Source organism: Castanea sativa, chromosome 12 (assembly GCF_040712315.1).
Source record: "Castanea sativa cultivar Marrone di Chiusa Pesio chromosome 12, ASM4071231v1".
NCBI lineage: Eukaryota > Viridiplantae > Streptophyta > Magnoliopsida > Fagales > Fagaceae > Castanea > Castanea sativa.
The window spans coordinates 20,723,626-20,784,573 of NC_134024.1; the positions used below are offsets into that span (position 1 = coordinate 20,723,626).

At 35.5% G+C, this 60,948-nt stretch overlaps 1 protein-coding gene and 3 pseudogenes across 1 annotated transcript; all 4 read left to right on the forward strand.

Moving 5' to 3' along the window:
• The first annotated feature begins 33,335 nt into the window (after window positions 1–33,335).
• Window positions 33,336–34,038, forward strand: LOC142618662 (norbelladine synthase-like; annotated as a pseudogene).
• A 5,361-nt stretch (window positions 34,039–39,399) lies between these two features.
• LOC142621341 (norbelladine synthase-like) lies at window positions 39,400–40,856 on the forward strand (annotated as a pseudogene).
• A 10,117-nt stretch (window positions 40,857–50,973) lies between these two features.
• LOC142618369 (norbelladine synthase-like) lies at window positions 50,974–51,756 on the forward strand (annotated as a pseudogene).
• A 1,257-nt stretch (window positions 51,757–53,013) lies between these two features.
• On the forward strand, window positions 53,014–54,120 carry LOC142619224 (norbelladine synthase-like). Its single transcript, XM_075792293.1, has 2 exons — window positions 53,014–53,329; window positions 53,682–54,120. Exons 1-2 carry the CDS (start codon window positions 53,029–53,031, stop codon window positions 53,981–53,983), a joined length of 603 nt encoding a protein of 200 aa, XP_075648408.1. The 5' UTR covers window positions 53,014–53,028; the 3' UTR covers window positions 53,984–54,120.
• Window positions 54,121–60,948: the final 6,828 nt, after the last annotated feature.

The following is a 60,948-nucleotide window of genomic DNA, read 5'->3' on the forward strand; positions in this document are numbered from 1 at the left end:
TCTTTATACGTTTGTTTAGAATGTAATGGATATTTTTTCAAGCCTTTTTTATTGGTTCTCTCAATTTTAGCGAGTATTAAATACTTATGCACCAAATTTAAAAAAAAAAATTATGAAACATGGTAAAAAAATTAGACAACAATTGAAATTCAATGGATTTTCTCTAGAAAAGAATAGATTTGATGTTATGATAAAAATTTATAGTTTACTGCATGTCTCTAGAAATAAAATCCACTTGCTTTTGCAAAATCTGAACATCCGTAAACTTAAATACGCTGATATATACAACAAATAGCATTACAAAACAAAAACTAAACGTAGCTAATATAACTATTATATGGCTCGATTGAGGTGAATAATCACTGTCTTTCTTACTTTACAAAAACCAGAAGAGAGCAAATATTACATATATGGGTTGCTTTTTATCTACTCCAACTTCTATTACATCCACGCACCAACGTGTCAGACCACACAAACTTTTATGGATACAGTAGATAAAGCTAATATAGATAAAGTTTGAAGCCAAAATAAGATTTCCCATCAAGAATTCTCTAAATTTTTTTCAACTTCTCATTTATCAACATCCCAACCAAAGGGTATAATGAATTTATACACACACACATAAAATCAAACTGAAATGAAAGAGAACAAACAGATAATTAGAGAATAATTTTCTAACTCACCTAATAAAGTTAGAAATGAAACGATTTGGGGACAATCATAAAAAAATCATAGACATGGACAACAAAAAAAAGAAAAGAAAAGAAAATAATTATATAAAGTTGAATACTGGTTTTTAGAAAAACAATACACGGATACACAAAATTAATTTAACCAAAATACACAAAACAAAACTAAAAAAGTAACAACCCAAGAACCTTAATCAAAACCAAATCTGTTGAAGTGATACACCATTACTTTCAAATCTCCCCAAAACTAAATGAATCCCACAATTGCAAAAACAATCAAAATCTGAATTTTTATTATTATAGTTGATGGATTTGCTGTGGTCGGAGAAGAATTAGAAGATGCAATTGGCCTCTTTCAATTCAAAGATGTTCCACCTATTGTAGGCCCAAATCAATGAGACGTTAATCAAACAATCAAACTCAGAAAAAATTTATGTTCATGGCTTTGATTGGGAAAAAATTTATGTTCATGGCTTTGATTGGATGACTGGTCGAATGTGTTAGGTTCTAAGACCTTTAGGTTTAATTGTATTAGAACACTAATTTGTAATGTTGGTAAACTATGATCAAAACGTTTTAGTCTTGTTTAGACTACTCAAATTATGTGTCTTATATGTAAAGTTAGAATCGAGTTGCTACAGAATTTACTATGCAATTCTGTCTGATTCGATCGATCGAGAATCAGACTCAACCGATAAAAGCTCGTGCAGATTGTTTTTCTGTAAATTTTTCCAAATCAGCCCAAGCCCATTAAGGATTAGGGTTTCAAATCTACTTCTCCCACTATATAAAGGAAACCCTAAGCACGTTTTTAAAGGCTTCTAAGAGAAAGACGGGTGTGCCTCTTTTTGTATCTAGGGTTTGTACCCAAAAGCTCTCTAGAGTCTTTTTGTTTATGCTGTATGTGTGAATCTCTTGTGAGATCTAGAGGTGTTTGCCTTCACATATACTTAGAGTTATCAAGAATCAAGATTATGTCAAGAACTTGATGATCGTTTCAGTTGCAGATTTCGGATTTTAAAGATATATAAGCGGGAGTGCTTATGCTTGTTGAGAATCCAAGAAAGGAGTAGTTCGTGGACTCGGAGTTGTCACATGGTCGTGGTAGTAAGTTTCCTAGTTGAGGTAGCAATAGGATATTAGTGGTTTAAGTCGTTATTGTGTAAACTTCAATTCTTTCATAGTGGATTCAGTTTTATCTTGAGGATAGCTAGATTAAATCCTCCCTAGGTTTTTTACCATGTGGTCTTCCTGGGTCATCATATCATTGTGTTCTTTATTTTTCCGTTGCTTTGTATGATATGATATATATGTGTTAAACTAGATCTACATAATTTACCAAAGTATTCACTTGGTTAATTAATTAGGTTAAACAATCTAGTTTACAGGGATCTAAAAACGTACAAAAATAAAAATATTGCATAATAAAATATCTTGATTGAAGAACAATTACCAGTTGTGTGAAGAAATCGACGTGGCAAATTTTGATGGCTAGCTAATCCCCAAAGTGCATTCATCTCTAGAGACATTTGAGTTTTCTTCAATAGAGGAGTAAATTTGGGCTGAATCTACCACTGAATTAGCTTGTTTATAAAGGCAAAGCCAAGAATTAATGGGGGTTTTAGGAGTTGAGAAGACAACCAAGTACAAACTGCCTAAACGTCAATGTCATTGAGTCATAAACATTGTATTGAGATTCAAAATATTGTATTGAGATTGTAGGAGAGTTAATGTTATCTTATTTTTCCTAAACGTCAAGGTCATCGAGTCATAAACATTGTATTGAGATTCAAAATGTTGTTTTGAGATTGTAGGAAAGTAAATGTTATCTTATTTTGTTCACCATCCTTCTCAGCTCTTCCTAGAAAAATCCATAAGTAATTTATTCATAATGGACCCTTGGAAAGATAATTATGGTGTGGTCCCCATATTTGACACTACAATTAAGATTTTTTTGGGACAAATGGAGTAAAATTGGGCTTCAATTTTAGATTTGAATTTTACAATTGGAAGGATAATTATGGAGTGGTCCTCACATAAATCTAGACACATGACAAAATTGAAACTCTAATTTGAAATTATAATTTGAGTTTCTCTCAGCTTCATCTATTATATATATATATATATATATATATATATATATATATATATATATATATATATATAGATAGATAGATAGATAGATAGATAGATAAGTAAATAAAATATAAAATGACTTATAATTATGCAATTCATTTAATATAAAAAAAAGGTTGGTAAATTTATGTGCATTAACAGATAACCATGACGCACAACTAGGCTAATACTATTGAGGCCCATGAGTAGCCCACTAATCCAATAAGACAAGTTGTGGGCTAGTTTTTATATTAAATATAAAACATTAATCAGCCATTAAGATCCATCTTACCAAACACACTTATCTTGCCAGGCCATGTTACGGTTTCCTCATCCTTGATCTGTCACGCCCCGACCCCAACCATAAAGATAGGCACGTGAGAACGGCCATACGCTTATAAAGTAATTACGCTACAAGTATGCAAAGCCTTCTTAGCACTAAAATTATCCTCAAAAATTTCATCAAATAATTTCAAAATACCTTAAAACTCTCTTTATGAATATATCTCTAGTAATTTAAAAGGAACAAAATTCAAACCTCATGTACATAATGCAAATTGGCCAAAAGATATAAGACTATTACAAGGCCATCTAATTCTGAAATCGCTAAGCTTCTTTCCTTGCTCACAACACAACCTCAAAACTCCCAAAACTTGCTACTCTTCACAATTTGAATCTGGCGGGGAAAAATGGGGTGAGTTGTCAATTACCAAAGTCCTAGTAAGTTTTATCAAGCAATAGATCTGTAAAGTATAAGATGTAATATGTGTTTTCAAAAGTTATAATATACTATGTGTTTTCAAAATAATTGAAGAAGTTTCATAGTCTTAAAATAATAAGTTGCACATAGATTACATACTTTAATCTTACAAATATATCATAGATGGTTTAGAAATTAGTCCGTTTTCCATATATCAAAAGCTATAACTTGCAATAGGTTCCTGTAAAGTTGTGATTTACAACTATGTTTTATGTTGGCTTTATTCCATGACAAAAAGTGTTATAATTGTTTTAATTTTGTTCCTTGTATTTTTTAGAATTTTATTGTATTGGGTTTAGTATTAAGTTAATGAAGAATCAAGCATGAATTGAAGAACAAGTGAATTTCGTGAGAAGCACACGCTGGAAGCTAAAGAGTTATGCTAGCTTGGAGGATTTTGCAAATGTCTCGCGGGTAAGGCCTTCTCGCGAGATACCCGCGAAACTCCATGGCTGGAGGATTTTTAAGTGTGACTTTCTTAACCTTCACCTATAATATATATACCATCATTACCCACAAAAGTATAAGGAGACCATTTAGAGAGAAAAACCCTAGATAGGTTTTCAACAACACACACACCCATCTTTTAGAGAGAGAGCTACCAATCCTTAATGAGAAATCATTGTAGCCTCTTCTCATTTCCTCTCCCATTGTCATACCTTGAGAGGAGATTTTTACCTAAACACAACCCACACTGTTTCAGAGTGTAAAGAGTATTGTGGAGCTTGGGAAGTTTTTAGGATTTCCAAAAGAGGCCGGTAAGGCTTGGCGGATGCAATCGAACGTATTGCGTGACCCGAAAAACTAGAGAAGACAAGGCTTTGTTAAGTTAGTTGGTAGCAGGAGCTTGGAAGGCTTATGTACATTGGGTAGACTAGGCTTAAAGGGTATTTTGTTATTCGTGTACTCTAACTTTATTCTTTAGTGGATCAATTACCGCTTGGAGAGCAGCGAAGAGGTTTTTCGTCGAGTTCTTCGGTTTCCTCTTCAATAACATGTCTTGGTGCTATTTTGTGGTTGCATCTCTTTTCCCTTACTCTTGTACTTTACTTTTATCGTTTGTCGTTCATGTTTATGCACTAGAGTAGTAGTATCGGTTCATTGCGCACATTTACTCATGTTTCTGCACTTTGATTAAGTAAGAGTAAAAGCAATCTAGGCGTAATTTTAATTGGGGGTCTAAACAAGCTCTTGTGTTTCACACAAATCCGAGCTTTCAGTTCTAAAAACACATAAGCAGATTTAGTGATCCAAAATAGTTCAAATACTCAAATATTTCCAAAATCACATGTGTAGTTTTAAGGACTCAAAATAGTTCAAATATTCAAACATAATTCATATTCTTAACAATCTTATGACTATGGTCACGCTATATCCCCGTGACTGGGCATCAGAGTACCAATGAATAACCCCCATTTGCTGGATATCAGAGTACCGATGAATAACCCCCATTGGTTTTGGGTATCTGAATACCAATGAATAACCCCCATTAGTTTGAGTAATAGAGTACCAATGAATAACCCCCATTGGCTGGGTATCAGAATCAATTCATAGTCAAATTGTCCATAATCATATATATGAAATCATAGTTTCTAACAAAAATATATCTTATTCAAGCATGTATTTAAAAATCATATACTCAGTATTAAAATATATTTGTAATAATCCTTTACTTGAAATCGGTAACACAATAGAATTAAACATTCTAACAATTATAAACAAATTTCGGTAATTAAAAATACATTAATATAAGCAAAATAAATCTTACTTAGGATAAGGTTACTTACTTCAATCCAAAGCCTATTCAAAATCCTTGTAGTTTCCCATGACCAATCCAATGTAAACCTTTTAGCAAACCAAATAAAGAATTTACTCCTAACAAGTTTGTCACTTAGATCCTTGGACCTCAAATCTCAATGCCATCCAACACCACAGAGACAACAAAGCAAAGATGCTTCACACGTGAAAAGACTAAGCCCTAGAAATCTTCAAATAATTGGTATTGGCTTCATCTTTTATCTATCAATAAGGAACCTTAATGACAAGTCCCCTGTCCAGCCGTACATCTTCTTGCCTTTATCGCTTTTTAAGCTCTCTTCTCAAGCAAACCGTCTTCTGTGTTCATGTACTTAGTAGCTCAATAAAGTACATCTGACATGGTTTTTGGGTCGTTTTTGTATAAGGAAAACAAAAACTTCCCCTTCCGTAACCCATCGGTGAACTCAAGTATTTTGTTGTCAGCTTCATCTATCGAGAGTGCTTCCTTATTGAAGCGGGTTATGTAAGATCTTAGCGTCTCCTCCTCCCGTTGCTTGATGCTCATCAAGCATACAGTGGACTTCTTATACTTGTGCCCTCCTATAAAGTGTGAGGCAAACTACGCGCTCAGCTCCTTGAAGGTACAGATGGAGTTGGGCGTCAACCTGCTGAACCATACCCTTGTAGGATCCTTCAACGTAGTCGGGAAGGCTCGACACATGATTTCGTCTGCCACGCCTTGCAAGTGCATAAGGGTTTTGAATGACTCTAGGTGAACTAAGGGATCCTTTGACCCGTTGTAGGCTTCTACCTGTGGCATATGAAACTTTGGCAAAAAGGGGGACGAAGTGATGGGTGCGGTAAAAGGCGAGTCTGTCTGGTGGACTGACTCGTCGAGGTCACGTGACTCCCGTCCTCTGAGGGCGTTCATCATGAAGTTTATCCGCTCCTTCATCATTTGCATCTTCGTGACTATGTGTGGTGGTGCTATTTATGCGATGGATGGACGGCTGGTATCTTGTCGCTCTTGTCTGTTCGAAGCATTGCTGCCTTCTGGTCCTTCTTGGTCCCTCCTTTCGTCATCGGTGCCCTTTTGCTCTTCTCCGTGACTGTTGGGCTCAGCATCCCTTTGGCACACTTGTTTCTCCAGGTCGTGGTTTTGCTTAGTAAGGCATTCCACCGTTGCAGCTAGGGTCTGTACTTGTCTTTCAAGGGCAGTAGTGTGTGGTTCCTTTCCATTATTGTTGTTTTTTTCCATCGAGTGAGTGAGTACCATACAACTTTTTGTTTGGAAAATGGTAATATGCCCGTTATTGTTTTCGTTTGTTCCCACAAACGGTGCCAACTGATGATGTCAAAAATCGTCTGTAAGTAACACAGTCCTCACATACTCTAGAAAAAACCTACGCAACAAAGAAGATGCAGACCTTACAGAGAGTACCAGTGTGGTACCGATCAAATACCCTCCAAAGGTTTAGTCAGAGAATGTTCACAACTCTAGAGTGCCAGAGTTAAGGTAAATTATGCATACCTTGATTTTTGAGGGTTTTGGGTTTTTATAGTAGTGTAGAACCGACATTTGTTTCTTAGTGAAAAAAATGTTTCCTTATAGGGAAGATTCTCATAAATAAAAGTATTTCCCAAAATCCTTTCCATATAGAGATTTTGTTGATTAGGGTTAATCGTAGGGCACAAGACATTTCCATTTGATGTTCTTGGAGACCACTTAGGCCACGTGGCTTTGCCACGCGTCTACCTTGTATCCGTCTACTTGGAATCCATCCACCATGAAGAGTCCGTCCATCTTCTCTTCCTATCTGTTTGGGGCAAGATCTTTATTCTGCCCATTATTTGTCAGTACGTTTAGACCGTCCTTCTCCTTAGCACCGTTGCTTTTGGTTGATTTTTTTGAACAAACCCGTCTATCTCAAATTTTATCCCCTTCAACTGGGTTGTTGTCGTGAGCCAAATTGGCTGGGATTTTTTGTGGGTTTGTTAGATCTTGGGCTGATGCTTTGGAGGCAAGAAATGTTTTTTTATTTTATTTTAAATTTTAATTTATGTAGGATTTTTTATATTTAGAAAATAATTTTATAATGATTTTGATATTATTTAAGCGACTTGGCATCACTAATTGACTTGCCATCTTTTCATTGGACGAAATATACACACGTGGCAAGTTAATCCAAAAAAAATGGGCAGGAGGGCTAGCAATCAAAACAGTATATAACATTAGGGAATGAAATCAAAATAACATCCAAACTTCAAAGGTGTATTTTACATTTTACCCTACTTTATAATTTTTTTTTTTTTAATAATTAGGGGCAAAGGGCTGTGAAACTTGGAGTTTAAAAAAAAAAAACAAAAACAAAAAAACAAGAAATGTCAGTTGAACTATAAGGTTCTTGACAAAAACATTAACCTCTTTTTTGTATTTATTTCAATATATACAACAAAAAATTTCAAAGATAAAAGTTGAATAATACATAAATCCTTAACTTATAATCCAATAATTAATTTTAATAATCTACTAGTTTACATAATCTATATAAGAAGAAGAAGAAGAAAAATGTATACATGCTATACACAAAATTACATGAAATAAAGTTAACTCACTCATAAACTAAGTAAGTTTCTGGATTTTTTTTTTTCTAAAAGTTATTTGTTGAGAGTTTGCAAAAGTATATTTGTATTTTATTTATAAAAAGAAAAAAGAAATGATTAAATTTAAACTCATACAATATATACAATTGTAGCCAAAAAAAAATATATATAAAACATGCCAAAGAAAAAAGTAAATAAAAAAGAAAATGAGGCTTTAAAACATGTTAAAAGTTTGCAAAAGTATATTTGTACTTTAAAAAAATGAGGCTTTCAAAAAAGTTTAAATTAGCATAAAAAATGCATTCTTGTAAAAAGTTGTATATAAGCAAATAAACTTAAAAATCAAAATAAATGAGTCAATTTAAACTCATACAATATATACAATTTTAACAAAAATAAATTAAAACATGTTACAGAATGAAGTAAATGACTCATAAGAAAATCTATTATGCATTTATGAAATAAACCACTCATGTTAGCTATATTTGACACTGAAAACATTTATATTTGAAAATAGCTCTGCAAGTCGATGAGTAATGTTTCTAAGAGCCTTCCAACTTAATTAGCTCTCCCAGGATTTTTCAACCAAAATGTATAAGGTTCAAATCTCTCCTCTCCCAACTATCAAATGATTAACAACTAAAAAAAAATTGATGAATAGTGTTGTGGGGGGTAAAAAGACCCTGATGGGGATGTGGGCCTTTTGGGCCGTGCTAAGGAAGGCCGACCTGCTCTTGGGTTTGGAATCTGTTAGTACTACGGGTCGGCCCATGTGCCGAGGATCCAACCGAGGGTGAATTTCTCCTCGGACGGACACTGGAGAACCAGGGACTTAATGGTAAAGGTTAGGGAATGACACGGTCAAGACCAATGGTTAAAAGGGGTGAACCCTTGAATGTCCTGGAAGCACCGATGTTAGAGAAATACCAAAGATAAAGGCTGCCACCTCCACATTAAAGACCCTGCACCTACCACCCTGGCCGCATTAATGGGGAAGTGACACCTGAACAGTGGAAGGGAAACTTCTAGTTACTATTCAAAGGCACTGAGAAAAGAAATATCTAGGCTAAGGGGGGAGTTGGGGCAACACGTGTACAAAGTATCAAAGAGAGGAGTATTTAAGGAGCAACCTAGAACAGGAATAGGGGCCCCTTTTTTTTGTAATCTAAAAAGAAAGAAAAAGAAGAGAGAGAAAGAGATAATATAAGAACAGCTCTTGCCTTACGTCCGAGGGGGTTGATTTACAATATTCCTTGTTGTTTTCAAGTGTTAGCCGAGGTGCGTTATCAACCCTTAGAGAAAGCGCTCCTGGCCGTGGTTCATGCCACACGAAAGCTTCCCCATTATTTTCAGTCTCACACAGTGATTGTTCTGACCCAATTGCCCCTCAAGGCAGTGCTGCGTGGCGCCGACTACTCAGGAAGGATAGAAAAATGGGGGACCATCTTGGGGGCTTTTGATGTTAAATACAAGCCTCGCACCTCGGTGAAGGGCCATGTCCTCGCTGACCTGGTGGCAGAATTTGCCGAGCCATTGCTGGAAGAAACTCTGAAAGAGGCCCACAGGGGTGAAAAATCAGTTGGGGTAATCACAGCTGCGGTGTCTCCGATTTGGGAAGTGTATGTGGATGGGGCTGCTAATCAGAGAGGGTCTGGTATTGGACTTGTTATAATGTCCCCTGAAGGAATTGTCTTTGAAAAATCTTTAAGATTGGCCTTCTCGGCTACTAACAATGAGGCCGAGTATGAAGCAGTCTTGGTAGGCATGCAGATGGTACGTAAGATGGGTGGAAAGGAAGTCCATGTCTTCTCGGACTCTCAACTGGTGGTCGGCCAGGTCATGGGGACCATGGAGGCTAGAGACCCCAGAATGCAGGAATATTTGGCCCAGATCAAGCGCCAGCAACCTGAATTTGACTCCTTCGCCTTAACTCATATCTCTCGGAGTGGAAACACCCATGCAGACTCCTTAGCCACGCTGGCAACTACCTCGGCTCAAGGTTTACCTAGGGTTATCCTCGTTGAGGATTTACTAAAACCCTCTGTTGTCATTGCCAACGCACCTCGCATCCATCTAATAAGGCCTGGACCTAGTTGGATTGACCCGGTCATATCTTTTCTTAGGAATGATGTCCTTCCTGAGGACAAATCTGAAGCAGATAAGATACGCCGAAAGGCGCCGCGTTTTTGGTTGTCCGAGGACCAGAAACTGTACAAACGATCCTTTTCAGGACCGTACTTGTTGTGTGTACACCCTGACTCAACGGAAGGGCTTCTGAAAGAACTGCATGAAGGGATTTGTGGCAGCCACACCGGGGGAAGATCCTTAGCCCACAGAGCTCTAACTCAGGGTTATTGGTGGCCCAATATGCAAAGGGAGGCTCAAGACTATGCTAGGAAATGCGATCAGTGTCAGAGGTTCGCCCCTAATATTCATCAACCTGGAGGAGTTCTTAACCCCCTTTCCAGTCCTTGGCCCTTCGCACAGTGGGGACTAGACATAGTTGGGCCATTCCCGAGGGCAACAGGTAACAAAAGATGGCTTCTCGTGGGAACAGACTATTTCACTAAATGGGTCGAGGCCGAGCCCTTAGCAAACATTAGAGATGTTGACTCCAAGAAGTTTGTCTGGAAAAACATCGTCACTAGATTCGGTATACCACACACACTCATCTCAGACAACGGTGTTCAGTTCGATAGTAAGGCTTTTAGGAAGTATTGTGGTGACATGGGTATCATAAATAGATATTCCACCCCAGTTTATCCTCAAGGAAATGGACAAGCCGAGGCCGTTAACAAGGTCATTGTCAATGGGCTAAAGAAAAGGTTGGACGATGCGAAAGGCAGATGGGTGGAAGAGCTCCCTCACGTTCTGTGGACGTATCGGACCACACCGCGCAGGTCCACTGGAGAAACGCCATTCTCTATGACTTATGGAGCCGAGGCGGTGATACCTCTGGAATCTGGTTTTCCTACCCTAAAGACAAGTTCTTTTAGCCCGGAGAATAACGATGGACTCCTAGAGAAAGGTCTTGATTTACTTGAGGAACGACGCGAGGCAGCTATGGTTCAAATGGCTTACTATCAACAGAAGCTAAAACGAGGATATGATGCCCACGTGAAGCTAAGGCCACTTGCACCTGGTTATCTTGTGCTAAGAAAAGTTGTTGGCACCTCTAAAAACCCAGCTTGGGGTAAGCTAGGACCCAACTGGGAAGGCCCTTATCGCATTGTTTCAGTAGCAGGCATAGGGTCATATCGGCTAGCTGACCTAGACGAAAGAATTGTACCACGCCCATGGAATGTAAATAATCTTAGAAGGTATTATTATTAATAAAATGTGCTTTTGTCAATTAACATTTCGAAGTTATAAGTACCTCTGACACATGAAGTTACAATCTTTAAGAATCAAACAGAAACTTGGTTAAGTGCAGTCCTCAGACCACAAACCTTGTGGAAATTGATATCTTGTCATTTGTTAAACAGAACCTAAGTTATGCTGGGTCCTCAGACCTCCTACTTTGGGAAAATTAACATTTGAAGCTACTATCTTTAAGAATCAAACAGAAACTTGGTTAAGTGTAGTCCTCGGACCACAAACCTTGTGGAAATTGATGTCTTGTCATTTGTTAAACAGAACCTTAGTTATGCCGGGTCCTCGGACCTCCTACTTTGGGAAAATTAACATTTGAAGCTACTATCTTTAAGAATCAAACAGAAACTTGGTTAAGTACAGTCCTCGGACCACAAACCTTGTGAAAATTGATATCTTGTCATTTGTTAAACAGAACCTAAGTTATGCCGGGTCCTCAGACCTCCTACTTTGGGAAAATTAACATTTGAAGCTACTATATTTAAGAATCAAACAGAAACTTGGTTAAGTGTAGTCCTCGGACCACAAACCTTGTGGAAATTGATGTCTTGTCATTTGTTAAACAGAACCTAAGTTATGTCGGGTCCTCAGACCTCCTACTTTGAGAAAATTAACATTTGAAGCTACTATCTTTAAGAATCAAACAGAAACTTGGTTAAGTGTAGTCCTCGGACCACAAACCTTGTGGAAATTGATGTCTTGTCATTTGTTAAACAGAACCTTAGTTATGCCGGGTTCTCGGACCTCCTACTTTGGGAAAATTAACATTTGAAGCTACTATCTTCAAGGATCAAACAGAAACTTGGTTGAGTGCAGTCCTCGGACCACAAACCTTGTGAAAATTGATATCTTGTCATTTGTTAGACAGAACCTCAGTTATGTCGGGTCCTCGGACCTCCTACTTTGGGGAATTTAACGTTTGAAGTTATAACTATCAATAATCAAACAGGAACTTGTCCAAGCACAGTCCTCGGATCACAAATCTTGTGGGTGTCCTTGCCCTTATCACACATGCGAGGGAAATTATTACTTCTCCATTTGTTAAAATCGGATCTTAAATTCTTCATTCTTGAGTGTCAAATCCGTTCAGATTATAAAAGTTTGATCTTTATGTGAGTTATTTGCACTGTGACATTCTTTAATATCTAAAGTTATATTATAAATTTTGAAGTCATGATGGTTTGCATGGTGGAGTGACATTCCCTGTAACTACTTGTTATTACAAACTTTCATGGCAAACACAAAGAAAATAAAGTAAAGTAAAGGCAACAATAATGAAGGCCGAATAAAATGTTTTTCATTAAACGTATACAAAGAAGGGGAATACAAAAGTTCCTAAACTAGGCCCTAAGCTAGGGAAGGGGAGCTTGATGGGAGCTACTGCCAGCCTCAGTACTCTTCAATTCCATTTCAAAGGTTGATAAGGCTTGTTTTCCTTTGTCCGTTGAAGGCATGAGGGGCTCCATGCTTGGGGTTTCCTCCTTCTCGGCACCATCACGCTTGTCCTCCTCTTTATGGGAACCTTCAGGTTCTGTAGGAGTAGGAACAAGCTCTTGTACCACTGGAGGAAGAGCAGGAGAGGTAGGGACAGGAGGGTCTTCAATTTCTTGACTGTCTAAGGGAAGCCAAATATTTTCGGGCTTCCTCAGTTCGGAAACTTGAGGAACCCCTGCCATATTCATGGCCTCCCCCCAGACTTGTTGACAGTATTCACGGCACAAGGCCGCGAAAGCTTCTGTCAGCTCCTCTTGGGTTTTGGTGACCCCCTCCTGATAACTGGCCTTCTTCGCGGCCTCCATGGCGTGCTTGTGGGCGTGAGCTTCCTCTTTAGCCAGTGCAAGCTCCTTTTCAAGATCGGAGCGTGCCTGTTGGATTTGGGCAAGCTCGTCCTCCTTTTGACGGAGGAGCTTACGCTGCGCCTCCACTTGACTCTCCATTGTCTTCAAGCTGGCCTTGTCGCCGTCTCTCTCTCTCTCTTCAGATCGGCCAGCTGTGAAGTGAGCCTTCCTTTCTCTGCCAGGGCTTGGCCCAGAGACTTTTCTGCTTCTTGTCTCAACTCCTGCTCCATCCCAGCACGCTTTTGAGAGTCCTCCACGGACTTCTCGGCCGCAAAAACTTCTTGGATGGACTGAAAAAGGGTTAAGAAGGTTAAATGCAACGAAATGCTTATAAATAAGTGTAGAAAACAAAAGTGTACAATTGGAGTTTACCAGAGCTAAACCCCTTTTTAACGAGAGGAATAGCTGCGGATGGCCCATCTTCTCCAAAGACTCCATGTCCTTGGGCAGCAGGATAGAACGCTCCAGCACCTCGGCTAAGTGGTGGGCGTGGCCTTGTTGCACTGCTCTGATGCTGGAGTGGCAGGGAATAGGGGCGCCGTCCAGTCTCAAATCAGGAAACCAGACGGCTGGCGCTCGCCGCACCTCAGCCACTTCTCTGATCTCCCCACTCTCAACCGAGCGGGCGCGCCCTTTGCCTTTGTCTGGCTTCTGCTGTTGGGCCAGCGGCGGTTGCTGCTTTATTTTCTTTGCCTTCTCCCCACCAGCCACCTCGGCGTCCACCTTTCTCTTCTTCTTAGGATCGTCGGTGGGAGGCTTAGTGTCGGCTGGAGGAGGAGGAGGTGGTGGCAAGGCAGGATGAGCTTAGGACCCCCTCGCACCCTTCTTTGCCACCCGGGCACCTCTGTCGGACATGAGATCCTTAAGCGTGTCCATTTCTTCTTCGGTTGAACTATCGTCTGGACGCGCTATCACTAGACCTGCAATCCCTGAGGCCTCGGCTTCTTCTTCTTCCTCCTCATCGGAGAGGATAACAAATGGGTTTCCGCGAGGTTGTGGAGAGCCCTCGAACTGAAATTGTTCTATCTCCTCGTCCAAAGTGTTGGAAGAGGACACTCGCTCCTCCGGGATGGCAATGCCCTGAGAGTGTACGGCGAGGGGAACTGCTGCTATGGGCTGGTTGTACAACACGGTATGAGGGGCGTCGGGGAGATCGCGGTCGTCCAAAAAGTTGGGCCGGGCTACGTTTATTTTCCTTCGCCTTCGGTCACTTGCGATTATGGCGTTGTCTATCTCCTGGAAGTCCGAAGAGATGGGAGTGTACCCCAGAATCAGATGAGCGGCTCTAAGTTGTAAGTCCTCGCTAACAAACACCTCGGAGCGAAGTACTCGGTTTAGATCGGCAACACTGCAGTGGCTCAAGCGTGGACGCACGTGTTGTTTATCTGCAAAGAAAGATGTGAAAGTGAACAACATGGTCAGATTCACATAGCAAGTGATAAAGTTAAACAAATATAAACACATATTAGTGTGCATGTTTGTGAGTATTAAAGGAAGTTGTGAGGTGGGGAGGTTAATCCTAAGGTGTCGCACCTGGATCTCCCCACTCAACTGGGCAGTGGAGGCCGTCGTGCCAGTTCCTAGAGACGATCAGGTAGTCGTCCTTCATGCCTTTGTTGGATTTGGGCAGACAGGAGATTAGCCTAACGGCACTGGAGCGAGACTTAATGTAATAACCTACATTGGAAAGTTTATGGGACTCGTACAGAAAGACGACGTCGTGCCAGGTGAGGTTTAAACCCATCTGCTCGTTTAGAGCATCGACACTACCCAAAACTCTAAAAACGTTTGGGAGGCACTGGTCGGGACACAACCGGTGGTTGCGAAGGTACTCCCTAGTTACAGGTCTCATTGGGAGGGTCATCCCACCCTCTATAAAGGCTATCATTGGGATGATCACTTCTCCCTCTTTTCTAGAACCGGCCACGGCTCCTACCGGGCAATATTTTAACCCTACATCACCGGGAATGTGATACTTGGCTCTGAAGCCTTCCATTCCGGCGGCGGTATCAACTAGACACTTAAACCTACCCATTAGAAAAGAGCGAAAGGCTAAACTCTAAAGGGGTGAATATTTACGAAGGCAGTCGAGGACTATATCCGAGGAGAAAAGGTTAAGAATAGAGAGAGCAAGAACTTACAAAGTTGAAGGTGTGCAAATTTCCACGGTTTTCTACAGGTAAAGTATGATTGCTGATGTTTTGATGGGATTAGTCCCTGGGGAATTAAATGGAGGCGCAGGTTCCCGAAGCGTCACGATGTGCGGAAAAGCGGCCTTGAAATTATATTCGTCCCGCCCAAATTTTCGTGGAGTAACGAGGACCGTTGGATACCCATCTCGCCGTTGAACGTGGGGAACAAAGTGTAGCTTACAGCAATAAATGCGCGCGTTTTTGAAAATAAAATCGCCAAGTGGCATCTCCTGGGACGCGAAACGGTCTCCACACGTGCAATCATCTACAAAGTGTGTGGAGTATGTTCTCGTCAGATCAAAACCCTATTTTTCTCCTCGGACGTTGAAAATTAGAGTTTTGAGGGGCTATTGTGGGGGGTAAAAAGACCCTGATGGGGATGTGGGCCTTTTGGGCCGTGCTAAGGAAGGCCGACCTGCTCTTGGGTTTGGAATCTGTTAGTACTACGGGTCGGCCCATGTGCCGAGGATCCAGCCGAGGGTGAATTTCTCCTCGGACGGACACTGGAGAACCAGGGACTTAATGGTAAAGGTTAGGGAATGACACGGTCAAGACCAATGGTTAAAAGGGGTGAACCCTTGAATGTCCTGGAAGCACCGATGTTAGAGAAATACCAAAGATAAAGGCTGCCACCTCCACATTAAAGACCCTGCACCTACCACCCTGGCCGCATTAATGGGGAAGTGACACCTGAACAGTGGAAGGGAAACTTCTGGTTACTATTCAAAGGCACTGAGAAAAGAAATATCTAGGCTAAGGGGGAGTTGGGGCAACACGTGTACAAAGTATCAAAGAGAGGAGTATTTAAGGAGCAACCTAGAACAGGAATGGAGGCCCCCTTTTTTTGGTAATCTAAAAAGAAAGAAAAAGAAGAGAGAGAAAGAGATAATATAAGAACAGCTCTTGGCTTACGTCCGAGGGGGTTGATTTACAATATTCCTTGTTGTTTTCAAGTGTTAGCAATCTTTGACTTGTCATTTAATCCTTAGACACTTCTAACCTGGGTTTCAAGCCCACACTCTACAAATTCATATTGTTTAAGGCTCATTGGGCCTGAGCCCGTAATTGTTTTTGGGGCTAGGTGCAATTGTGCACTTACAAGTGTCATTAATATTTTTATCTACAATGCAGAAAATTTAATATGACCTTGGTATCAAGGATTCAAGGGTGGCGCTATGTTGAAGGCAAGGGATTCAAATGAACCCCCGGGAAAAAATATTTTATATAATATCTATTAAAAATTTTTTTTGACCCTCCTACAATAAAAATTTGCACAACTTGACCTTAAACCTAATTTTTTTAAGCACAGCTAAATTTAGCTTCTAAAATTTAGGAAAAAAAAAATGGCAAATCCAAGTCTAACCAAGTAAGGTTGCATTGCCATCACCGCTACTTGATCTGGGATTTCAGCTCTCTCTCTCTCTCTCTCTCTCTCTCTCTCTCTCTCTCCATTTTAGCATGTTTTAGTCTTTCGATAAACTATCTTTCATCGTGTGAGTGGTTACAGTCTTTTGATATAGATTTTTAATTTTTTTGTGAGTTTTGAGTCTTTAACCTTCTCTCTCTGGGCTCCGGGAGCAATGCTCCCTCCTCTCACATGAGGGGTAGGCCCCATAGTGGGTCCCCAACATGGGGCCCACCCCTCATGTGAGAGGAGAGAGCATTGCTCTCGGAGCATGTAAGAATTACCCCTCTCGCTGTGTGTGTTTATTGTTTGTAGTGTTTTTGAGTTTAAAGTTTTTGTCTTTTTACACTTTTTGAGTCTTTGGCCAAATTTGTGACTTGTGAGCGGGAGTGGTTGTAGGCTAAGTGAGTGGGTCGAGTTAGTCAATGAGTAGGAGTGGTTGTAGGCTAAGTAAGTGGTGGTAGACTGCTTATGCTTCCGTGTTCTCTTTAATGTTTCAATTTGAATAGTTACTTCCATTTTTTTTTTTTCATTAATTAAACTTCCCTTCTAATGAATTAGACTGACATGGGTTTTCTGTGCAAAGAGAGGAGTTCACAAAGTATGACAATGAGAAACGCATGAAAGAACTAGAGGTGATGGAAGCAGGATATCTTGTTTAGGCCTTAATCTATTTCATATTCGCTTCGAAATCATAGAGATGGACAATGATTCATGCATAATCAAAAGCACAATTGAGTATGATGTCAAGGAAGAGACCATTGCAAATACCTCGTATGTCACTACTGACCTAGCAGCAAAAATTGCAGAAGTCGCCAAAAATTATCTCATAAAAAACAAAGCTACTAAAAATGTAGCTTGATTATGAACAATAATATACCACGTCATGGAATAAAATAACAAATTTGTGGCATTTCTTATCTTTATATGTACTTAAGTGTGTGATGAAGTTTTCGAAGATGGTAGATATACATAATGTATTTAGGAGATGGTAGTTTGGATGGAAGAAATTCCGTCTTTCATCCAACACCAGTTGCATCTTGATGTATCTTCCTAATTTTATAGCAATAAAGACGAATGACTTCTTTATAAAATAAATGAAAATTAAAAAAAAAAAAAGTGTGTGAAGAAGTTTTCAATTCAGGAAAAAAAAAGTGTGTGATGTGTTTCCGTTGATGCATTTTAATATTAATTAATAAATAAAATAAAAAATATGTCACATTAATGCAATTCATGGATTAAAAAGGGTTAGTAAATTTATATGCATCACCAAATGACCCATGACCCACAGCCTAGAACTATTGAGACCCATGAGTAGTCCACTAGTTAAGTGAAATAGGTTGTGAGCTTGTTTTTCTGTTAAATATAAATCCTACCCACCAAGATACTTTTGTTTAACCCTAAATAGTGCTGGCTAGTTACACCCAAAAGGATACTTCAGTTGCTCGATGTGACTACAAATTTAGCCTGGCCACATTTACCCATAAGAAGCATGCCAACTTCATTCGAACTTTGGCAAATTTAGTAGAATTCCTAGTTGCCATTTTGGCCCAAAAGGGTTTAGTAAATCAGGATTAATCATCAAATTACCCAAATTATGATTAAATTAGCTCACCCTAATATCTAAGCAAAAAAGAAGAAATTTAAAGTTTTCCATTCGATTAGGAGTACAACAGATAAAAGCTCACATACATATTCAAAGATGGATCTTAGGAGGATCTTAGGCCTATTAAAAAGTCTTGCTATTGTGGGTTTTAGTTAGTTCAACTGGTAAAGTCTCTTGTCGTCGAATAAGAGATTGAAAAAATAAAGGTATTAAAATGGTAAACATTAACAAAATTTTACTAAAAACATGTCTAAAAACATTAATACAACTTTCAAATGAATTTTCACCATTTTTATAAGGTTAATAGAAAATAATAAAGCATAAACAAGTGTAACTATTTGTGTTTAGTAGTCTTTCAAATAAACAAAATTTTAGTCTAAAATAAAATCATTTTCAACAAAAATTAATAAATTGTATATTCAGATGTAAAAACCAAAATTCTTGAACCACTAATAAAATTATCAAATAATAAAATAGATTGAGAAGGGGTAATATGATAAATTGAAAAGGTATAATTTAAACTCAAAATAAATAAAATATTAAATCAGGAATAACACATCAAAGAGCTTAGCCTAGTGGTTAGCTTTTCTGTATTAGAGTGCAAGGGTAATATTACTTGAAATGGCAACCTATATGTCTAATATAATACAATGGATCTTAGCCTTGTGCCTTGATTGTATTCATCACGTCATTCACTACTATTTAAATTAATTGATCACAAAGTTCAAACCACCTTAGGTTCAAATGCTTCTTTTTTTGATAAGCAAACGATTCATGGTTTTGTCTATTTTTTTTTTTTTTTTAAATTATATATCATCGTTATCCTCATCGATGAGTTCTTCTAACATGTGATTCAAGCTTTGAGAACACAAACATAAGTTTAGGTCCTTTAAAATACCAACAACTCTTTTACATTGTCACTTTATGAAAAAAAATTAAAAACATGAATTGTCAATAGGACTACTAACAAGGACCGGTGGAACCCCCCAAAATAGTGAAAACAATAATTGATTTTATCAAAAAAACAAAACAAGCTAGGTGAACCCCATCAGAAAAAAGGCCCCAATAATTGTGGATGTGGGTCAATGAGAATCCAACTCAAACAATATCCAATATTATTTCACCAAAAAAAAAAAAGTAAAACAAACAAAAAAGATTAATGATATAGGATAATCTCCCACAACATAGTACATTGTCACAAACATAGTGCTTAAGATCTGACATGTCAATTTGTTTATTTTAATTAGTTGATATGACATTATTATTTTAAGGTTTTATTATTAAATTAATGATGCGGCATTATCAGAACCATTTTTTTATAAAATGAAGAGTCAAGATTAAAAGAAATTAATTTAGTAGAGTACCTTATGAACTCTAAAAGAACTTAATCCAACTTTTAAGGGAAAAATAATTTTCCTTGTTTCCCCTCTTTATATTTGGGGTAGTTCACAATTCCCCCTTATATTTTTTAAATCAACCAATTCCCCCCTTCCCCCCTCCCAATGTTTAGGAAATGAGCAAACACCCCAAACTTGTTATTTTCTCAGTTAAATCTAACAAACATTTTTAAAGAAATTATCAGTTGTACACCACAAGGAAGAGAAAAAGTTGAAGATTGTACTATTGTTTTCTTGGATTGCATTTGTAATAATTGTAATTTCATTGGATTTAACTGAAAAAGTAACAGATTTAAAGTGTTTACTCATTGCCCAAACATAGAGGGGGAAATTGGTTGGTTTCAAATATAATGAGAGAAATTGTGAGTCACCGCAAACATAGAAGGGGGAGGGGGGGAATGCTATTTCCCCAAACTTTTCTTCCTTTTGCCACAGTTGTAACGTGCCAGATTGTGAGTGATTAATCATCACTTACACATGAACCCACAATTCTTTATTCATCACCAATCACATTTTGCCACATCACAGTTATGGCAAGATATTGTGAAAACTTTTGTGGTACTAGAATTTTTCTTTGTTTATATTGTCACGATCAATGTTGAAGGTTACATATCATTATTGTCCTCATTGTTGTGTTCCTCTAACATGTGATAATATATTCATAGGTTTACGTCCTCTTCTAGGTCTTTTTGTACTAAGTTTTTCAATTCTGGACAGGGGATCTGCCCTTTTTTTATTATCACTTTGTAATTATCTTCTTTTATTAGTAAAGTATTTCTATCTTCTCTTCAAAAAAAAAAAAAAAAAAAACTACCAGATCCTTGATTTGACAAAATCATGCCATGTTTCTTATGGGGAGAAAAACAATAGTTGTTAGGACCGGCCTAGGCCTAAGCAATTTAGGCCGTGACTTGGGGGCCCATTTGAAATAGAAATAAAAATAAAAATTGAGAAGACAATAATTGAACTCACCCCCCAAAAAATGAGTAGAATCAAAGAGAAAAATTCCCCAAAAATTTGTGGGTGAACGATATCCAACTCAATTAAAATGTTTTACACGAGAAAAAATACACACACAAAAAATCTCAGAGAAATAAAAATAAAAATTGTGAAGACAACAATTGAACTCATCCCCAAAAAAATGAGTGGAACCAACAGAAAAAGGCCCCAAAAATTTGTGGGTGAATGAGAATCCAACTCAATTAAAATGTTTTACATGAGGAAAAATACACATACAAAAAAAAAATCTATTAGAAATAAAAATAAAAATTGTGAAGACAATAATTGAACTCACTCCCCAAAAAAATGAGTGAAACCAAATAGAAAAAGGCCCCAAAAATTTTTGTGTTGATAAGAATCCAACTCAATTAAAATTTTTTACACAAGGAAAGATACACACACAAAAGATATCTCTTAGAAATAAAATAAAAATTGTGAAGACAATAACTGACCTCATCCCCGAAAAAATGAGTAAAACCAATAAAAAAAGGCCCCAAAAATTTGTGGGTGAATGAGAATCCAACTCAATTAAAATTTTTTACACGAGAAAAAACACACACACACACACAGAGACAAAAAAAAAAAAAAAAAAAAAAAAAAAAAAAAAAAAAACTCTTAGAAATAAAAATAAAAATTTTGAAGACAATAAGTGAACTCGCCCCCCAAAAAAAATGAGTGGAACCAGATTGAAAAATGCCCCAAAAATTTGTGGGTGAATGAGAATCCAACTCAATTAAAATTTTTTACACGAGGAAAAATACTCACAAAAAAAAAAACTCTTAGAAATAAAAATAAAAATTTTGAAGACAATAAGTGAACTCACCCCCCAAAAAAAATGAGTGGAACCAATAGAAAAATGCCCCAAAAATTTGTGGGCTAATGAGAATCCAACTCAATTAAAATGTTTTACATGAGGAAAAATACACACCAAAAAAAAAACTCTTAGAAATAAAAATAAAAATTTTGAAGACAATAACTAAACTCACCCCCCAAAAAAAATGAGTGGAACCAAATTGAAAAATGCCCCAAAAATTTGTGGGTGAATGAGAATCCAACTCAATTAAAAAATTTTACACGAGGAAAAATACACACACAAAAAAAAATCTCTTAGAAATAAAAATAAAAATTGTGAAGACAATAATTGCACTCATCCCCAAAAAAATGAGCGGAACCAATAGAAAAAGGGCCCAAAATTTGTGAATGAATAAGAATCCAACTCAATTAAAATGTTTTACACGATGAAAAATACACAAAAAAAAAAAAAATTCTCTTAGGAATGTCTCCCGCACAGTATATTGTCACCATTAGTCATTCTCTGTCACACTCACATACTAAATAATCTCTCTCTCTCTCATCATGCATCACCTTATGGTACCAGAGGTAAATTAAAACATTTAAAATTATTAATTAATTTTCATCTATTTTGTTAAATCTTACACTTGAAGCGCGATATTTGGTTCTCTAAATAAAATTGATTCTGGTTTGGTTAAAATCAATTCATTGAGTAATGTGTTGAATTTGTTTTTGTTTTTGTTTTCGCAAGTTGAGGTCAATGGGCTGTAAGTGCACAATTGCACCTGGACCCAAGAACAGTTATGGGCTCAGGCCCAATGAGCCTTAAACAATGAAAATTTGTAGAGAGTGGGCTTGAAACCCAGGTTAGAAGTGAGTGAAGATTAAATGACAAACTAAAGATTGCCAGTATTAGGAAACAGCAAAGAGTAATGTAAATAGGTCTCCTCGGACGTAAGCCGAGAGCTGTTCTTATATTATCTCTCTCTCTTTGTCTTTTTTTTCTTTTTAGGTTACAAAAAGTTCCGTCCCCATTTCTGTTCTAGGTCCTCCCTTAAATACTCTTCTTCTTAATACTTTATACACGTGTTGCCCCCAACTCCTCCCTTAGTATAGATATTTCTTTTCTTAGTGCCTTTGAACAGTAACTAGAAGTTTCCCTTCCACTGTTCAAGTGTCACCTCCCCATTAATGCGGCCAGGGTGGTAGGTGCAGGGTCTTTAATGTGGAGGTAGCAGCCTTTGTCTTTGACATTTCTTCAACACTGGTGCTTCTGGGGCATTCAAGGGTTCACCCCTTTTAACCATTGGTATTGACCGTGTCATTCCCTAACCTGTATCATGAAGTCCCGGGTTCTCTGGTGTCAGTCCGAGGGTAAGTTCACCCTCGGCTGGGTCCTCGGACCCTCGGCTGGGTCCTCGGACCCTCGGCGCATGGGCCGACCCATAGTATTAACAACTTCCAAACCCAGGGTCAGGTCGGCCCTCCTTAACACGGCCCAAAAGGCCCATGTTCCCATCAGGATCTTTTTACCCCCCACATGGGCAATTACATTGTAATTGTTAAGTGAATTTGCAATAGTGATTTTGATAAATTAATACTTTTCCACATTGTAAAATTTTTGAATTTTTGTACTTTTGAGTCTTTGACCAAAATTTTGGCTTGTGAGTGGGGGTGGTTGTTGGCTAATTGAGGGGGTCAATCAGTACAGTAGGAGCATTAACACTAAGAAAATGAAACAATTAAAGAATTGTAAACTAATAAATTAATATTAGCTAAAAATTGTAAACTAACGAATTGAAGAATTGTAAACTAATAAAAAATTAAATAATTGTAAACATTTAGGCTTAAAATGTCTTTTGAATTCAATAAAAGAACTGTAAAGACTAAAAGACATAAACTAATAAATTAAAATATTCTAAGTAATAATAATTAAAGTTTTACTTAACAACAATAATTAATATGTTTATTGTATTAGAAAAAAATACGTTAAATCAACTTATAGTTTATCTTTTATTCTTTTGCTAGTACTATGACTATATTCATAATAAGGAAATCATGTAGACTGCAAGATTCATCTCCTACTCAAAATTCATATTATAAGCATAGTCGTGTTGACATGAACAATCTTCCTTCGGACCCTAGGCAACGAGAAAATATCTCATTTTATGATATCGATATATTCAATTTCTCTTTAGTTTTAGATTTTATATAATTTATATTTCTTATTGACCCCCTTGGACAAAAAATCTTGCAACCACCATTGCCTGGTATACAAACCTACATAGAAAATAGATCATAAAAATATTAAGTTAAATTTTTTTTAATAAAGACTTGATTAGTTCAACCTGATTGGGCTACATCCAGATAGTGTTCTTCCTTTCAAAGAAAATTAAATATAAAAGTAAGAACCAAGTGTTCATTCAAATGAGAAACCCATTGTTCAACATTTAATGTACTGTACCTAAATTTTCACCCTCTTTCCTCTAGTCCATACATAAACTTTTTAATAAATTGGTTTTATTTCAACATATGAAGTCCATTATATTACATACTGATTGATCTTATCATTAGGCTAAGACACCAATTGATTTTTGGTGTAGGTTGTTCGTTTTTAGACCCTTTAAAAAACAACCAGATTAACCTAGTTAATTAGCCAAGTGATTACTTAGTCAAATTAAACAGATCTAGGTTAACACAAGTATATGATATCATTGTAAAGTGCGAAAAAATAAAGAACACAATGATATGATAATCCAGGAAAACCAAATCGGTAAAAAACCTAGGGAGGATTTAAGCTAGCTATCCTCAAAGTAAAACAAATCTACTATGAAAGAATTAAAGTTCACACAATAGCAACTTAGACCACTAACATCCTATTACTACCTCAAGTAGGAAACTTACTACCACGACAATGTGATAGCTCCCAGTCCACGGACTACTTCTTTCTTGGATTCACAGCAAGTACAAGCACTCTCGCTTGTGTATCTTTAAGCTCTTAATGCAGCAACTGAATGATCATCAAGTTCTTGAAATAATCTTGATTCTTGATAACCCTAAGTATATGTGAAGGCAAACACCTCTAGATCTCACAAGAAATTCACATACACAACATAAACAACAACTGCAATAACCTTTAAAACGTGGTTAGGGTTTTCCCTTTTATACCTAGGGTAAAACATAAAACCCTGCACGTCAAACCGGGCTTGGGCTGAGTTGGAAAATTTTTGCAGAAAAATAATCTGCACGAGTTTCGATCGATCGAGTCTAATTTTCGATCGATCGAGCCAAGCAAATTTACACAGTAAATCCTGTAATGCACTCGATTCCAACTTTACACAAAAACATACTTTGAGAAAGTCTAAAAATAAGACTAAACGTTTTGATCATAGTTTGCCAACATTACAAAATAAAGTTCTAATACATTTAAACCTAAAGTTTTAGAACCTAACAAACTCTCCCTTTGGCAATCTGTGACAAAATACAAATTAAACAAAGTGCTCAAATTTACAAAAAACAGCCCATTGCAAAACATTGCCCAACAAAAATAAATTCAACCTAACTACTATATATTAGTTGCAAGTGTAGATAGCAGCATGACTAAATCAACCTGTATATTCCTGTAACACTTAACAAATACATAAACGCATGTGTGAAAAATACAAGTAAACAAAACAAATTCTTGATTTCACATAATCATAAACTACAAGACATATATCATGAATGACCTCATCTATATAAATCAATAAACAAAAATAAGCATATTATAGTATCTCCCCCTATCATAGACAACCCAAAAATGTAAATACATGGTGAGACACCTAGATACAATCTACATCTCCACAGCTCGAAAAAATAAAAATAAAAATAAAAATAAAAAATTCCCCCTATCAACAAAAACTCCTATCCATATGTACTCCCCCTTTTTGTGACGAATTGCCAAAGGGCATTCACTTATCATCAAAAGGAGATGGTAGAGGTGACTGCCTAAAACTCACCAAATCCACTCTCAAAGCCTGAAGCTCGGCAAGCACGTTCACCAAAAGCTGACCATGAGCTACCTAAACGGTCATAATAGTATCCAAATCGTGACGAATGCTAGAAACAAGTAGATGGTGGAGGAGTAGTAGCAGCAGTCGGATCGACATACTCATCAGCAGCTAGATCACCTATGGAAGGAGGAGGTGCACTAGAGGAAGACTCTACTCTAAGGCGTTTAGAGCTCGCTCGCATATAAGCAACCCTTTGCCTAAGAAAGGTGGCACCTATAGGAGCTATAATGTGAACGGGCTCAGTTGCCAGAAACTCAACTAATCCTAGATGTAATAAAATTCAATGAATAAAAATAGTAAAGAACAGACCATGAGACATAAAACTACTCCTATGAACCTCAATCAAAGAACGAATGAAAAGATGAGGAAAACTCATAGAAGCATTCGTGACAAGCGCATACAAAAATGCACATCTCTCCAAAGGAATAGTGTGCAGATGAGAGGTAGGCCAGATGGAATGACACGAAATCCGAAAAAAGAGATAATGAATCTCGGTTAACTCGTGAGAAGTGATCCGAGGATCAAAACCCCACTAGATAGAAGAACCAGTAAGATATGACAAAATGTCATCAAGGGGTGGAGACTTATCGTAAGGATAAACAGGATGCTGAACCAAAGGCACCCAAAGAGCAGCAGCCACTACCAAAGGAGTAATGGTGTACTCTTCACCCCGTATCCAACTTCTCACCAGAGTGTTGGAATCATAGGAATAGACAGAGAGGTTCGAGTAGAACTCTCTAATCAAGGCAATTGGAGGGGGATGTGAAATGTCTAGCAAGAAAGCTAACCCCTACTCTTAAAGTTTCTCAGAATCTTACCATCTAACTCATCTAACACTACTTTCCGCTCAGCCCACACAGACCTAAGACTATTTAGCTTCTCATAAGTCTCTTGGTTTCTCACTAAGAAATCTGTCACTGTCAAAGGTGGGGGCAGAAGAAGAGGAGAATTTCCTATTTGCTCTAGTCTTCCTAGTCATGATGCTAAGGATCAAAAGGATAGACACAAAAGAGACAGAGAGAAAGAAAACAAAAAACCAAGGGCAGACTGCACGTTAGCACAAAAAATTTAGAAAATAACAATCTATATGATGCATGAACAATATCAAAACATGATGCATGCTCTAATGCAGTGAGCATAGAGTTTATATCAAAAACCCCAAATTTTGAAAAACCCACTTTCAAAAATCTCAACAAATTGATCTATTGATCATTACACAAGATAGGTAACATAAAATAATGATCAAATCAATCAATCTAACAAGCCAATTTTATCAAATTAAGCTTAATTGAATGAAACCCCCAATTCGGGTAGTTTCAAGCCCTAGAAAATTAAAATTTTCCAATTCAACAAATTGATCAAATTAATTCACAAAGATTAGATTTATATCATCCCTCGACCAAAACCCATTGATCAATCTCCAAAGAAATGTTGAAAACATCAACATCCCCAATTTTCTTTAGGTTTGAAATATTCCCAATATGCATGACAAAAATGCATGAAACATGAAAACAAATAACAAAGGAGGGGCAAAAAGGTCTTACCAGCCTTAGAAGACAAAAACCTTGCAAAAGATTTGAGGGAAAATGACAAAAATTTGAATTGACTCCTTGACTGATCGAAGAGAGAGGGAATAGCTTTTGAAAAAATTGAAAAAGTAATGAACACATGAAAAGCTAAAGGTTTTAAAAAGCTCTCTATGAGATTTTTGATTGATCGAGAATTAGATTCGATCAATCGAAAATTACATTCGATCGATCCAGCATCAATTGAGCATCAATCGAGCAGGACAGATTCAACCCAAAGTTTTAATCACATTTTTGATTGATTGAAAACCACACTCGATCAATCAAAAAACTAAAAAAAAAAATAATTAAGGAAGTTTCAATCTTGGATGGCCAAAACAAAACATGCATGAGTATGAGTTGAAAAGTTTTTCAAAAACAGTTGTATTGAACCCAAATCTCCCAAAAATAAGATTTTCAATCAATTTTCATTAAATACTCAAACTACAAACATATTTTGCATAAAAATTAAGAAAGTTTCAATCTTGGATGGCCAAAACAAAATTACACATAATAACTTGTACAAAGTTTAGCGAAGAGTAACTTGTAAAGTGTGTGCAACTAGCAAAAGCTTGAGATACATGTGAGCTAATATGTGAATATAAATCAAGCACAATTTCTACAAAATTCATCACATAAATTTAAAAGAGACTATCTCCTTAAGAGTTACATCATATAATTCCCACATCTCCTAGAATAAAAGTTTGCAATCATGTAAGTTTCCTGAATTTGCCTCATAATGTACACACCAATTTTATTTGATTTGAAACTTATTAAAATAGCCAAGATAATGCACACAATAATTTTAGTTGATTGAATTCATTATAATCCAATAATGTACAAACCAATTTTAGCATTTAAACAGAGACTACACCTTATGTTCTTTTTGTGCATGTTTTACACTTTCTCGAGTACAAAATCTTACGATATGCACTAAGGTGTTCATGATTGGCTAGTAAACAGTGGTGTGGTGATTATTTATGCCTTTCTCAATATATTCAAGTCCGACAATCAAAGGCATGTGATTTCAATATTAAGATTATGTGATAAAGAACTATAAATATCTTCCCACACAACATGCACTACAAAGCTCAAACTAGTGAAGGGCAATAAATAAGATCATCCAAGATAAACAAGGTACACAAACATGTTATGTAAAAGTAAATTGGTCAGCCTTGATTTCAAATCCAAGAAAAATAATGCAAAATACATTTTGCTTCCCTTTTTCTTCCTTCTTTTTGTTTTGTTTTTTGTTTTTTAAATACTTGAAAAGAAATAACAAAAACAACCTTAGAATGAAATGCATGAATGTTATGCAATGCAAATCCTAAAAAAGCAAAGAAAACAAAAACAACAAAGAACAAAGGTCACAAAGAGTAGAGCAATGAAGCACAAGAACCATGTCAAAAAGACTCAATTAGATCGAGTCTTTTGCATCCAAAACTTTTTAGATGCAACTCAAGCATTGGAGTTATTATTCAAATTAGAATTCTGAGCAACTCCAAGATTGGAATAAAGGTTTAAAACCTTTACCAACTCACTAATAAGTATCATAGGATCTTGTGCTTGTGGCATAGGTACTTTTGGCTTATTAGCTCACTTAGCAACTTGCAACTTGCAACTTGAAACAGTTTGGACGAATGTGCCTAGACTTTTCACAAAAATGACAAACCCATACAGGTCTATCATACAACTTGCCCTTAGAAGGATTAGAAGTCTTAGGTTTAGACTCTTGAAGATCAATCCTAATCTTCCTAGGAGGTGTAACTTCTACAAGTTTGACAACCTTACTCACAAGGGGCTCAGAAGAAGGAACAAAGTTTGTGGAACATGGTTCAGGCACAGAGATGCTTTCTACAAAACCTAAGCCAGTTTTGTTTGAAGGAAACTTTTGAGCACTCAGCATATGATCAAGTTTGGAACTAGCAGACCTATTAGTTTGTTCTCTAACAACAGATAATTCATGTTCCAAATTCTTAACTTTATCAAGCAAAAGCATGATCTTAGTTTTCACATTATTCAACATTTCATTAGCATCAAACAATTTCACAAGCAAATTTTTCTTATTAAGTTCAAGAGATGTAATTTTCTTCAAGCCTAAATCAACACTCATAGCATCCTTTGCAGTAACTTTGCAAAGTATATTATAGGCTTCTTGCAAATCTGCATCCTTAGAGAGTTCTCCATCAGAAGGGTTCTCCTTAATAGCAACGCTTTCATCAACTACAGCAGTAGCAGTGAAAGCAATGAAGTTTTCATCCTCATCACTACCAGACTCATTGTTAGAAACTTCATCACTAAGGGTTACAGCCATAGTCTTACCCTTAGACCTCAAGAATGTTGGACATTCAAAATTCATATGACCATACCCTTAACAACCAAAACATTCTTGACCCATAGAATTATTAGAAAGTTAGCCTACTTTTTCTTTAGGTTTCTCATTATTGTTCACTTTAGAAGGTTCTGAAAGCTCGGATTTGTGTTAAAAATACAAGGGCTGTTTAGACCCCAAATTAAAAGATTACGGCTAGATTGATTTTACTCTAATTTAAACTAAGTGCAGAAACAAGAGTAAATGAAGCACAAACAATTGATACTACTCTAGTGCATAAACATGAACAACAAACAATAAAATTAAAACACAAGAGTAAGAGAAGAGAGATGCAAATATAAGATAACACGGCAATGTGTTATTGAAGAGGAAACCGAAGAACTCGACGAAAAACCTCTCTGCTACCATTCAAGCGATAAATCGATCCACTAGAGAATAAAGTTGGAGTATATAAATAACAAAATACCCTCCAAGCCTAGTCTATCCAATGTACTTGAGCCCTCCAAACTCCTGCTACTAACGAACTTCTTGGAGTCATATCTTCTCTAGCTTTTCGGATCCCACAATACACCTGATTACATCTGCCAAGTTCCAAAACATTCTCTACACTCTGAAAAGGTATGGGTTGTATTTGGGTACAAATTTCTTCTCAAGGTATGACAATAGGAGAGGGAATGAGAAGAGGCTAGGATGATTTCTCACTAAAGATTATTAGCTCTCTCTCTAAATGATGGGTGTGTGTGTGTTAGAAAACCTATCTAGAGTTTTTCTCTCTGAATGATCTTCTCACACATTTGTGGGTAATGAAGGTATATATAGTATGGGTGAAGGGTAAGAAAGTCACACTTAAAAATCATTCAGTCAGAGAGTTTTGCTAGTATCTCACTGGAAGGCCTTACCCACGAGACACTCACGAAATCTTCTAGGTTGGCACGACTCTTCAGCTTCCAGCATGTGCTTCTCACGTGCCCTTTTCGCGAGCTACTCTTCTCACGAACTACTGGCGAGCCAATTGTGAAAATGCACTGATTCTTCATTTCAAGCTTGTTTCTTCACCAATTTAATATTAAACCCAATACAATAAAATCCCACAAAAATAAAAGGAAACAAATTAAAGCAAATACAACACGGCAATGTGTTATTGAAGAGGAAACCGAAGAATTTGGCGAAAAACTTCTTCGATGCCCTTCAAGCGATAAATCGATCCACTAGAGAATAAAGTTAGAGTACACAAATAACAAAAGACCCTCCAAGCCTAGTCTATCCAATGTACTTAAGCCCTTCAAGCTCCTGCTACCAACGGACTTCTTGGAGTCATGTCTTCTCTAGCTTTTCGGATCCCACAATACGCCCGATTGCATCTGCCAAGCCTCACTAGCTTCTTATGGCAAATTCCCAAAGCTTCCCAAGTTTCAAAACACTCTCTACACTCTGAAAAGGTATGGGTTGTATTTTGGTACAAATTTCCTCTCAAGGTATGACAATGGGAGAGGGAATGAGAAGAGGCTAGGATGATTTCTCATTAAGGATTATTAGCTCTCTCTCTAAAAGATGGGTGTGTGTGTTGTAAAAAACCTATCTAGGGTTTTTCTCTCTGAATGGTCTCCTTACACATTTGTGGGTAATAAGGGTATATATAGTATGGGTGAAGGGTAAGAAAATCACACTTAAAAATCCTTTAGTCAGAGGGTTTCGCTGGTATCTCACTAGAAAGCCTTACCCACGAGACACTCACGAAATCTTCCAGGCTAGCACGACTCTTCAGCTTCCAGCATGTGCTTCTCACGTGCCCATTTCGAGGGATACTCTTCTCGCAAGCTACTCGTGAGCTAATAGCAAAAATGCACTAATTCTTCATTTCAAGCTTGATTCTTCACCAACTTAATATTAAACTCAATACAATAAAAACCCACAAAAATACAAGGAAACAAATTAAAACAAATACAAAACTTTTTGTCATGGAATAAAGCTAACATAAAACATAGTTGTAAATCACAACTTTACAGGTTCATTCCTTCTAAAATTTCTAGATTCAGCATTATTTTTACCTCTTGCCCTTCTGTTGTGGTTCCTAAAAAAGTTTCTAAAATTCTTGGCAAGATAGGCAATCTTTTTAGCAGAGAGCTCATCATCAAATCCACTTACATCAACATCATCAACAGACTTAAGAGCCATTGATTTGGATTTGCTAGTCTTAGGTAGATCCAACTCATAGGATTGAAGAGATCCTACAAGTTCATCAATAGGGATGGAGTCCACATCCTTGCTTTCAGTGATGGCAGTTACTTTGGGTCTAAAATCTTCAGTTAAAGATCTAAGTATCTTCCTAACAATTTTAGGTTGATTATAGATTTCACCCAAATTATAAACAGAATTAACAATATCATTAAGCTTAGTATAAAATTCATCAAAAGTTTCATCATCAGACATTCTAATGCTTTCAAATCTAGTTGTTAACTGCTGTAACTTATTGATCTTAACTGCCTTTGTGCCTTTATGCACAGTTTGAAGAATATTCCATGCAGTGTGAGCAACCTCAATATTAGAGATTCTCTTGAATTCCTCTATAGAAACAGCATTAAAAATAGTATTTGTAACTTTGCTATTAAAAGCGGTTGCTTCTTTCTAAGAAGTTTGCCATTCACTCCCTGGAGTAGTGAGCTTCTCCCATCCCTATTCAATGGAGTTCCAGACTCTCTCATCAATAAATTTCAGGAATGCTGTCATCCTTACTTTCCAATAAGCATAATTACTCCCATCAAAGTGAGGTGGGATTACAAGAAAGTGATCGTGTTCCATAACAACAGGGGTCAAGGATTAACTCTTAGATCAAAGGATCTAAACACAAGAGTTAACCTGCTCTGATACCACTTGTTCGTTTTTAGACTCCTTAAAATACAACCAAATTAACCTAGTTAATTAGCCAAGTGATTACTTGGTCAAATTAAACAGATCTAGGTTAACACAAATATATCATATTATTGTAAAGTGCAAAAAATAAAAAACACAACGATATAATAACCTAGGAAAATCAAACCAGTAAAAAACATGGGAAAGATTTAACCTAGCTATCATCAAGATAAAACAAGTCCATTATGAAAGAATTGAAGTTTACACAATAGCAACTTAGACCACTAACTTCCTATTGCTACCTCAAGTAGGAAACTTACTACCACGACCACGTGACAGCTCTGAGTCCATGGACTACTTCTTTCTTGGATTCACAACAAGTACAAGCACTCCCACTTGTGTATCTTTAAGCTCCTAATGCTGCAACTGAATGATCATCAAGTTCTTGACATAATCTTGATTCTTGATAACCCTTAGTATATGTGAAGGCAAATACCTCTAGATCTCACAAGAGATTCACATACACAGCATAAACAACAACTGCAACAACCTTTAAAACGTGGTTAGGGTTTTCCCTTTTATACCTAGGGCAAAACATGAAACCCTACACGTCAAACTGGGCTTGGGCTGAGTTGGAAAAATTCTGCCGAAAAACAATTTGCACGAGCTTCGATCGATCAAGTCTAATTTTCGATCGATCGAGCGAAGCAGATTTACACAATAAATCCTGCAATGCACTCAATTCCAACTTTACACACAAACATATTTTGAGAAAGATTAAAATAAGACTAAACATTTTGATCAAGGTTTACCAACATTACAAAATGAAGTTCTAATACATTTAAACCTAAAGTCTTAGAACCCAACATAGGCAATATTTGAACCCTATTCAACAATAAGACACTAGACTGATCTTCACACAAATTTGGAGCCTATATATACATCACAAGGAAAGAACATGCCTAACACATCCCAACATATTAGCTTCCACAAGTGCAACCAAGAAAAGATGTCTGGGCAACTTTCACACGCGCTAGAGGTAAATGTGCCCGCTAGTGAAGCATGGGAGCTTTATGGCAAGCTTGGATTAGCAAAACTTCTTGTAGAAGAGGGAAGTATTGTTGAGAAGATTGAGGTCATAGAAGGTGATGGAGGGATTGGGACTATTTTGAAGAAAACATATGCACCAGGTATGATAATTGATAAAGCAATACAAGCTAATAAACATAGAAGTAATCTTGAACCCAACCAATGATACCAAGCAATCTAAGAATTGACATTGGAGAAATAGCTCCCCCCTCTCTTTAGTCAGAAATGAATGATTGCTTATGCTTCTATGTTCTCTTTAAAGTTTCAATTTGAATAGGTACTTCCATTTTTTTTCTTTAATTAAACTTCCTTTCTAATGAATTAGGCTCACACGGGTTTTAGTGCAAAGAGAGAAGTTCACAAAGTATGACAATGAGAAACGCATGAAAGAACTAGAGGTGATGGAAGGAGGACTTGATTTAGGCCTTACTCTTTTTTGTGTTTGCTTTGAAATCATAGAGAAGGACAATGATTCATGCATAATCAAAAGCACAATTGAGTATGATATCAAGGAAGAAGCTGTTGCAAATACCTCATACGTCACTATTGACCTTGTAGCAAAAATTGCAGAAATTGCCAAAAATTTTCTCGTAAAAAACAAAGCTACTAGAAATGCAGAGTGATTATGAACAATAATATACCACCTTATGGAAAAAAAATCCATCTTTCATCCAACACTGGTTGCATCTTGATGCATCTTCCTAATTTTAAAGCAATAAAGATGAATGGCTTCTTTATTTAAGAGATGGTAGTTTGAATTTAAATGGACTACACAACAAATGATGATTTAAGTGATCAATCCCCCATAGTAGTCTGCAAAAAGATAAACTCATGAGAACTTGCTATTATCTTAATTTCAGTTTGTGTAGGAGAGAGAGAGAGAGAGAGAGATGTTAAGGAAATCCTTGTTCAAATCAAGAACTTGCTAGAATCAATCATAGACAAGGTTTCTCTCTAAACTAGTTTAGTAAAAACCCTTCAAACTCCTATATATTTTTATTGGATGTGAATTTTAAAAATCTAACTATTAGATGACATGTTCATTATGTTCTTAACACACATATCAAATTTCGTTCAAATTGGATGTTTTTTACTATTCAACTATTAAACTTATTTTTTATACATAATTTTAAATTACAAAAACTTAAAATTTAAACATTTGATTGTAAGTATGAAGGACATCATAAAAATATACAAGCCAATAAGTAGATTTTAAAATTTACATCCACAAAAATGATATCTTCCGAGTTAAGAGAGTTTCTCTCCAAACTTCCAGTCCTGAGAGAAACTCTTTCCAATCGACCACGGAGCTCCAACGCCAAATAAGCACGAGCTAAATTCGGCCATGGAGCCATAATAACAATTTTGGCCACATGCTAGCTTCATTTGATCTCATCTATGCCAGGTAACAATGTCATCACTTTAAGGCCACATTATTATCCCTGTCACATTTCATGTCATCACATATCACCATGTCATGTTCCACGACATGATGACGTGACAATGCAACGATTTGGACTTCAATGCAGCAGGGGAGCATGTGGTAAAAAGTTTCTCGTGACCCAAGTTCACGTGGTAGTTAGGAAAAGGCAATTCTCGTGTAGCACGTCCATGTGCTTTGTCAGCATTTACATTGAGTGTCGGAAATGTCATATGTTAAGTAATATTTAGCATTAAAGCGCCAAAATTCCTCGCCATCCGGCCTTTTAATTGTATAAATTTTTACAATATACAGTACCGTACGGTACGGTAGTATTTGCTATATAATTATATTACTTTTTCTATCTCTCACCCACTTAGTTGTACCTCTTCCTTACTTTTTTTTTTTTTTTTTACTCTGATTCTCACTCGGTTCTTCTTCCTCAGTTCTGCTTCTTCCTTTTTTCTTTTTTTCTTTTCTTTCTCTGATTCTCACTCAGTTCTACTTCTTCCTTTCTTTTTCTTTCTTTTTTTTTTCTCTGATTCTCTCTCTTTCTTCAGTTCTCAGTCCTCGCTCCCTCTCTCTCTCTCTCTCTCTCGTTCAAAGCTTGCCACCGGAGCTGAGTTGGATTCGGAGTGGTCACGGCGTGGCGAGATCTGATATGGATTTCCGGCATGGGTCTGATGTGGGTTTCTGGCGTGGGTTCTGATGTGGATTTCCGCGTGGGTCTGATGTGGGTTTCCGGCGTGGGTTCTGATGGGTTCTGATGTGCATTTTTCTTTGATTTTTTTTTGTGGGTTTCTGTCCATGGTGGTGTGGGTGTGTTGTTGCCGTGGTGGTGTTGGAGAGCTGTTGGTGGGGGGGAGTGAAGGCTGATTTGTGAAGTGTCAAGACTGTCCATGGGTCCATTACATGAGGGAATTTACGTATTTGCCACCATAACTCAAAAATACCTTTTTTTTTTTTTCGTCCTCATTAACTCATAACTCAATTTGGTGGGTGTTGGGTGATGGAAACAGAAAATGTAAGCGCATCTAAAGAAGCCTCTCATGTGTGGGACCTACCAATTTTGAGCGATAAGTAACAAGTTTTGAGTTGTGAGGGAGTGAGAACAGCAAATCCAAACTGGCCTAAGCCTCTCACCACAAAACCCAGTAATAATTAATATCTTCTTCTAAACGATAACATTCTGTGGTTGTAGTTTGTCAAAAAAACATTCTATGGTTGTAGAGCTCTCTATCTCTGTGTATTTTCATCACACAATGGCCGAATGGCTCTTGTGGAGCTCTCCTGCAATCTCTAAGACATTCTTTCAACTCGTCTTTTCTTTTTCTTCAGCATGTACGTAACTGTGTACGTAGGACACACTTTGGTTGGCTTTGCATTAAACCAAAAGCTGACTTTCGTTCCTATAAAAAAAAAAAAAAAAAAAAAAAAGCTGCTTTTCGTGGCCTGAGAAGACGAGAGACATTGGTTGCAAGAGGGACAGCTCAATAAGGGAAAATTAGAAGACAAGAGGGACAATGCTTCCAAGGGGACAGCTCTGTAAGGGGAAATAAGAAGACAAGAGGGACAAGCTCAATATATATGAGCTATTATTAGTTTATTACATCAAGTGTCGGTTGGAACGTAAGTTGTTTGCAATGCACCCAATCATAAAAGACTTTTAGAGATATATAAATTGGGTTGTGTTTTTTTTTTTTTTTTTGGTGAAAAAAGGAAGGATACTTAGATTAGATATTGATTAATCTATTACAACAAAAACCAGCCGCATCTGAGGCAAGCAAATTGACCACCACAGGCGGCGGTACAACAAAAATAGCAAAAGAAGAGACTACACTTGAACCCAACTTAGCTAAAGCATCAGCACAACGATTAGCTTCCCGGTACACGTGTTGTATCCGTCTATTAGGAATTTCTCTGTAAAGGCTCTTGCAATCAGACAATAGAGGCTCCATTAACAGATTTGGAGTATCACTGTTAATCATTTGTACTACACTTAATGCATCTAGTTCAACAATCAGATTGTTAAGTCTCAGCTCCTTAGCAATGATTAAACCATCTCTAAGCGCCCATAATTCAGCAATAAAACTGTTAGTAGTTCCCAAGGCACGACTGTAGCCTTTAATCCAGTGGCCTGAGTGGTCCCGAATCACCCCTCCTCCACCTGCTCTGCCCGGATTTCCTAGTGCAGACCCATCTGAGTTTAATTTAGCCCAACCACTAGGAGGTTTCTGCCAAGAGATAGGAATACAGGTCTTGGAAAGGGGGACCTTGGTCTTCATACCGATGGAGAAAAATTCAGCACTGCTTTGGATGCACTTCCTTTCAAGGTTCTGATTGGCTCTCCCCGTTCTAAACACAAACTCATTCCTGTGGATCCATATCTGCCAGATGCTCATGATGAAAACTATCCTCCACGGAATACCCAAGAACTTTGAACAAATATCAGACTTGCAATTCACTTGCAACCACTCCGCTACTGGTTTGTTAAATGAGTCCACAAGGCAGAGGGGAAACTCCAGTTTCTGCCAAAGCTGAGAAGCTGAAATGCAACCCCGGAGCAAATGCTCTATGGATTCATTACCAACATTACAAATGGGACATGCAGGGCTAAGGTTTAAACCCCTTGAACCCAAGACTTCACAGGTGGGAATGCTGTTATGTAGACACAGCCAAAGAAAGAATTGGATTTTGGGGGGGGCATCCAATTTCCACACCCACGACACATTGTCAGTCCTCGGGTTCAAAGGATTTGAATCTCTGGCTAGGAGGTAGGCAGACTTAACAGAGAAACTACCATCCTTAGAGAAAGCCCAAGCAAGAGAATCCTTGGTGCTTGGAATATTTGAGAAAGGGGTAGCTTTAATAGTTTCAATGAGTTCACTAGGAAACTCAAAAGAAAGATTATGCAGATTCCAACCAAGAGAGTGACTATGACATTGTTGAACTGTCTGCACTTCTTCATCTCTTGCAAGAGGTCCTTGGATGAGACTTCTAAGGGGACCCGTCATTCAAGGCAAAGTCATTCCGATTGGGGAAGAAACGATCAAGTGGATCAGACAGGACCCGACGGAGGTGTGGGGATGGTTCGACTCGGAGTTGATGAGCGCTTGGAAGAACATGTTCCCTCTCACGGAGGTGAGCAAGAGGCTGGGTTATCTTCTAATGAAGGACGAAGCGTGGGTACTCTCTCCGAACCCATGGTGGAGGTTTCTCTCGGACCGACCAGCGATCCAAATCCCTCTACAGGTCAGCTCGGAATCATCTGCAACAAGATTAAATGTGCACCCTTCGAAAAACTTGCTCTCAGAGGCAGAGCTGGCGTGGACTCAATCGGAGATATCAGTGAGGAAAATTCTCCAGGAAAGACCAGTGGAGTGCGCGATGTGGGGCAACCTTCACCAAGTGAAACTACTTCAATTTGCGGAGCCAGAGATAAAGGTAACCATTTTTATCAAAGTGACCCAAGAAAGGATGGGGATTACCAAGCACTCAGTCTCTCTGGTCAGGGGAGAGGTGATAGCAAAGAGGGAGCTGATGGAAGCATGGAGGTGGAGGGACACAGAGGATAGCTCCTCTCTGTCTCGGCCCCACCTCGTTACGTTGGGTTTGAACCAAATTCTTTGTCTGTTTGGTTGTATTAGCGCGCATTTTCAAATTTTTTTGGTCAAGCTTCGTTCCGTCTTTTCTTGGAAATGACTTTGCTGTCTTATCAGCAGTTCTCTGAGCCCCTGGAGTTGGCGGGGATGGGACTTTCCTTTTTCCTTCTTTTCTGCTCTGCTCATCTTGTCTAGGGGCCCTTTTACTCATGTGCCCCTGTGAAGTTTCAGACTCTTGACTCATTTCCTGAGTTGGCTGAGTTGTGTGACTCGCCTTAGCCTTGTTCATCGGCTTTCTTCTTGTAACCACCATCCACTCACCAAATCCTTCAGTGCTTTCATCCACTTTACCCACTTCACTGCTAGATTCATTATTCTCTTTATGTGTCATATGAGAATTGTCCTGGCCTATAGGTGCTTCCTTGTGTGTCTCACTAATGGTGTATGGACAATCCTCTTTCCTGTGTCCAATCCTACCACAGGAGAAGCAGAGTGAGTTGATCCCTTCATATAAAATAGCTTGTTTTAGTTTGCCAATGGTAACCGTCTTGGCCAAAGGCTTATCCAAATTGACTTGTACGCATAGGCGAGCAAAACGTCCTCTGATTCCACTCGCCGTGTGCGCATCAATACGAAGCACAGGGCCAATCGCTATCCCAATTTTCCTAAGAATAGTGTGGTCATAATATTCAATGGGCAATTCAGGTAAACGCACCCAGACCGCAACAGATGAGAACGTGGCTGTGGATGCACGAAAATCCGGTTCCCATTGTCTGATAGCTAGGAATTGTTGACCAATGAACCATGGCCCTCCTTTGAGCACTCTATCCACATCTTCCTCAAGGTCAAACTTGAGTTACTTTGAGAACTGTCTCCACTTCTTCATCTCTTCCCTCCCTACAATTGGGTTGTGTTACGGTGCCCATTAACAACATCTTCTTTTCTTTTTTCTTTTTTTTTTTCTTTTTTTTTTTTGTAACTTTTTGCAGTTTGATATTATTTTTTACACAAATTTATAACTTTTTCCAGTTTCTAGAATGAAAAATACATCCTTAACCAGCACCATATCGGTGCTGGTTAACATTTGCCTAAATTGGCAAATACATCCTTATACATATATGACATAATTTTTGGCAATTTTTGCAATTTTTGCTACTAGGTCGGTATTGGCATATGAGGTATTTGCAACAGCCTCTTCCTTGACATCATACTCAATTGTGTTTTTGATTATGCATGAATCATTGTCCTTCTCTATGATTTCAAAGCAAACACAAAAAAAAGTAAAGCCTAAATCAAGATATCTTCCTTCAATAACCTTATACATATATCACAAGTAAAGAAGTCAAGAACATCCCAGCATATATTATTAGTGTTCTGAAGTGAGATAACATAAATAAAAAATAAAAATAAAAGAGGAAAAAAGAAGATGTTTGGGCAACTCTCACACGAGCTAGAGGTAAACATGCCGGCTAGTGAAGCATGGGAGATTTATGCCACGCTTGGATATCAAAACTTCTTGTAGAAGATGGAAGCGCCTTTGAGAAAATTGAGGTCTTAGAAGGCGATTGAGGGAACGGGACTATTCTCAAGAAAACATTTATGCCAGGTTACAAACTTGTCAATGTTTTTTTTTTTTTTTTTAAATAATTATATATACACACACATGAAGTGTGTGTAGCTAGTGTGTGTATGTGTGTGTGTATATATATATAAGTTTTTAGTAAGCAATTGCCTTTACAAATTGGTAGTGTCAGTGCTACTAATTCCATTATGGAAAATTTTATTACACACTTCGTCCACGTTCTCTTTTAAAATCTTGTTTTAAAATTAGGATTTCACGATTTCACAATTTTTAGTTTTATGCTATTATGTTTACTTTAAAGTTTCAATTTTAATAGTGGCTTCCATATCTTTATTTATTTATTTATTAAACTTCCTTTTTTATTGAATTAGGCTCACATGGGTTTATTGTGCACAAAGAGAAGTTCACAAAACTTGACAATGAGAAACACATGAAAGAGCTAGAGGTGATAGAAGGAGGATATCTTGATTCAGGCTTTACTCTTTTTCGTGTTCGCTTCGAAATCGTAGAGAAGGACAATGATTCATGCATAATCAAAAGCACAATTGAGTATAATGTCAAGGAAGAGGCTGTTGCAAATACCTCATATGCCAATATTGACCTAGTAGCAAAAATTTCGCCAAAAATTATCTCATAAAAAACAAAGCTACTGAAAATGCAACTTGATTATGAACAATAATATACCACATTCTGGAATAAAATAATTAATTTGTGGTATTGTTTATCTTTATATGTACTTAAGTGTGTAATGAAGTTTTTGGAGATGGTAGATTGTGATACAACACCAGTTGCATCTTGATGTATCTTCCTAATTTTAAAGCAATAAATATGAATGACTTCTCTTTATTAAAAAAATAAAAATAAAAATAAAAGTGTGTGATGTGTTTTTGCCGATGCATTATAATATTAATTAATAAATAAAATATAAAATGTCTTATAATTATGTAATTCATTTAAAATAAAAAAGGGTTGGTAAATTTATATGCATCAACAAATAACTAGGACCCACAACTAGGCCTAATACTATTGAGGTCCATGAGCAACAATTTTAAGTTAAAACCATTTGAAGTAGAAACTCAAGGGTATATATTCCATATGAGTAGCAACACAATGCTCTCTCTCTCTCTCTCTCTCTCTCTTCACCATTTTCTTTATTTTCCTCATTCAATTGTATTTGTGGTTCATAAATATTGAAAGTATTGTTTCACCTATTTTTCCTCTTCTAAGTTCATGTCTTCAAACTAATGCTCTGTTGTGCACCATTAGCATTTATTAGACATATAGAATACCACCGTGCACCATTAGCATGTCTTATAATTATGCAATTCATTTAAAATAAAAAAGGGTTGGTAAATTTATATGCATCAACAAATAACCATGACCCACAACTGGGCCTAATACTATTGAGGCCCATGAGCAACAATTAAAAGTTAAAACCATCTGAAGTGGTAGCTCAAGGGTATATATTCCATACGAGTAGCAACATAGTGCTCTCTCTCTCTCTCTCTCTCTCTTCACCTTTTTCTTTATTTTCCTCATTCTGTTGTATTTGTGATTCATAAATATTGAAAGTATTGTTTCACCTATTTTTCCTCTTCTAAGTACGTGTCTTCAAACTAATTCTCTGTTGTGCACCATTAGCATTTATTAGACATATAGAATACCTCCGTGCACTCTTGGCGTAATAGTCACTTCATAAGTATAAATTTTTGTGGGTAAAAGAAAAAGAAAAAAAGAAAGGAAGAAAGACATATATTGTAAGTTTGTGCTTGACTAGCTTCCTTCTTCTTTGAACCCACTTAGTTGGTTATTTGAAGTTTGAACCCACAGTAGTTGGGCCAAGGTCTCATTTTGCTTGGGTTCACCCAAATTTTACCCCTACACACATCTAGTTACAAGTTACTTGAGTACTGAAATATGTTAAGAGTCTTGTAACTTAATTAGTACCTTTTCATGCACAAGTATTTGAGATCTAGGGAGGAAAGGATTTGAATTGCAAAATTAGAAATAAATTGTAATTATCTCAAAAAAAGTAAAGAAATATTACTCAAAATGGTATCCCAATGGCTCCTTTTTTTTTTCTTTTCTTTTTTGGCTGAATAAAAGAATTTTATTCCAACACTACAAAACAGCCAAGCAAGTAGCCTCCATTATTATAAAAGACAACACAGGGGAGGCCAACTCCAACATCAAAAAAGCCAAAAATAGTACTAGACAATGAACCGTTTAGGTAGGGAGTGTACAGAGCCATTAATTAGCTTCCCTAGACTTAAAATGGCATTCTTAATCCTCCAGGGAATTCCCCTGCTTGGATCTGTGATGGCAGACTTGAGAGTCTCTCTTCCACTATAATAGCTTCGTTTCTGAATCTCTCTAAAACATGGACAAAGGAGCCTTTTATCTAGCCACATTATCCTATATGTCTAATACACTACAGTGCAAGGGTAGTTCTAACTTCTAATATAACACAATGGACCTTGGCCTTGCGCCTTGCGCCTTGATATTCTAACAACTTGAAATCCATCACCTGATTCACTTCTTTTACTTTATTATATTCTGTTATTGGGGCGGGGATAAAAAAAAAAATGATCACGAATTTCACACCATCCTAGGATCCAATGCTTCATTTTATTTTTTTTTCTTTTATAAGCAGCGATTCATGGTTTTCTCTAATTATGTAATTTTTTTTTTTTAATTTACATATCAATATATCATCTTTGTCCTCATCGATGAGTTCTTCTAACATGTGATTCAAGCTTTGACAATACAAACATAAGTTTAGGTCATTTAAAATACCACCAACTCTTTACATTGTTGCTTATGAAAAAAATAAGAAACGTGAATTATCAATAGTGAAGACAATCCTAATAAAAAAAAAAATAGTGAAGACAATAATTGATTTTACTAAAAAACAAAACAAAGTTACGTGAACCCATAGAAAAGAGTTGTGCTAGCATTTTCCCATAGAAAAAGGCCCCAATAATTGTGGGTGTGGGTCAATGGGAATCCAACTCAAATAATATCCTGTATCATTTCACCCAAAAACAAATAAACAAACTATGAGTGTTTCTAGGATAGTCTCCCACAACATAGTACATTGTCACCATTATCTTTTTTTTTTTTTTTTTTTTTTTAGAGAGTTTCAAGCTATGATGTCTGCTCCAGATGATAGCTCTTCATCATCAGACTAAGACACCAATTAGTTTTTGGTGCAGGCAAGAATTGAACCCCAGATCTCTTATTCAGCTATCAGACACTTTACCAGTTGAGCTAACTAAAACCCACTTGTCACTATTATCCTTCATCCTGCATTTGGTATGGGTGTAAGTTTCAAAAACTTTTACTTTTCTCTCTTTTCTAGTTGCTGTGCATTTATGGGAAAAACAGTTGTTGGGCATTTATATGAAAATTAGTAGTTGGGCATTTAAATTAGCCATTGAGAATTAATATGTTACTAGTCGCAGACCCGCGCGCTGCACGGGAAAATTTGATATTATTTTTTTTATTGGATACTTATTGAATTAATATATTAGATTATATATTTTTAAAAGCTCAATATGTGTTACTTGAAATTATGTTTTAAATTAGAAGTTTTTTGTAGCCAGGTATTATATATATTGAAATATATATGAAAACACAATGCAATAAATTTTTTTTTTTAAATTGATAGTGTGAGAACTAACTATGTATACTTTGTTTATTACTATACAGATGTATGCGATTCAACTCTTATAGGTATATTTTTCTCTAAAACATAGATTCACATCTCTTTCTTCCTCATAATTGAAACTAAGTGAAAAATCAAATAGAGATAACTATGCAATAGATCATTATCAATAAATCATATATCATAAAGTGGAAATATAAAATAAAATAAAATGCAAAAAAAAAAAAATTCCTTAAGTATCTATACATAGAAACATTAATAGCATAATGATGCTATAGAGTAAATTATATTTTATCTTATTCTCTTTTTGGCATTTTCAATAAAGATGATCAATTAAGCAAAGTAATACCTTACCAAGAAAGTTGAAATTAACTAAAAATTTGATTGTGGAGATGCTAATTATTTGTAATAAAATGACCAAAATAAAAATAACAAAAAGTCAAGGAACTTATAACAAAATGCTTTCTATACAAAATTCCAGTAGAAGGGAGATTAATAGGCCCTCCACTTTCTTCAAAACATAGGGGATTATAAAATGACATACATCCTTTGCCTACCCTTTTCTCTTTATCAAATTCTCATTACCAAAGAAGTATATGAAGCTAAAAACATTATAAATACATCTTTGTTCAATGGAAGTCCATTGGTAGGCACATTCAAATTCGTAGCTATGTATAAACTCAAATTTCTATTTAAAAAAAAAAAAAAAAAACTACATATTAACCCAAACCAAAATTCCACCAAAGCTATAAGAGTGATTTGTGATGGGAAATTTAAAAAATACAACACAAAAAAAAAATTAAATAAAAAAACCATCAACCTAAATTAGAGTTATAAGAAAGAACAAAAATTGAGAGAGAGAGAAAGAGAGAGTACTCACCATTTTTGTGTGGAAAAAATATGAATTTAATGGAACAAATGATATCAAATTTATACAAAATAAGATGGGGAGAAGAAGAGTCAAAATATAAGAAAGGAAATGATGAAGGAAATTTAACTGTAAAGTAAAGAGTAGTAGGAAGATAAAGAGGCAAAGAGGGAGGGGAAAGGTTGGAGGAAGAGAAGAAGGGTTTTTTTTTTTTTTTTGAATAGGAAGATGAAAAGTTTAAATATTCAATTTTAAGAATTACTTGAAATTAGAAAGAAGAAAACGAAAAGTTGAAATCAATTTGAGTAGTTGAATATAATCAAACATTTGCATCTAATGAAAAGTAACGTTTGTAATGAATAGTCAAACATGTGCATATATCTACTAAAATGATAATGAATTATTCAATTTTAACAATTACTTGAAATTAGAAAGAAGAAAATGAAAAGTTAAAATCAATTTGGATAGCTGAATAGTCAAATATTTGCATTTAAAACAAATGAATAGTAACATGTTGAATAGTAATTGAGTGCATTAACAGATTTGTCCATGAACTATATTTAATTATTTTATATAAAATAAAATAGAAAAATCATAAAGGAATTTTTTTTTCCAGTATCACATGGTAATAGGTGGCTCAACAGGAGTATGGCAACAGAAAAATTGTTTATAGAAGTTAAATTTGTTGTTTGTCGTGATTATGTTTTCAATACTGTTGCTATGATTGATTCTGGTGCGGATATGAACTATATCCAAGAAGAATTAATTCCTTCCAAATATTTTGATAAATCAACTGAAAGATTGGTTTCTGCTAATGGTACCCAAATGAAGATTCAATTTGAATTGAATAATGCTCATGTTTGCCATGAAAATGTTTGCTTCAAGATACCCTTTGTGCTTGTTAAAAACATGACTAATAAAGTGATTCTTGCTCTGCCTTTTATAAATGCCTTGTACCCTTTCCTTGTTGAACATGATGGTATTACTACTGATCCTTTTGGGCAAAAAGTCAAATTCAAATTTCCTTCAAAACTTGAAATTGATACTGATAATGCTTTAGAATTGATCCATGCTAAGACTAAACATCTAAACTTCCTTAAACAAGAAGTTAAGTACAAGAGAATTGCTGAACAACTTGCTGATAAAATGTCAAAACCAAAAACTGACAATTCTTGGAAAATTCTGACCAATAATGGTTGTCATATTATTCTTAGTATACTAAGCTTGCTTCTCTATTGGAGTCTCCCAACTATCTTAAAGACCATTCCTAGGCCCAATCATCCATCTGTTGCAGCCTCATATTACGATCCTTATGCTTTAATCCTTATTAACCAACTTGTGAAACTGGTTTTCCCCATAAATCCCAATATTTCCCAATATGTTTTAAATGTGTTCTTTCTAGAAACACTAATGGATTCCTTTCAATGTTCCACCACCACCCATTCTAATATCATCAATATTTTCTGGCAGGAAAAGATGCATATTGCTGATACTAGTACAACTAATAAGTGGATTAAAAATATTTATACTACTAGAGTATGGAATAATATGACTTTTTCAGTAGAGAAGAGGAACGATGGGAAAGCACTTGCATAGGGCTTTTCTCAAGATAAAAGGCTTCCAGCAAGACAGTCTTTTGTAATGTATGAAGGCGTATTCTCTAAGGGAGATCAAGGAGGATCAACATCACTTCAGGAATTTGTTCCGGCAGAGGTAACATATTCCAGTAGTGACATGATTATTGCTTTGCAGGAAGTTTTTTCTAGAAGTTTGCAATTCCACAACAAAACCTACACATAACTACCAAACCTTATAAAATTTATCCTTGATAACCTCCAAGCTGCTTTCACTCTAAAACACCACACCCTTTTCCAAAAAACCCTTCAAGCACTAGAAATCTACCTTGTTAATACTACTACCATAAATGAAGCCTACATTAGTCAACTTTTTGGCAAAGAGGATATCAATTCCAATGATAAAAAGACTATAATAGGCACTGATTATGCTAGATTGAGTCTTTAGACCCAATCTCTATTAAGAAGTGTTGTTGCCAACTTGCCAACTGAAATACAATTTTGTATTTTAGAAAGCAAGGCTATGTTCAGATCTTTTGATCTTCAGTTCGAATATTTCAAGATACTTGTTACAACTGCTATTCCTGATCCTGCTAATTCAGATGATCTTAGTGACATCTAAGAACAAGCTGATTGGGAAGAACACTTTGGGAGTAGTCTCAGAGTATATGAAAAGAAACATCTGTTTCTTGGCCTTCTGGCCAATTATGAGGATGGTTCTGATGATGCTGACAGGGATCCTTACTGGCTTTCCCAGATGTCTGAATATGGCTTTGTTAGACTCATAAAACTAACAAGCCATGATCAAATCAGCCAGCTTCCCTAAATCATACAGGAAACTATTAAAAAGATCAATAGCCCTTTTGTCCCTATCAGATGCTGGAGCACCTTGCCAAAATGGGAAAGAGACAACGGGATGAATATCTAGCCCTCAAAGCATCTTGTTCTCATTAATGGGTATACTCACCAAGGACAATGGTATGAAGGAGATTCTCACCTGTCCTTCAAAAATCCCCATGCTCTTGTAGAATGTTGGAGAAATTACTTCAATAACCAAATTCTTGATGTCATCCAGGACCTATGGGAAGACTACCATTTCATAGGAAGCACAGATAGAATTTATGTTTTTGGTATTAAACCCTATGTTTCCACTGTCCACCATCTATAGAGAACTGGCCAAGATGATCCAAGAAGGTTTCTTACACCAGGAAAGAATCCTGAGTATGAACCACTTCTATATTGTGGGTACTACAACCAGTATGCCATTTATCATGAACATGAGTGTAATGATGATCCGCCTTGGGATCCTTATGATGGCTACCCATCTGATGCCCCTGATACTGACTAATAATTGGCCATCCCTGGCCATTACTACTTCTAATCATCCAGAATGTTATTGTTTTTCCACCAACCTAGTTAACTCCTACTACAAATGCTCAACTGTTTGTTTAGCCTACACAAAGTCCCTGATTGATGCTCTCACTGTTTGTCTAGCTTGCACAAAAGCCCTGATTAATGCTCTCACTATTTGTCTAGCTTGCACAAAGGCCAAAACTGCTACAATATTTACCTATGGTTAAAGTTCTGATTATTTCTCTACTTGCTCCCCACTTGAGACTGTTGCTACTTTCGGCATAATACACCAAACTACTTTCGGCACAAAAGCCAACTTGTTAAAGCCGATTCTTTTGACAAAGCTTCCGAATTTCGCTCTTGCTGTCCCTCACGGACCCTAATATGAAAAAAGTCACTGTTCACTTTTACTATTCACTACTTATTTACCTATATAAGGGGGGTTGTCCCTTATTGAAAATTAGAATTTCCTGAAAGAATTTCCTAAAGAAGAGAATTTTCCCTTAGAACTTCCTTCTCGGATTCCCCCTCTAGAGTTCTCACCTGTTTATCCTTATTGTAAAAAAATTTGTAAAATCGTTTGCATCTCTAGCATTACTCTTAAGCAATATTACTTACACCACCTAATAATTTTTTTATTAAATGCCACTATTGGATTGTATGTTCTCTATAACATACATGCCAAATTTTGTGTCAATCAAAAAATATTTACCATTCAAGCCATAAGCCTATTTTTTTAAACATAAGTACAAAAACTTATAATTTAAATATTTTATAGATGATATAATTATTAGTATCAAATCATTTTGAAAATTTGAAATCATGGACATAAAAAGAATATTTTATACCAATAGAAGAATTGCCAAAATTTGGCACCAATAAAAATTTATTGGATGGATTTGTCAGAGAATAAATGCATCAATCCATAAACACAAGATAATGAATCTACCCATTAACACAAGATAATGAACTAATACTTTGATATAAATGCGAATATTTGATGATGTGGAGGGCCAAATGAAGAGAATTATCAAGAAATATGACACTTGGCAGAAAATTAGACCACTATAACTAAGGTTATATATGTGTATAGGAATATGTTCAAGTTCATGTGTAACTTTTTGTTAATGTTACGCTAGTCAATATTTTTTTATTGGTTTGATATATTCCAAATTTTATTGTCAAATATTATGTTATCGAATATTATTCATGATTTGATCAAATATTTTACAAATAAAATAGTTATTGATCTTTGATTGTCTAATTTAGTTTATATAAAATATTTATATGAAAATCACTTTATTTAATTAATTCAATTAACATAACTTTAACTATAATTTAGTTATTGATTATTATTCTAGATTTGTTAAAGGGTAAAAACGTTTAGTGGTGGTGTTTAATATTTAAAAATAATAATTTTAATGCTTATAATACATTAAAAAAAAAAGTTAATTAAGTACCTCATAAAGAAGCTTATGCATGTTTGGAAAAAAATAATGAACCAAGTTTGACATATAATTTAACTTTTTTTTAAAAAGTAAGTGTATGCGTGCACACAAATATATATATATATATATATATATATATATATATATATATATATGTGTGTGTGTGTGTGTGTGTGTGTGTGTGTGTGTGTGTATTTTAACTTATTAATGAAGTCAAACCCAACTCTTTAATGAACCAATCTCAAAATTTTAATATTAAGCCCGAACACAACTCAACTCATTTACAATCATTATTGTATGTACTTTGCTGTCTTTTTCTACATGAGAACTAATCTAATGCTTATCAAAAAAAAAAAAAAAAAACACTAATCTAATGACTAATTAGGACAAGCCGCCAACCTTTTCTTTCTAGGGCATATAATTATTGACCAAGATTTGGCAAAGCACAAAACGTTTGTACCGGCTTGGAGAAATTTTGATTTGACCAAAAAAGAAAAAAGTCCCACACAAAATTAAAGAATATCAACTTCAAGATTTGTTTCATAAAAACTCGAATTGCCTACTAAAATCTTCCCATCAGTGTTGGAGCTGTGCTAGCTGAGCGCTTAGAATCCTTTTTGCCTTTTCTTTTTTTTTTTCTTTGCTTTTTTTACAAATAATCTAACTTTTAATATTCAAATAAGTCAGCTTTTAACTTTTTGTCACATTTATATCTTTCAATAAACATTGCGCAAATAAGCTACTGAAAATAAATTGCTACCAAACAGACACTAATTTCCAAAAAAAAAAAAAAAAAATCCGCCATAGACCTCATAATCAATAAGAACATTTTCATTTAAATGGCTTCTTAAAATTATACCATTCTTCAATGTGAGTCCTCCAAATGATGTATATGTTCTTTCTTCCTTTGTTCTATACCAAAATTTTCATCGTGTACAATTCTACGAAACTAATATAATACTGTCGTAAAGTAAAGAAAATAGCAAGAAAAGAGAAAGATTTATGAGAATGATACTGTATTTGAATTTTTTTCATTCTAATGGTCATCAATCAGGCCATATTATTTATAATACCAAATACACATCTCTTTCTTCTCTCCATCTCTAGTGTGTTCATTACACACATATATAGGAGGAGAGAGACTTAAAGCTAAGGTGGGTGGCAATGTAGCCACCCCAAATGGAGTAGGGTGGGTGGCTTGTCAACCACCAAATTTGAATAGATATACAACAAGGGAAAGTTACACAAAAATTTTGATAACTTTTCGTACATGTTGATGTGGCAGGTTGTTTAAAAAATAATATTAGTAGTTAGTTCAAATAAAAACAAGTAAAAGTTTATCAACATAATTATAAAAATATTGTGAAATTTTTGTGTATATAGCATTGCTCATACAACAATGAGTAGATCACCAACCATGGCCCCCCAAGATTAAGTTTTTCTTCGTTCCATCCCTGTTTATATTTATCTTGTTCATTTTATCTTAGCTAATATGACAACTAATATGCCATCAGTGGCGGCATAGGAATCTTGGCCAAAATGGGTTTTTGCCCTTTTTTTTTTTTAAAAAAAAAAATATCTATCAAAATGCCCCAGGTCTAAAACTAATTAGAGAAATGTCTTGTTTTAAAATTCGATTTTCTAAAAATTGAGTTTCAAATGCATAACTCAATTTTTGGAACATCAAGTTTGCTTGGTTAAAGCAAACGTGGACTTAGAAAAAAAAAAATTGAACTCGAATTCCAGAATTTTCTTTTTTATTATTAATTTTCAATTTGCTATAACTTGATTATCCAAAAATCGAGTTTCAAAACATGAGAATTTCTCTAAATAATTTCAGATATAGGGCATTTTGCTAAAAAGTTTTGACGAAATGGGCAAATGCCCATTTTCTCTTCTGAATCTTTGCACGCCAACTTTGACTAATAACATAGGTACATAGACCATGGTCTTGATCATATTTTGGGAATTAATTATATATTACCATAAACAACACACCCTGAATCACACAAATACTCTATAGCTTGGCAGCAAAAGAAGAAAGATGGTTGGGCAAGTTTCACGTGAGGTAGAGGTAAACGTGTCAGCTAGTGAAACTTGGGAGCTCTATGGGACACTTCAGTTTTCAAAATTAGTTGAAGAAGTGCTTTCGAATTTCATTGAGAGAAGTCATAGAAGGTGATGGAGGAGTTGGTACTGTTATCAAGCTAACATTTGCACCTGGTATGTATCACAAATGTTCTTGTCTATCTCATCCTTAATAGAGTCATAATCAATCGGTCAACCCATAATTCCAGCAACCAAAATCCTTGCAGAAAGTTGTGAAATTTGCACAAGAGCAAAGAGAACAATGTCTCTCGAATTTCCCAAGCAATCTATGTAGTGACTTTAACAGAAGTGTTTGTTTTTGTGGCCCAAGAAAATGACCATCCGTTGCGTAATCCAAACTAGTTGAAAATGAATGATCGATTAAGGTACTGTAAAGTTATGCTTCGAATTAATACTACAACTTCTTTCCATTGAAATAGGCACTGGGTTCACTGGATGCAAAGAGAAGTTCACAAAAGTGGACAATGAGAGTCGCGTGAAAGAAACAGAGGTAATTGAAGGTGGATTTCTTGAGCTGGGATTTACTCTGTATCGTGATCGCTTTGAAGTAATTGAAAAGGGCAACGATTCATGCATAATAAGAAGCACAATTGAGTATGAGCTCAAGGAAGATGCTGCTGCCAATGTCTCGCTTGTCAGTATCGAGCCATTGGCAAACGTTGCTGAACTTGCCAAAAATCGTCTCCTAAAGAACAAGACTGCTAACGATACGAAGTAAATCTTAAATTTTTAATCTTACCAGTTAAATACCAACTTTCGATCCTTGTTCTGAAATAAAATGATTAATAGATATGGAGATGTTGATTGTACCTGAGTATTGCAATAAATTAAAAATTGAAAAAAAATAAGAGAACCCTATAAATATGCAATATTTGTGTGCGCGCGCGTACATGTATCTTTCCTATTTCTATGGATTTCAATGCATCTGAAATTATATGTCGTCTCAAGAACCTAATAATTTTGCACATCTAATGAGGAAAAAATAAAGCAAAAGAAAATTGTTGAGGATTAGTTTGTTCCATAAATAATTTGTCAGCAGTTTTGAAATTGAATGCGCTACTCAAACGGAGTAGAATCTGTTATAGCTTACTGTATCAGAGCAATTTCGTTAGGAACTCATTAGCAAATAATTTCAGATCATCATCAGAGTTAAAGATGAAAGCTTGCACTGATTGACCCAGCAGATATGGATTTGTTCATAAAAATACACACACAAACCCAAAAAACAAAAACAAAAACAAAAACAAAATTTAAAATACCAAGGGATAACCAGAAGTCCTAGAATGTCTTTCAAATGCTAGTAGAACTAAAAATACCTTAACAATCATTGAAGTCACTCTTCCATGGCTGGCTGAGGAACATTTAAGCACTATTATTTCAAGAGATACCCTAGTACAGTAGTACTAATTTATTTAACAAGATGTTAAGCCTCTCTCCCTCTCTGTCTCTCTCTTGATAAGCAACAAGATATTAAGCCTCTTTACGGTAAACAATCTTAGTAATGTAACTTATAAACCCTTATATGGGGAATCAGCAAAAGACGTAAAAACTTCTAGAGCAAATCTTCTCTCCTAATCAACAAAACTCTTAATCAAACCAAAACCTTCTTCACCAATTCAATTGACCTAACAAACATTCTAGCATGATCTTGTTAATAGACGGCAAATGGCCATTAATCTAGATTGAAACCCATGACTGAAAACTTCAATCCTAGTTAGGCACTTGGTTTATGGCATTTTCTAAATGGCCTACAACTATCATGAATAATTCAAAAACAATTTATCCATGTAAGTAATAGTCAAAAAGGATCTCACCTTTCCAGATGTACAAGGTGTGATATGCTGATCTGTTTCTTTTAGACAGATATCACTTTTTTATTGGACTTGGAAACACCAACAAGGTGCTGATGTGGAGTTCCTGAATCATCATATACTTTCTCGTGTAGGGTTGGCTTTGCATAAAACCATGTGGTGAGAAGACAAAAAGGATAATGCTTGCAAGAGGACAGCTCCAAAGTAGAAATAAGAAGACAAGTAAAGAAGTCAAGAACATCCCAGCATATATTATTAGTTTTCTGAAGCAAGATTACATAAAAAAAGGAAAAAAGAAGATGTTTGGGCAACTCTCACACAAGCTGGAGGTAAACGTGCCGGCTAGTGAAGCGTGGGAGATTTATGGCACGCTTGGTTTATCAAAACTTCTTGTAGAAGATGGAAGCGCCTTTGAGAAAATTGAGATCTTAGAAGGTGATGGAGGGAGTGGGACTATTCTCAAGAAAACATTTATGCCAGGTTACAAACTTATCAATGTTTTAATTTTTTTTTAAATAATTATATGCACACACACACGAAGTGCATAGCTAGTGTGTGTGTATATATATATATATATATCTATAAGTTTTTAGTAAGCATTTGCCTTTACAAATAGGTAGTGTCAGTGTTGCTAACTCCATTATGGAAAATTTTATTACACACTAGCCATTACACTTCATACACATCCTCTTTTAAAATCTTGTTTTTAAAACAGGATTTCATGATTCACAATTTTTAGTTTTATGCTACTATGTTTTCTTTAAAGTTTTAATTTGAATAGTTGCTTCCATCTTTTTATTTTATTAATTAAATTTCCTTTCCATTGAATTAGGCTCACATGGGTTTACTGTGCACAAAGAGAAGTTCACAAAGCTTGACAATGAGAAACGCATGAAAGAGCTAGAGGTGATTGAAGGAGGATATCTTGATTTAGGCTTTACTCTTTTTCGTGTTCGCTTTGAAATCATAGAGAAGGACAATGATTCATGCATAATCAAAAGCACAATGGAGTATGATGTCAAGGAAGAGGCTGTTGCAAATATCTCGTACCCCAATACTAACCTAGTAGCAAAAATTGCAGAAGTCGCCAAAAATTATCTCATAAAAAACAAAGCTACTGAAAATGCAGTTTGATTATGAACAATAATATACCACGTTTTGGAATAAAATAATAAATCTGTAGCGTTGCTTATCCTTATATGTACTTAAGTGTGTAATGAAGTTTTAGGAGATGATAGATTGTAGATTGTGATACAACACTAGTTGCATCTTGATGTGTCTTCCTAATTTTAAAGCAATAAATATGAATGACTTCTCTTTATTTAAAAAAAAAAAAAAAGCATTCAAATAAAAGTGTGTTATGTCTTTCTGCCAATGCAATATAATATTAATTAATTAATATAATATAAAATGTCTTATAATTATGAAATTCATTTAAAATAAAAAAGGGTTGGTAAATTTATATGCATCAACAAATAACCATGACCCACTATCAGGCCTAATACTATTGAGGCCCATGAGCAACAATTAAAACCTAAAACCATATGAAGTAGTAGATCAAGGGTATATATTCCATACGCATGGCAACACAATGCTCTCTCTCTCTCTCTCTCTCTCTCCATTTTCTTTATTTTTCTCATTCTGTTGTATTTGTGATTCATAAATATTGAAAGTATTGTTTCACCTATTTTTCCAATTCTAAGTTCATGTCTTCAAATTAATTCTTTGTTGTGGTGCACCATTAGCATTTATTAGACATATAGAGTACCACTGTGTACCATTGACATAATAGTCACTTCACAAGTATAAGTTTTGTGAGTAAAAAAAAAAAAAGACATATTGTAAGTTTGTGCTTGACTAGCTTCCTTCTTCTTTGAACCCACTTAGTTGGTTCTCCTTTGAAGTTTGAACCCATAGTAGTTGGGCCAAGTTCTCATTTTGCTTGGGTTCACCCAAATTTTATCCCTATACACACCTAGTTACAAGTTACTTGAGTACTAAAATATGCTAAGAGCCTTATAATTTCGTAGCTCCTCATGCTCAAGTATTTGGGTTCTAGGTAGGCAAGGATTTGAGTCACAAAATTAGCAATAAATTGTAATTATTTCAAAAAAAGAAAGAAATATTACTCAAAAAGGTATCCCAATGGCTTTTTTTTTTCTTTTTTTGCTGAATAAAAGAATTTTATTCCAACACTACAAAACAGCCAAGCAAGTAGCGTCCATTATTATAAAAGACAACACTGGGGAGGCCAACTCCGACATCAAAAAAGCCAAAAATGGTACTAGACAAGGAACCATTTAGGTAGGGAGTGTACTGTGTACAGAACCATTAATTAGCTTCCCTAGACTAAAAATGGCATTCTCAATCCTCCAGGGAATTCCCTTGCTTGGATCTGTGATGGCAGAGTTGAGAGTCTCTCTTCCACTATAATAGCTTTGTTTTTTTAGTGTGCGATTAGCTCCAGCTTAATAAGCTAACTTATTTTACTATTTAGCTTATTTTTGCTACTATTCATGACTTTACTACACTTTTTAATATTATTCATGAGTCCCATTATACTATTTCAACTAACTTTTACTTTTATTTATAATACTTTCAACAAAAAGTTTACAATTTCAGCAAAATAAGCAGATTTAAAACAGACCTTAAATCTCTCTAAATCATGGACAAAGGAGCCTTTTATCTAGCCACATTATCCTGTATGTTTAATACACTACAATGCAAGGGTAGTTCTAACTTCTAATATAATACAATGAACCTTGGCCTTGCGCCTTGATATTCTAACAACCTGAAATCCATCACCTGATTCACTTCTTTATTGTATTCTGTCATTGGAGCGGGGATAAAAAAAAATTGATCACGAAGACGAAGTTCACACCATCTTCGGATTCAATACTTCATTTTTTTTTTTTTTTTTTTTTGATAAGCAACGATTCATGATTTTCTCTAATTATGTAATTTAATTTTTTTAATTTACATATCAATATATCATCTTTGTTCTCATCGATGAGTTCTTCTAACATTTGATTCAGGCTCTGACAATACTGACATATAAGTTTAGGTTCTTTAAAATACCACCAGCCCTTTACATTGTTGCTTATGAGAAAATTTTTAAAAAAAACGTGAATTGTCAGTGAAGACAATAATTGATTACACTAGAAAACAAGACAAAGTTGCCTGAACCCATAGAAAAAGGCCCCAAGTTGTGGGTGTGAGTCACGAGAACCCAACTCAAATAATATCCTATATCGTTTCACCCAGAAACAAACAAACAAACAAATTATGAGTGTTTGTAGGACAGTCTTCCGCGACATAGTATATTGTCACCATTATCCTTCATCCTGCATTTGTTGATAAGGGTGCATGTTTCAAACATTTCTCTCTTTTCTAGCCGTTGTGCATTTACATGAAAAACAGTCAGTTGAGCATTTATCTAAAAATTAGTAGTTGGGCACTTATGTGTATATTAGCCATCTGTAAATAAATAAATAAATATATATATATATATATATAGAGGTAAAATTGATAGAAAATTTAATTAGATTTCAAATTGAAATTCAATTAGAATTTAATTTTGTGTCACGTATCTCATCTAATCTAATTTTTTTTAATTTTTGTATCAAATGAGTTAATTTAATGTAGAAAACGAAAAGTTCAATATAAATAAACCATAAAAAATATAACCATATATCTCGCTCTATATAAAAAATTAGAGGAAAAACTCTATATATAAAATTAGTGGAAGAGAGGGTTTGAATGATTTTATATTTATGAGCCTCTTTGTTGTATAAATAAAAACAATTCAAATTTATAAGTCATTTATGTAATATATCTTGATTATGTATAGTCCATTATTAATTTATATATATATATATACACGTATTATTTTGCTTTTTTAAATGAAAGTTTAAAGAAAATTCAATTAAAATAAAAATTGGATTTTACTTTTGTTAACTTTCCATACAAATTAAATTATTTAGATTTTTGCTATTATTTTTTCTTTGGACTAATGAGCATATTTTTTATACTATTTCTATTCAGATATTTTGTATGCGAAGATATTGAACATAACAAACTATAATTGAGCTAAATGATCTCATGCACCTATCCTCATTCAATTTAGAAGATATTATTTGACCAATTTAGAATTTTATTTTTTGTTATATTCAGTAGAATTTCATAGACAATAATTGTGAATTGATATTGTATATTTAGTATCTAATAGTGATTTTCAAAATTATATACGTAACAGCAATGTAATGAGAAACTTGGCATAACCAATATCATGAAAATTGCAAGTAAAAACTATTTTATTACCTCCAAATTTCTTGGTTGAACTATGCCCTACATGTTTAATAACTCAAACTAACATCAATAGCACTACTACAGCTCATTATTCTCGTTTGTAAACACGGGTTATATATTAGTATATATTAATAGCCAAAACTTAGAGAAAATCCAATTAATTTTGCACCACATACCCCATTTAATTTTTAATTTTATGCCAAGTGAATAATTGACTGTAAAAAACGAAGAGTCCAAATCCAATTAGATTTTAAGTTGGATTTCAATTGGAGTCCAATTTTCCATTATGTGTCCATCTAAGTTTTTTTTTATAAAATTTTTGTGGCAAGTGAATTATTGAGTGCAAAAATTGAAGGTTCTAAAATCCATTAAATTTTAAATCATATATATATATATATATATGTATGTATGTATGTATGTATGTATGTATGTACATAATAAAAAACCATTACATATTTTAGAAATGTCTAGTTTAAAAAAAGTGTAATTTAATACATGTATAATTTGAACTTCTTCTAAAAAAAGCATAATTTGAACCATATAATATGATTGTTTTTAATTGTACTTGTGCATATGCACGGAGCTACACACTAGTTGAGAATTAATAGATTATTAGTGTTAGGGTCATATTTTATATAATTGGCTAATTTTTTAACAAAATACACTTTATTTGTATTTGGGTAGATCTAAGATAGGTTTAATATATCAAGAAATATGTTGTTCAAAGCATATCAAGTGTTCATATTAAAAGTCATGAAGATAGATTCAAGAAACAAGTGAAGAAATGCTATTCTTTAAGTCTCGACAAATGGCAATGCCTGCTATCGAGACGAAGCTCGATAGATAGCTCGACAGCAGCTTAATCTATTGAGAATTACGATTTTCAGTTTTCTAGATTTGAAATTCAACCTAGGCTTATGTACTTATTTAGGATTTCTTTTCTCACAACCCTAAACATATATAAGGCTTATTTTAAGAGTTGTCACACACAGATACAGAGATCAAAAGATTTATTTTCTCAATGAGAAACTACTGTGTTTGTACATCATAGAGTTTTGTAACCAAGTGCTTCCTGATCTTCATTGTTGATGAAGTAAAGAACTTTGTAGCCAACTACATCTTTCAAGTTACTGGAGTTAATCGTGTACTGGGATCCGTGTAAAGGGTTAGTCACAGAATGGAGATTTATGCATCAAAGGAAAGAAAGCTATTACAAGATTAAGTCCAATTGAGTATTAAAGCGAAAGTTCAACTGTAGGTTAGTATTTCGGGATAAGTTAGGGTAGTTGGTAAGACTCCTTATACTTGTAACCGCTTAATTTTTTATTAGTGGATTCTTAGGACTAGTGACCTTAAAATCACTCGGTTGAATATTTGCCTTGTGAGAGGTTTTCTCCATTTTTCATCCACTCACCGTATCATTTTAATTTCTACTGCATTTAGTTTAATGGGTATTTTTTGGTGCCTTCATGATCTGCATGCAATTGGACCTAATTTATCAACTTGGATAATTGAATTAATTAACCAGGGTCAAGCTATCTTAACACAACAATTAGTAACTTTATACCCTTTTTATCATCAATGGCTTATATAATTCCCCATAACAAAACACTTCCATATAACTTTTTTTTTTTTTTTTTGATGCTCTTATTATCCATTAGACATTATTTTCTTTTTCTCTCACATTTTTTTTTTTGTGAAAATTTATATTTGTTCTATGAAAAGGCATTAGAAGATTGTTCTTGAACCTCCATGAGTGGAAGTGCACCCATCACGAAAGTTGACGCTATAGTCTAATCATGAGGGATTGTTTGGCTAAGAGAACTAGTTGCACTAAGTTTTACTCTAGATGACACAAATCAACCTTTAAGAACAATGCTCTATGCATGATTCTATATCACTATTGTGGACACAAGAGGGAGTCGCCACCTAGTTTTTGCAATGGTCTAGGAACCATATATATGGAATCCTCTCGAGGAAAGACCATTGATCTTACTACCAGAGATATGAGTTCGAAGTTAAGATACGGTCTTGGGAAGGTGTTAGGCACCCAAAACCGCACAATCCTAAGGATGGCTTCCTCTCATTGTGTCTTATGTCTTAACCCTATTAATGACACATTCAACATTCAAGCATATTCATCATGTTCATAAATCATATCATGCTCATCATCCCAATCAAATACATGTTCATGTAATTATGCATGACTTTCCTCATTTACCTCATAGCACCATAGCATCCATGCATCAATGCATGTTCATATGATTCAACCGAGATATAAATCCTAATTATCAATTCAACAATCAAAGCATGTGAAACATGTTATTCTACTAACCATAGGCTTAAGCAAAACAGAGGATTTAGAACTAAGCAAAACAATTAAAATTGCAAGAACCTTAAATCTGCATTTCTGAGCACAAGTATGTGTATACAAGCCTAGAAACACAATTTTAAGCAAGCAACAAAATAACTATTAAACCAAACCTAATATACTTCTAATATAAAACTAAACAACTTAAACTAACAACAAAGATATCTAAGATAAACAAAACAAAATTTATTCCTAAACATGCATTGGATCTAACAACAAACAACACTTACCACATCAAAAAATATCCATCAATATATCAAATCATATCAACTTTCCAATCAAAACATGATGGGACAAAACAAAATAAAATCAAATAAAACAAAACATATTTCTAAGCATGAATAACATATAAATTAACTAAGAACAACAAAAACACAAATTATAAAAGAGCCAAATCCAGGAAAAGCCATGAAGAGAGACCCACCTTGCTATGGAATACAAACATGACTGATATTTAACTGGCCCCTCAATACCTACACAACAAGACGATTTCAATAATTTATAGGTAATCACAACTCAAAAACAAGATTAGTTTTGAAAAGGGTTTTGAGAAATCAATTGGGAAAATAGTTTCTGCCTTAAAACTAACTAAAGAGAGGTTTTTAATTTGTAAAAATGTGCAAAGGTGCTGTGTGTGTATTTTTTAGAAAAGAAAATTATGGTTTTAAAGAATATAGAGGCTAAAAAATGGCTCTCTCTAGCTAGGGTTTTAGTTTGGAGGCATAAGATGAGTATTTATAAGTTAAAATTTAGGGTTTTCAGACTTTTTAATGATCTTTGGACATTCTCAAGGGTCCATGAGCCGGCCCACATCAAAACATTATGTTTTGGGCCCTTAAAATGAAGTTTTAAAACCCAAAAAATCGAACTGCCCAGTTGGCCCAATTTCAAACAGTCATAACTCACTTAATTTAAGCTCAAATTAGGCAAAATTTGTGTTCAAATTGAAGCCCAGGATGTCTACATTCCAATGCAACAAACCTCACTCTAATATTATTTATGGATAAAAATTTATGGTCAAAACAATAAGTAAATGTCATACTTCAACATTGTTTTCAAAGCGATTTGAGCACTTTTAAGTTATGATTACTTCCAAACTATCAAAATAATTTCAATTACCTTTTGTACACGTCTCAAGCTCATCATTGGGACCGGAGACTAAAGTTTATTAATCGGGTAGAAAATTAGGTGTCTACAACTATAAGACTATTCTTCATTGGATTTCCACCAAGCTACAAGCAAAAGGGAAAGGTTCCTATGGCTAATCAAGTCATGGTGGATTGTGATCAAGCTCAAAATGAAGCTGTGCATCAAAATAGCACTTTCTCTTTCACTCAAGAACAGTATCAGCAGTTGATATCCCTGTTGAATTCTCATGCATCCAATTCTAGTAGTTCCAATGAAGCAATTCACACGGCCA

What these genes read in the sequence shown, in the direction of transcription:
- LOC142619224 (XM_075792293.1), top strand. Translation starts at nt 53,029, where the DNA reads ATGCTTGCAAGAGGACAGCTCCAAAGTAGAAATAAGAAGACAAGTAAA. An exon ending in CAAGAAAACATTTATGCCAG is followed by an intron (nt 53,330 to 53,681) that starts GTTACAAACTTA and finishes CCATTGAATTAG; the next exon opens with GCTCACATGGGTTTACTGTG.